General features: G+C 47.8%; 2 protein-coding genes across 2 annotated transcripts; one reads left to right on the top strand and one right to left on the bottom strand.

Annotated features, from left to right (window-relative positions):
- The first annotated feature begins 10,458 nt into the window (after positions 1-10,458).
- PRCC (proline rich mitotic checkpoint control factor) lies at positions 10,459-34,291 on the top strand. The gene is made up of 7 exons (XM_065901800.1): positions 10,459-11,187; positions 23,187-23,234; positions 25,403-25,969; positions 28,201-28,296; positions 29,930-30,073; positions 32,080-32,145; positions 33,849-34,291. The coding sequence occupies exons 1-7, from the start codon at positions 10,717-10,719 to the stop codon at positions 33,933-33,935; spliced, it is 1,479 nt and encodes a 492-aa protein (XP_065757872.1). The 5' UTR covers positions 10,459-10,716; the 3' UTR covers positions 33,936-34,291.
- A 4,843-nt stretch (positions 34,292-39,134) lies between these two features.
- Positions 39,135-48,958, bottom strand: SH2D2A (SH2 domain containing 2A). Its single transcript, XM_065926079.1, has 8 exons — positions 48,878-48,958; positions 48,073-48,227; positions 47,165-47,346; positions 46,350-46,439; positions 45,913-46,081; positions 42,500-42,649; positions 41,836-42,144; positions 39,135-40,158 (listed from the first exon to the last, which is right to left on the bottom strand). Exons 1-8 carry the CDS (start codon positions 48,909-48,911, stop codon positions 39,991-39,993), a joined length of 1,257 nt encoding a protein of 418 aa, XP_065782151.1. The 5' UTR covers positions 48,912-48,958; the 3' UTR covers positions 39,135-39,990.
- Between the last annotated feature and the right edge of the window lie 1,785 nt (positions 48,959-50,743).

Genomic DNA, 50,743 nt, shown 5'->3' with positions numbered 1-50,743 from the left:
CCCTCCCCCGGGCCCACGGGGCGCTCCCAACCGCGGCTTCAGCGCAGCCAAGTGTCGAAGTTTAGGCGTCGTGCCTCTTTGCCCTCGGCTCCATCCCTGTCGGTGACTGTTAGTTAGCTCCGTACCCGCTGCGTGGCTGCGTGCTGGGCGCTGGGGCGAGGGCTAGGTACGGCGCCACTGAGCTCAGAGAAGTTCGGCCTGGGCCTCGACGGGCTTACAGTCAGCGGGGTGTCCCCTGAAATGTCGGGCATTGCGCCCTACCACGGCCTTTGTGGAATTTGTTAGCAAGGGGATTTCGGAGCGCTTGTGGCGCAAAGTGGCCACGTTCCGTGTGCGTTAGATAGAACTCTGTTCTTTATGTACTTTCTGGCAAAAGAGATCTGGGCTTCACTACCAGCTGAACCTGCAAAGATGAGCTCCGTTCTAGTGGGAATAGACAGTAGAATGCCAATAAATCCCAATCCCACTTCGATGAAGCGTGAAGGTGAGAGTCTGGGAGAATCTGTGAAGGTTTTACAAAGGTGTTGACTTTGAGTTGAACCTTAAAGGACAAGAGTGATTTTGCTGGATTCCAGAGACTACATTTCAGCTTAAGTTATATATTAAGAAATGATAGAGCCAAAACTTGGATTCGGGTTTTATCATTAAGCCAAACAAAATTTTGCCATAATTACATCTTTATTTTGCTGTCACTGTATTGATCTTGGATTTGCCGAAATCCCAGACACCTGTGGTAACTTAGAAATAAGATATTTGGATCTTATAGTATTGTCTAGATTCTTAAAATTTTGCAACAAAATATTCTAGGTTTGAAGAGAGAAAATATGTGAGTTTTTCTTCCCACAATTTCCTGATCCTACTTCAAAGCATATGCAGAATCTCCCTGATAAAGAACTGCAAGATGAAGCCAAAAGGCCCAGGTCCAGGGCCACATCCTATCATGCTGTTGACTAGCAGTGAGAATTGTGCTACCCACTGAACATCTCCCTGAGCCTCAGTTTCCTCAACTTGAGATGGGATCACATTACTTTCCTGCCAACTCACTGACATGGGATGGCTGCTTATCGTTAGCCAAGGCCTGACCTTGTTCCCTGTGGTCCTTCATATCAGTTGGTTGTCCTTATGTACATGGCAATGCATTTCACAAGTTTTGCCTTTATAAAGTATGGCCTCTCAGCATAATCCACCCTTATGATAGGAGTCCCTCCGGCCCTGTCCACAGGCATTCCAGGGCTTGAGCTGCTGGCACAGCAGGACACTCTGTAAGGTCCTCATGCATGCCCTCAGCCACAGACTTGTCGATTTGTTTCAATAGCAAATCCAAACTTGTTGCAACAGAGCAGCTAGGTCCCAGTTAGTGTTTACTCTACCATGCATTCCAGTTTGAAATGCAGTCAGTGTGATAGGCCAGATTCTGTCAGTCTAATACCTTTCTTTGTTGTTCTTATTGTTATTAGAAGAGAATCTTGTCACAAGTTCTTAGAGATATTTCAGTAAATCCAGTGTCACAGTTGGTTTCCTTTTAGTGTCCAGGCCAGTATTATAAATATGCTGTTTCAGTGCAACCAATGCATTTTTAAACTATTTTCCAATTTAGCTCACCCCAGTTTAGTTCAAGCCAGACTCCTATCCATTTCTCCACTTTGTTGTGTGGAGATAGTAATAAGGCTTCTTAAATTCTTATTTTGCAGCAAATCTCTTGGGCCTGTTATTCAGCCCACCATGCAGATGCTGGTTGAAATAAAACAACCAGAGTTCCCTTTGTTGCAATAATCTCCCAGGCCTTGGTTGCAATTTAATATCCAAGTTCTCCTTACAATAACATCATCAACCAATTCACAGCTGCCTCTAACAACCAAGCCAAGAGCTGAAGAGGGTCAGTTACAGGGGCGGGTGTAAGCCTGCATCCCCTGGGATTCAGGTCTAACTTAGTGCTTTGCAGAATTCAACCTGCAAATGAATCACCTGGGGAGCCTCTTAAAAAGCAGATTCTAACTCAGTAGGTTTGGGGTTGCCTGCATTTTTCATCACCCCAGGAGCTGCTGCTGGTTTAAACCTCTGTTTGATTAGTGAGGTCCAAAACACAGGGTCACGGTCCCCAGATGACTAGTTCAGTTCGGAGCCAGTTCACAGATGTCTCTGTGAAATGGTTCTTTTGACGCTGGTGCTTGGTTCTACATTTGTATGGGAGGAAGGTCAAGAAAGAAGTCAGTGGACTTGGGGCCCTAGGGCAGAGAAGACTTGTGGGTGCTGATCTGGCTCTAGAGTTCTGAAATGAATCGAGGAGCAAAGTCAGGGAGATGGTGGGGGACTTATTTTTGACCTTGTCAGACAGAAGGAGGAACTGCACAACAGTAGGGTTGTGAAGCTTAGAATACTAGAGGAAGGTAATGTGGTCTAGGGGAAATTGTTTTTGCATGTGAAGGGACCTGGGTTTGAGACTTGCTTTTAACAAATGACTTAACTAGAATTTCTAAACAAAATGTTCTACTGCAAAAATACTAATACAAATAGCTACCCTTATGGGGTGGTTGTGAAAAGAAACGGAGGAGATCATCTGAGTGAAAACCTTACCTGCTCATTAGGTTCAAAGGAAATGTCAGTTTCCTTCCCTTTAACTCCTAAAAGAGAGTCTGAGGGGTTTGGCTTCTGTCCCAGTCCTCAACACCGTGTGACCTGCTCCCATTACCTCTTCTTGGCCCTGGTTACCCCTTCTGGAAAATGGAGGAGAGGAGGATGAATAGTTCAGCCCAGTGGTTTTCAAAACTGCCTCCGTTGCCCCTTCTCACTGGTGCCACCCAAAGTAAAAAAAAAAAAAATCCATGCTTTTATGCATTTTACAATGAGTCAGAGTGGTTAAGAGTCTTGAGATTTAAAAAAAAAAAAAAAAAAGCCTGAGATAACAAAGTCTAAGTAGCTGTTTCATACGCCATTGTGACATACGATGTCTTAGGAAAACTACTTGACTGCCCCCAGTCTCATTTTGCATCTCTGTAAAATGGTCTGTAAAAAGGAGTTGTGGTGAAGAGTGAATGAATTTAATGTATTTTAAAGTGCTTTGAATAGAGACCAGGAACATGGTAAGTGCTTGATAAAATCACCTGCCACTGTATTTCTATTAGATTTTGAATAATATTTAGTTCAAGAAAATGGGTCCCTTTGTAGTGAGCTTCTAGGTACCAGCCTTATGCACTGGTGAAACTGGCACTGCTCCAATAGGTGTGGGTGTTCACATGGGCCTGGAAACCCGTCTACCTGGATTTGAGTCCCACTCCACCATTCACTTACCGCGTGACCTGCCACAAGTGACTCAGCCCTTCTGGCCTCGGTTTTCACATCTGTAAAGGGGGATGTTGATAAATCAATTAATACGTTGATATTCGTAAATGCTTAGGACAGGCCTGTGGGATCTTAGCTCCGCGGCCAGGGATTGAAGCCCTGCCCTCCACCGTGGCCGTGCAGAGCCCTAGCCACCAGGGACCTCCCAGGTATTCAGTTCAGTCGCTCAGTCCTGCCCAGCTCTTTGCAGCCCCATGAACCGCAGCACGCCAGGCCTCCCTGTCCATCACCAACTCCCGGAGTTTACTCAAACTCATGTCCATTGAGTCAGTGATGCCATCCAACCATCTCATCCTCTGTCGTCCCCTTCTCCTCCCGCCTTCAATCTTTCCCAGTGTCAAGGTCTTTTCCAGTGAGTCAGTTCTTCCCATCAGGTGGCCAAAGTATTGGAGTTTCAGCTTCAGCATCAGTCTTTCCAATGAATATTCAGGTATCCCAGATACTAGCTGTTAATATATTATATTTATATTATTATTAATTATATTAGCTATTTTCTTAAAAATGCTTATGTTGTATAACTCTTCTGTACATATATCTCGAATAATAAAAATATTTTTAAAAAAGGATTCTGTTTTTTGTTGTTGTTTATTTATTTTTTGTGACCATCATGGAGTTTGCAGCATCTCAGTGCCCCAACCAGGGACTGAATCTGGGCCATGGCAGTGAAAGCCCAGATCCTAACCATTAGACTACCAGGGAACTCCTAGATTCTGTTTTTTAAAAGTGAAAATCATTGGATTCATTCTCTAAAGCTATTCTTTTCACATATCCATTTAAACTTCAGTTGATTAAAATTAAATGTTCCCTTCCTAAGTCATATGAGGCACTCTTTAAGTGTTCAGTGGCCTCATATGGTTATTGCCGGCTGTACTGGACAACACAAATATAGAACATTTTCATTATTACAGCAGTCCAAGGACAGCACTGTTCCAAGGCCATGGCTTCCCACTTGAGCTGTACATTAGCGTCACTTCAAGAATTAAAAAATACTAATCCCTGGGCCCAACTCCTCAGAGTTTAATTGGTTAACAGTGGGAGCTATTAAAAGGGTTTAGGTAGGAGAGACGCATGAGCAGAGGTGAACTTCCAGAAGCTTCATCTGAAGGCAGCATGGATGTGGAGGGGCTTAGACTTGCCAGGTCACAGGAAGGTACTGCAGTGGTCTCTGCTGAGGGACGTATGACCCCACACGTGGAAGGGGCTCGGGAGCTGCATTCCTGGGTTCTTTTCTCTGCTCTCCCAAAAATTATGGTGGCAATAACTCATTAGCCCTCAGGGGAGAGAACTTCAGCCTTCATAGAACAAGAAGGAGGGACTTTATGGCAATCCACTGGTTAAAACTCTACGCTTCCACTGCAGGGAAGCAATCCCTGGTTGGGGAACTAAGATTCTGCATTCCAAGAGGCATGGGTCAAACAAACAAATAACCTAGGAGGGAGTTGGAACACCTCAAGATCCCCATGAGTTGTAGATGCCATTTAAAAAATTCAGCTTAATTAAAAAAAAAAAAAAAAGGTGGATGAAGCCAAAAAATAAGATAAAAATTTAAAATTCAGCTTATTTTTGTATATGGAATTAATATGTGCATATGATACAAAATTTAGAAAGTCAAGATAATTTAGTGGAAAGTCATCTCATGCTACCCCTCCCCATCCCTTGCCACCCCAGTTTTCTTCTTAGAGGCAAAAAATTACCAGTTTCATACATCTTCTAGTAATATCCTCTCTATATAATTTTCAAGCAAGTATAGAGCTGTTTACTTTAATCAAATTGTAGCATCCCATATAAATTGTTCCACACTTTACTACCTTTTACTTAACATATATCTTCACTCCTTCCATTTCAGTTCACAAAGATTTGCCAATTCACATTCATTTTTATGACTGCATAATAGTTCATGACATTTCTGTGTCAGAAATGATGTATTTAGCCCCTGTTGATGGGCACTTTGGTTTTTTCCTTTCTTTTGATAATACCAACAGTACTGTAGTGAATAATACTGTACCATTTCATCTCTTTCAGCAGTGAGGATCATCACCATTTCCCTCTCCAATTTGCAAGATGAAAAAGGTCATTTGATGGTCGCGCTAGTGGTAAAGAACCCACCTGCCAATGTAGAAGATCTAAGAGAAACCAGTTTGATCCCTGGGTCGGGAAGATCCCCTGAAGGAGGGCATGGCAACCCACTCCAGTATTCTTGGCTGGAGAATCCCATGGACAAAGGAGCCTGGTGGGCTACAGTCCATGGGGTCTCGTGGAATCAGACACGACTGAAGCGACTTAGCACACACACACAAAGGTCTTTCAGTGACATTATTTGCAGGAGTTTGGTGACAAATAGTGCTGGAAGTAACCTTGCTACTTGCAGAGGCATCTAAAGTTGAATGAGGAGCCCGCACTGTGTATCGCCACAGCCCCCAGGTCTGTCTGCTTTTCCCTTGGTCCCTGGGACAAAGGGAACCAGAGTCAGGCTGACAGAGTAACTGGCTCTGATCACATCTGACTGCTCTCTTCAGCCCCTTCCCATCAAGGGCATTGCGCTGAGACAGTAGGAAGGCCCAGGGAGGAGAAGCGCCTAGGAAGTGCATGGGTGAGGGAGGGCCAAGGCCCCTTTCTGGAATAAAAAGGTTGAGCCCCAGGGGGTTCTCTGCCCCGCCCCCTTGGGGGAGAGAGAGTAGCAGTTTTGGCCCTGCTGGAGGAGGCTGATTGGCCCTGCTGGAGATGGCAATGGAAGTAGTGAAAGGCCTTTTCTGCCACCACATTGCCATGGGCCTGAAGCCTCTTTCATTCATTCCCACATATACCCCTAAGGCACTGGCAGGTGCTGTGCTGGGCCCTGGGGAAGTTCTGGGGGAAAGGGGTACGTCTGAAGATGAACAGGTGGCTGGGAGTGAGCAGTCTGGTCTCTACTTTCCTCCTGGAATCTCCCTTTTCGAGCATCCTGGGGAGTCTCTTCGCCCCTCTCCTGTATTTTCTAAACCCTAGAAAACCCTTTCATGGTTAACCACTATCACCACCAGCTCCCCACCCCCCCGCCCTTTTTTTTTTTTTTTTTTGATGGAGCACATCCTCTGGTAGCTTCCTGAATAAAGATACTTAGAATGGAAAATTTGGAGAACTTACATGTCTGAATATGTCTTTATTCTACCCTCCCACTTGATTGGTAGTTTGGCTTGGTGTTGAATTCTAGATTGGAATCTTTACTTCAGATTTTTTTTTAACTTTTTTTCTTAAAAAAATTTTTTTTTTGGCTGTGCTGGGTCTTTGGTGCAAAGTGTGGGCTTTCTCTAGTTGCAGTTGAGCGGCATGTGGGATCTTAGTTCCCCAACCAGGGCTCAAACCCTCATCCCCTGAATTGGAAGATGGATTCTTACCCACTGGACCACCAAAGAAATCCCTCTTTGGGATTTCTGAAGCACTTGTTCCATTTTCATCTATGTTACATTCTGTCCTGATCCATTTTAAGAGATCTGTTTCTTTTCTTTGGGAACTTTCAAGATCATCTCTTTGTCTTCAGTGTCCTGAAATTTCATTCTGGTGTGGATCCATTTTTAACCACTATGCTGAGCAGTGGGTGGGCCCCTCCAATCAGAAAAAAAAAAACAAAAACAAAAAAACAAAAAACCTTGTCCCTCAGTTCTGGGAGGTTTTTCGTAATTATTCCTTTGATATTTCCTTCCCTCTTTTTTTTGAGGTGGGGGAACTCTTATTGTTCAGATATTACACCTTCCGGGTGGTTCTCTGGTTTTCTGAACTTTTCCAGCTCTTCTAGTGAGAATTTTATCTGTGCTCTTGTATTTTTATTTCTCAAGAGTTCTATTGTATTTTCTGCTTGTCACTTTTTTATGGCATCCTGTTCTTGTTTCATGTATACAATATTTTATCTGAGAAAGAGGATAGATTTTGGAAGTTTTCTTCTCCCTGCAGTTTCTCTATTTTTACTTGTTTGTTTTGTCTCTATCATTCATGTTAGAGTGCCTGCTCATGTTTAAGAGTGAGGGACTTAAAAAATAGTGAGAGACTAAAAAGGCATCTTGGACCTATGGGCATGTGGTTGGAGCTTCTCATTTGAGAACTTGGTGTGGGGGTTTTCTGGATGGGAAATTTGTAGGGGGAATCTCTGATATGGGATTCCATAGATCTTTCCTCTTGGGCTGAACACATTTCCAGTGGAGATTTTCCCCAGTATCTAGCCTTTAAGGTAAAGGCTGCTGGCCAACCTTCTGGGAAAAACAGATCTGGGGTCTCAGTATTCTATGTGCGAGTTGCTTTAATTCCTTTGATGTCTATAAAATACCCAAGCCCTTGACTGTGCTTGGTTTTCTTCATAGCAGAAACCCTCTCTGTTTTATTCCTCTGGGAAACAAACAAATAAAACCAAACCCCCAAACCTTCCTTTATTTTGTCTGGGTTTGGGGAGAGGCAGTCTTCCATGAGTGTGAGGCGGGAGAGGGGACTCAGGGATCTAATATTTGCTAACCAGCTCTCACTTTTCCCCTTCCCTTCTGGGGGTACTTGATGCCATACTCCTGAACCTTCTGAGGTTTCCACAGATAGTTCAGACTGAGTCTCACTGTTCCCCACAGCCAGTTTGCTTCCCAGCTCTCTTGAATGTGTCAAGTCAGTACCATTGATGCTTTCCACCTTCCAAAATGTCACTGTGCTCTCCTCTTCTCACGTCCCCATCTTTGTGGGTTCAAATCTTTTCAAAATGATCTTTCAGTTCAGGTCAGTTCAGTTGCTCAGTCGTGTCCCACTCTGCGACCCCATGGACTACAGCATGCCAGGCTTCCCTGTCTATCACCAACTCCCAGAGCTTGCTCAAACTCATGCCCATTGAGTGGATGATGCTTTAGAAAAATTCCTTTAATTGAAGTTTTAGTAGAATTTCAGGAGGGAACCAAATTAGGTATGTCTATTCAATTTACTATCTTTAATGGAAGACTTTATTAATGTTATTACTACTTTTGAATAGGTAATACATGCACAAGTTACAGATTTCAAAAGGTATAAAGGAGTAAGCAGTGAGAAATAAATCTCCTTCCCATCCTCATCCTCAAATTTCTTTAATCAATTTCTTGCATGAAAACAACCTTTTGAGAGCAGGGTATCTACCTATTAAGGGAAATCATTAATGTTTACAGTAAGAGGACCCTGCTTAGAAAATATTTGTTAAAAAAAAAAAAAAGATCTCTGCCCTTTTGGGGTTTCTCTTCACTGCGAGGCAGCAAGATGTGTTGACCAGGAATAAGGATAATCATTTCCCTTTGAAATGATTTCCCTCTTTCCTGTCATACAAAGGAGGAAAAAGAAACTCAGAGAAGAGAAGTGACTGTCCAAATTTACCAGAAAGTAGGTTGGGGAGCCTAGATTGGAAAAGCTGGTATTAGAAGGCAGCAGTGTGCAAAGCATGCCAGGTGCAAGGTAACACTGGGGAGTCTAGTTTCTCAGTTGTGATCCTTAGTGCACCTGCTTTGCAATCAACAGAGGAGTTGCTTAAAAATCCAGACTTCTGGGTCCCACCTCTGGGCCCCACCCACTTAAGAAGAATCTCTTAGGCTGGAATTCAGAAATTAGCATTTTAAAAAAGTTTTTCAGTGATCTTAGGCACATTAAAGTTTAAGAATTGGTGGGCAGAAAAATGCTCTGGGTATCCAGAGCAGGGAGCAGACAGATTTAAGCAGACAGATGGAGAAAGCAGCATATGAGTTTGTTGGTGAAGGCAGAGTGAGATTTAGACAAATGGAGAAGGTGGGGAGGAGGGGACTATAGCAGGCTTGTCTAATGCAGAAGTCATGCTTAGGCTTTCACTGTCCCTCATTGTTGTTGCCATCATCATCACCCACCTTGGTCATCCTTTCCATCTTCCTCTTTAGCCTCCTCCCTAAATCTTAGCAGTCTCTCAGGGCTGAGCTCAGTAGAGCCTTCCGCTCTGGGAATAGGGAGATGGAGCCCACACAGAGGTGGTTTAGAATATAAAGGACACACACATACTTGACAAACAGAGGGCACCCAGTCACAGTCAGCGGGAAGGGGCAAAGATGACTATATAAGAAAAGGACACGAAATTACAGTGGACAGAGGACAGCTGCAGAACCACGAGCAGACACATGTAAGGTGGAAAAGGATAAACATGGGTGGATATAAAAGGCACTCATAGAGACCAATGAACAAGTCACACATAAAGGCAGAAGGAACACCAAGCACAGAGACAGATACAAAGGACATATGCAGATAGACAGCTGGGGGGACAGGCAGATAGGGATGAACTTGAGGGATGCCTCAAATCCGTGAAGATGGCTCCCACCCCACTAGGCTGAGTTGAACGGATTAACCTGAAGTACCAGGCTCTGCCTTCCAGAGCCCTTGCCCATCCTTCTGTCTCACCGCCGAGTGAGATCAGGACCCCGGCTGGAAGGGCGAGGTGTGCTCCTGGATGTGTACCTTGGTCAAGGCGAGATCACTTACACCCTCCTATGTTACATTTATTTCAGCTCTCAGATGTTTTTAATTAGGCCTTTAGTTTTGAATCTTTCTGGCTCGCAGCCCAATTTCGTACAGGTCTCTCGAGCCCTGTTTGTTCTTGGGGTGTTTTATTCTAACTTGGGGTTTCAGTGGACTCGGAGGCTTCATCAGCCTCACTTACAGATTACTTACTTTCTCTTTAAGCTACCCCCCCGCCCGCCACCAACCCGCCACATTCCCAGACGCCCTTTCATTCCCGACATCACTTGCAGTTTCTAGGAACACTACGTTTCCCATAAATCTTAGCGCCCAAGCAGCTGCCCTAGAGAACTTCAAGTACCGAAATGCTCTCCTATCCGTCTCCGTGACCACCGCGGTGACCGATGGGGCTTGTAGTTATCTAGGAATTGTCAGGGGACGAAAAAAAAACAAAGACAAAAAAACCCCAAAACTACTCATCCCAGGAGTCCTAGTATCAGAGGCGGATTTAGCGCTTGTCTTTCTGCGGACACCTCAATCCTTCCTCTGAACCGTTCAATCCTCCCTCTGACTCCAACTCCCGCCGTGCCTTGCGCCGCTCTCCCTGCGGCGGAGAATGGTGCCGTTTCCAAAGTGTTCTCTGGGAGTTGTAGTTCTTGTATTGGTGCGGCGAGGAGGAGGCGGAGTGACTCGGCGGCCATTAGCTGTGTGTAGTTGCCCGGGACTAGGAGCTTAAGTGAAGAGGGAAGCCTTATTCGGTGGAAATCAACTATGGGCATGGGCTTCTGCCGGGGCTAGCCCTAGAGTACGGAGAAGGCGGCCTTTTTGGTTCCCCTCCCCGCCGAGTGGGGGGGGCACACTAGGCCTCCGGACATCCCCGGTCTCAAGTAGGCCTCGTCTGCCGGCAAGGGCGCCCCAAAGGCGGGCGGCGCCATGTCGCTGGTTGCTTACGCCAGCAGCGAAGAAAGTGAGCCGGATGAGGCTGAGCCGGAGCCGGAGGAGGAGGAGGAGGCGGCGGCCCCTACACCTGGGCCCACTTTAGGGGGCTTGTTCGCTTCTCTTCCCGCACCCAAGGGTCCGGCCTTGCTGCCTCCGCCCCCCCAGATGCTGGCCCCAGCCTTTCCCCCGCCGCTGTTGCTGCCCCCACCCACCGGCGACCCCCGGCTCCAGCCTCCTCCCCCCTTGCCCTTCGGCCTGGGAGGCTTCCCCCCACCTCCAGGCGTGAGCCCGGCTGAAGCGGCGGGAGTTGGGGAGGGGCTCGGATTGGGGCTGCCCTCGCCCCGAGGCCCTGGCCTCAGTCTGCCCCCCCCTATCGGCGGTGCCGGGCCCCCCCTGGGGCTTCCGAAGCCAAAGAAGAGGACGGAGCCGGTGAAGATTGCGGCGCCAGAGTTGCATAAAGGGGATGTGAGTATGCGGGGAGGGCACCCCCACTGTCCATTGGGTTTGGGCATGGGCTCAGCTGTGGGAGGGACTTGTGGAGGCTCGGAGACTCTCTCCTGTAAATGCATCCGTTGATTCCGGACCAGTGGATTCCTGGTATTGTGCGATTAGTCGAGCTGAAGTTTGTCGGCTTTGGGGAGTTAAGAGTATTTGTCCTTGCGTGTTTCTCCAAACTGTACCCGCCCGCGGAAAGGCCTTATACCATCACCTGACACTGACAGGGCCAGGCCTAGGGACACTTGATTGCATTCCCTCTGTTGCATCTTCACCGCAAGTTCCTCCCCCCCTACCCCGCCCCAAACCCCCCAAGTACTCAGAAGAGCATAAAATGTGGCACTTGAGGTAACAGGAGACAATTTCTGAGCCCTTTGCCAACATTCAGAACTAACCTTTTGCTTTGCCTCTGAACTTAAAAGCATCAGGGTCTGAGCGGGAAGGATAGGAATCCTAGATTCTATTTATCAGACAAGTTAGGGAAGAAATTCAGTATTTGTTGAGTACAGATCGTTTGCCAGGCATTGACCCTTTCCTTGAATTACCGCGGAACTGTGAGAGATAACAATTCTAATTTTTACAGATGAGAAACAGATGTCCAGCGTGTAAGATCTTACCTGGTGAAGGACAGAGTGAAGATTCAGAATTTAGCTGAACTTCAGGCCTATGCTTCAGTTTCACCATTTACATTCAGAAGAGGCAACCAAGCTTGTGTCGTTTTCTGAATGTTGGATCAGTAAAATTGAAGGCCTTTTTTGGAGTGAACACTTGGGAGATAGAAGAGACAGCCTAGGGGCAGGTAATACTTTAGAATTATCTGGAGTTCTTCCCATTGTTTCTCTTCTAAAAATTCAGTTGGTCCATGCCTCGCTCACCTCTGGTAACCCTCAGAGGGAAGCCTATTTTCGCCCTTGCTTTTCTTCAGACTTCCAATTCGGCCTGGAGGCTATTTCTGTTCTCTTCCCCCCAGATGTCTGAATGTTCTCTCCCTCACCTCTTTCAAATCTGGGTTTAAAAGACAAGTTCCCAATGAGGACTTGCTAGCCGACCTACTTCAGTTTTAACTTCCTGTCACCCACTCCGCCCCACCCCACTTTTATTTTTCATAGCACCACCATCTAAGATACTTTATCACCGTCTAGTTCAGTTCAACTGCTCAGTCATGTCCAACTCTTTGCAACCCTGTGGTCTGCAGCACGCCGGGCTTCCCTGTCCATCACCAACTCCCAGAGCTTACTCAAACTCATGTCCATAGAGTTGATGATGCCATCCAACCATCTCATCTTCTGTCATCCCCTTCTCCCACCTTCGATCTTTCCCAGCATCAGAGTCTTTTCAGATGAGTCAGTTCTTCGCATCAGGTGGCCAAAGTATTGGAGTTTCAGCTTCTGCATCAGTCCTTCCAATGAATATTCAGGACCTTTGGGATTGACTGGTTGGATCCTCCTTGCAGTCCACGGGACTGTCAAGAGTCTTCTTCAATGCCACAGTTCAAAAGCATCAATTCTTCGGCACTCAGCTTTCTTTATAGTCCAACTCTTAGATCCATACATGAGTACTGGAAAAACCATAGCTTTGACTAAACAAACCTTTGTTGGCAAAGTAATGCGTCTGCTTTTTATTTTTTTTTTGCCTCTGCTTTTTAATATGCTGTCTGGGTTGGTCATAACTTTTCTTCCAAGGAGCAAGCGTCTTTTAATTTCATGGCTGCAGTTACCATCTGCAGGGATTTTGGAGCCCAAGAAATACTGTTTTCATTGTTTCCCCATCTGTTTGCCATGAAGTGATGGGCCTGGATGCCATGATCTTAGTTTTCTAAATGTTGAGTTTTAAGCCAACTTTTTCACTCATCTCTTTCACTTTCATCAAGAGGCTCTTTAGTTCTTCGCTTTCTGCCTTGAGGATGGTGTCATCTGCATATCTAAGGTTATTGATATTTCTCCTGGCAATCTTGATTCCAGCTTGTGTTTCATCCAGCCCAGTGTTTCTCATGATGTACTCTGCATAGAAGTTAAATGAGCAGGGCGACAGTATACAGCCTTGATGTACTCCTTTCCTGATTTGGAACCAGTCTGTTGTTCCATGTCCAGTTCTAACTGTTGCTTCCTGACCTGCATACAGATTTCTCAAGAGGCAGGTCAGATGGTCTGGTATTCCCATCTCTTGAAGAAGTTTCCACAGTTTGTTGTGATCCACACAGTCAGAGGCTTTGGTGTAGTCCATAAAGCAGAAGTAGATGTTCTTCTGGAACTCTCTTGCTTATTCGATGATCCAGGGGATGTTGTAATTTGATCTCTAGTTCCTCTGCCTTTTCTAAATCCAGCTTGAATGTCTGGAAGTTCATGGTTCACATACTGTTGAAGCCTGGCTTGGAGAATTGAGAGCATTACTTTGCTAGTGTATGAGATGACATACTAACCATCTCACATACTATTTATTTTATTTGCCTCTCTTCTTTTGCTAGTGTACAAGCTCCATGAAGACAGGGCTTATTGTTTATTTTTTTCACTGCTGAATTCATAGTGGTTAAAGCAATGCCCGGCACATAGTGAGTACTGTCTCAATATTTTGAGTGAATGAATTCAAATGAATATGGATTCTTTATGGAAGGTATTTCCAGAATCTCCCTTACTACCTTGTTCCAAACTTTTTCCAAATCATTTCCCCCTTCTTTTTTACCCAAGTCTGTTATTTCTAAGTCTAGGGTCCCAAAAAACCCTTTGTTGCTCTAGTGGAACTTAAGTTTGCTCTTAATTTAACCTGGAACAAAGGAAAGTTCCTAAGACAGAGGAAAATAGGTTCATTTTGGGGGGCATTCTGTTTTCACAGTTTTCTTCCCAAATTTCCTTTCAGCCTAATTGCGACATATGGGGGAAGATGGCACTTTGAGCCAGCTTGTTTCCCTCCACAGTGACAGTGGAAAGACTCATTTTTAGGTCCTCAGAGGTGTAGCATCAAGAAGAGTTGCTGGTAGAGGCTGTAGAATCTTCCATTTAGGCTGGTGGAAGTGGCAGAAAATTCTGAGGACTTTTAACCCTCTCTCCTTTGTAAGTATAATCTGCTAAATTCCTGAGATAAATTGTGAGGTGGATAATTAGAATAAAACCAAATCCTAGTCCTTAGCTGGTTCAGTTTCCCATTTTTGTTCTGTGCAGGTTAGTGTTTTGTTTTCTGAACATGTAATTCCTGGGAAAGGTAGCCTAAGAGAGTTCTAAGGTGACTAGGTCAGGGTGACCCTCACCTTTGAAATATTTGTGGGTGCTAAGCTCTGTGTCTTGTGCTTGTTGGGCTTTCAGTAAACATCTGAGTGAATGAATTAGGTTTCCTTAAATAATTTTCCTTTAGAATTTGGTGCTGAAGTAGGATTAATTAACTCAACTCTCGTTCATTCCTTCATTCACTATTGAGCTGATTCTCTGTGCCAGGAGCTGAGTAGTTAGTGAACATGATAGACCTTATTATAAAAGGAGCTGATGGTCTATGTGGGGGTAGACAGGCACGGTCAAGTCAGGAGGACCGTGGCAGAGCTGTTGCCATGGGCGCTCTCCTTTGGGGCACTAATCAACTTTAGAAGTTGGGGAGGCTTTCAGGAGGAGATGATGTCTACATTTTGGAGATAAGACAAGTGAGCAGAAGGTAGCCAGAGAAAGGGGCGATGAAGAGGAGGACGTCAGGCAGAAGGGACGGAATGTACACAAGCCCGGAGGTGAGAGAATGCAAACGCTTTGTGGGAAGCTTTAGTAAGGCTCCATGGCTGCAGCGCACGGTGGGCAGGGGCAGTGATGAGAGATGAGGCTAGAGAGAAAGAGATTGAGGCCAGATGATAGTGGGCCTTGGGTATGATGCCAGGGCCTTTGTATGTAATTCTAGGGTAATGAAAAGTGCTTAAGTCTGAGCAAGAATCCTCTGATCACAGGGTGCCAAAAGATCTGGAGGGAGCAAGACTGGTAGATGCAGTGTGAGAGATGATGGTGCCTGGACAAGGGAGTGGTGGGGATGGAGAGAACTGGAGGTTCCAGGTCTTTTTTGGAGGGAGAAGTGGTAAGACCAGGGAATTGATTGGATGTCGTGGGTGAAGGAGAGGGGTCAAGGCTGACCTTTTGGCTCAGGCACCTGGGAGGGTAGTGGTGCTCTTTATTTGGGGAATACAAAGGCAGAGCAGGTTGGGGATTAGTTAGATTTAATTGGTTACAAGTATCAGAAACTGCTCCAAGCTAGCATAAGTGGAAATGCATCATAAATATACTGAGGTACCCTAGAAAGGGCCTGGAATCCGGAGTTGGAGATCTGTCAAGGATCCACACAGCTTCTCTTTGCACCTTTAATTCATTCTTCGTCTGCAGACCAGTTTCCTGCACTTCTTACCTTTTGTTGCAGAGAAAGATAGCCACCTGCACCTCCTTGGTTTTTCATTCCTTCTTTTTAGTGATTGACCCAGATTGAACTATAGTTTTAGTCCCGGTCTGGTTTTCTGGGAGAGAGACTATGATTGCTTTGATTTGAGTCAGCTCATCGATCAGCCACAGTCAGGGAACAGGAGATATTCTCTCTCCAGGTATGTTTCAATATCAAATTCAGTCAGCTTTTGACTTATGTGAGTCAAAAATTAGGAATGATCCATAAAATGGGGAATCATCATTCCTTTTCCCTTCTTACTGTTCTCTTTCTGAACAGTGGTTAATTGCTGATTTTGTGGGCTTAGGAGATAAAGACTTCTAAAATTAGGATACTGAAAAAGCAAAATTAGAGGAATAAGTTTGCTGTAAGGGTTTTTTGTCATGTAATGTGCGTTCGAACACAAATAGCAATTTCAGAGTTACTTGGATTAGTGTTACACGTCCTTTCAAATTGCTTACCCAGGTAGTGAAAGATTTGAAGCTGTGAAATTGAAATTTCCCCAATTTTGGTCACTTCTGTTAAGCAAGTAGTTAAGAGTTGACTGCGGTGAATTTAGCTAGGATTTAGCCCTAGGTAGAAAGGGGAGGAAAAATGCTCCAACATTTGGGGGTCACCTGTGGAGTGTCTGACACTGCTGGGCACATCGGCGACTCTGTAAGTTAAGCCTTACCCCTAGCTTACAGGTGAGGACATAGGAATTTAGAGAATAGAGCTAAAGTCACATAGTTTGAGAGCAGCAGAAGTCATGTTTGCTCCCAGGTGTGTTGTGTTCTTTCTATCATCCTGCTGCTAAGTCGCTTCAGTCGTGTCCGACTCTGTGCGACCCCGTAGACGGCAGCCCACCAGGCTCCCCGTCCCTGGGATCCTCCAGGCAAGAACACTGGAGTGGGTTTCCTTTCTATCATAGTTCCTACCAAAAAGATAGTAGAGTCTTGAGCAACCAGAACTAGGAAAGTGATACTATGAGGAGTGCAAAAGTGGGAGAGAAAATGATGTCTTAACTGAACGGGCAAATGTAAGAACATATTTGAGACCAAAGGGGAAAACAGTTGATGAATCTAGCTAATTGGGATAATAGGAGTGTGTAAGTGATTCGAGTTTGGAGCCTGGGGGTTGGGGGGGGGCGGGGGGTCTGTGCTTGGGCTCTGATTTCCTTCTTGGCTTCTGGCCCTGGCAACTAGTGATTGCTTTTTGGAAAGGGAGTCTGTCAGAACCAGAGCCTGGGAAGATAAGAGGGAGGCTGCCATGGGGAATGAGGCTCTCATAGATTAGTAGATCCCACTGGGCCTGGCTTAATGGAAAATGTCTGTTTCCGTTCTTGCTCAGCAGTCTCGGGGTGTGTGTGTCTTGTCACTCTTGGCAGCTGGAACAGAGAGGACAGTGGTGGCCACTGAGGCGCAGGCTCTTAGGAGGCCAAAAAGAAATACAGCACTTCCTTCTTAAGAGACAGTCAGTTTGTGTCTCGAAAATCTGGGAATGCCTTTTCTGGCCCAGCCTTCTTCCAGCCCTGGGTGCTCCGGTATCTCCAGCATCATCATCTGCTCTGGGTCAGATGACACAGACCCACTTAGACCGCCTTTCGCTGGTCTTTAGCACTCTAGGAGTGGACTCAACAGCCTCCTTTTAATATGCTCCTGTGGAGGACAGTTTGGCGAGTTCTCAAGAAGTTAATTAGAATGATCCAGCAGTTTCAGTCCTAGGTAAAAATATTTGAAAATAGGGACTCAGACAGATACTTGTATGCTAGTGTTCATAGCAGCACTGTTCACAGTAGCCAAAAGGCAATAACCCACATTTTCAGCAACAGGTGAGTGGATACACAAAGAGTGGTATATACATACAATGGAATATTACTCAACCTTAAAAAGGAATGCAGTTCTGATACATGTTACAGTATGGATGGACTTTGCAGACAGACATGCTCAGTAAAATAAGCTCCACACAAAAGGACACATATTATATGATTCCATTTGTAGGAGGTACCTAGGGTAGGCAAATGAAGAGACTGAAAGTAGTATAGAGGTTACTGGGGAATGGGAATTATTAATAATAGGTATAGAGTCACTGGGATGATAAGTTCTGGAGATAGATAGTGGTGATGGTTATACAATATTATGAATGTACTTAATGCTACTGAGTTGTATGCTTATAAATGGTTAAAATGATACATTTTATGTTATATATGCTTTACCATGATAAAGGGGAAAAAAACCCCAGTATGCTCATGTACTTTTCACCATCAGGGAAGTTCTCGTTGTGTCTAAATTAAGTACTGTGCTTAGGCTGATTGTGTTGCCTCTAATTGGTTCCTGATAGAAGCTGAATTAATTTTCCTTTTAAATGCTCTAAGACAGCCCCTGACCCCATGACTGGTAGATACATGGCACATCTTTTAGATTTTGGATTACTCATCTCCTCCTTTTTGGTACTCTGAACTGAAATTTATTTTTTGTGTGAGGTATTTGGATAATTCCTTGCTGAGCTTTCTTTGTTTTCCTGCTTTCATCCAAGCCCACACATGCCTGTAAATCCTTTGAGTGGCCTCTCAGCCTCTTTTCCATAGTGAACCCGTGAGTCCCATGTTCCCAGCCTCTGTAGTTGGCTAAAGTTGACTCCGGGGGCGAGAAGGGGTTCTCATTCTGTTTCCCTGCCCGCTAAGGGCCCTGCACTTCCCCTGTGGCCCAGCTAGGTTCCTGAATGTCTCGGAGCCCTGTTTCTCAGCTTCAGGGGGTGAAGATTTATTTCTGCCCCCTCTCAAAGATGAAGTCTTAAGAAGGGCTTAGGGGTTCAGCACGTTTTTTGAGGGTCTTAGTGTTCTCTTTTGGGGAGTCATATTTGTGCCCTTCATGAGATGATTGATAGTGGGCCTCAGTAGATTAGTACAAGGTGTTCAAAGAGAGAAGGATGATTGTGAGTAGCTGTAGCAGTCCTCTAAATCCGGAATTAATAAGGTGTTCCTAAAATCTTTGTACAGTTTTTTGTGTGTGTGCTTTTAAGCTTTAAACTGAGGTTGACAGTATAATGGAAACCGTCTGTGACACTTAAGGAAAAATTGAATTTTCTTCCCCCAGCTGATCTGGCCTTCAATTCTATTAGCCATAGGACAGTTTGCCTACAATTTCAGAGTAGCCACTTTTTGTTTGTCACAGATCTGAAAAATAAAAATATGCTTGTACAGCTTTATGAATGTAATCGTCTTAAACTTGATAACATTTTCTTTTCAGATTGTTTCCATTGGACATATTACCTAAGATGTTAAAGTTTAAACATGCCTGGGGACTTCATGACCACCTTGTATACCCCATGGTGAGGTGGTTCTGTGTGGTCTGCTGGACAGGAGAAAGTCTTCATAGTCAAGAAACAAGGGAGGAGGAGTGAGGGGGGAAAAAAAGGGAAGCGGTCAGTGAATCCTGAGGCAGTGGAGTTTGGAACAGAGAGAACAGGTAAAAAATGCTTGGGTGTTTGGGGCTTAAAGCTTTTCTTTCATGTGTTTGACCTCTTGGCAGACCAGAGGGAATAATAATTCTTGAATTCTGTTAAAAATTTTAGTTGGTATACATTTTTTGCATTTTCACGAATCAGTTCAGTTCAGTCACTTAGTCGTGTCCGACTCTTTGCAACCCCATGGACTGCGGCATGCCAGGTTTCCCTGTCCATCACCAACTCTTGGAGCTTGCTCAAACTCACGTCCATCGAGTCAATGATGCCATCCAACAATCTCATCCTCTGTCGTCCCCTTCGCCTGCCTTCATTCTTTCCCAGCATTAGGGTCTTTTCTAAGGAGTCATTTCTTTGCATCAAGTGGCCAAAGTATTAGAGCTTCATCTTCAGCATCAGTTCTTCCAATGAATATTCTGGACTGATTTCCTTTAGAATGAACTGGTTGGATCTCCTTGCAGTCTAAGGAACTCTCTCAAGAATCTTCTCCAACACCAAAGTTCAAAAGTATCAATTCTTTGGCGCTCAGCTTTCTTTATGGTCCAGCTCTCACATCCATACATGACTACTGGAAAAACCATAGCTTTGACTAGATGGACCTTTGTCAGCAAAGTAATGTCTCTGCTTTCTAAAATGCTGTCTAGGTTGGTCACAACTTTTCTTCCAAGGAGCAAGCGTTTTTTAAATTTCATGATTGCAGTCACCATCTGCAGGGATTTTGGAGCCCAAGAAAATAAAGTCTCTCACTGTTTCCATTGTTTCCCCATTTATTTGCCATGAAGTGATGGGACTGGATGTCACGATCTTATTAGGTTTTTGAATGTTGAGTTTTAAGCCAACTTTTTCACTTTCCTCTTTAGTTCCTCTTCACTTTCTGCCGTAAGGGTGGTGTCATCTGCATATCTGAAGTTATTGGTATTTCTTCCTGCAGTCTTGATTCTCGCTTGTGCTTCATCCAGCTCAGCATTTTGCATGATGTACTCTGCATATAAGTTAAACAAGCAGGGTGACAATATACAACCTTGTTGTACTCCTTTTCCAACCTGTCCGTTGTTCCATGTCCGGTTCTAACTTGCTTCTTGACCTGCATACAGATTTCTCAGAAGGCAGGTAAGGTGGTCTGGTATTCCCATCTCTTTCAGAAGTTTCCACAGTTCATTGTGATCCACACAGTCAAAGGCTTTGGTGTAGTCAGTAAAGCAGAAGTAGTTGTTTTTCTGGAACTCTCTTGCTTTTTTGATGATCCAGCGGATGTTGGCAGTATGATCTTTGGTTCCTCTGCCTTTTCTAAATCTAGCTTGAACATCTGGACGTTCTCGATTCACGTACTGTTGAAGCCTCACTTGGTTTGAGTGTTACTTTGCTAGTGTATGAAATGAGTGCAATTGTGCAATAGTTTGAACATTCTTTGGCATTGCCTTTCTTTGAGGTTGGAATGAAAACTGACCTTTTCCAGTCCTGTGGCCACTGCTGAGTTATCCAAATTTGCTAGCATATTGAGTGCAACACTTAAACAGCATCATCTTTTAGGATTTGAAATAGTTCAACTGGAATTCCATCACCTCCACTAGCTTTGTTCATAGTGATCCTTCCTAAGGCTCACTTGACTTCGCATTCCAGGATGTCTGGCTCTAGGTGAGTGATCATACCATCATAGTTATCTGAGTCATGAAGGTCTTTTTTGTACAGTTCTTCTGTGTTTTCTTGCCACCTCTTCTTAATATCTTCTGCTTCTGTTAGGTCCATACCATTTCTGTCCTTTATTATGCCCATCTTTCCATGAAATCTTCCCTTGGTGTCTCTAATTTTCTTGAAGAGATCTCTAGTCATTCCTATTCTATTGCTTTCCTCTATTTCTTTGCATTGATCACCGAGAAGGCTTTCTTCTCTCTCCTTGCTATTCTTTGGAACTCTTCATTCAAATGTCTATATCTTTCCTTTTCTCCTTTGCCTTTCGCTTCTCTTCTTTTCCCAACTATTTCTAAAGCCTCCTCAGACAACCATTTTGCCTTTCTTTTTCTTGGGAATGGTCTTGATCACTGCCTCTTGTACAATGTCACGAACCTCCATCCATAGTTCTTCCGGCACTCTGTCTATTAGATCTAATAACTTGAGTCTATTTGTCACTTCCTCTGTATAATCATAAGGGATTTGATTTAGGTCATACCTGAATGGTCCAGTGGTTTTCCTTACTTTCTTTAATTTAAGGAAGGAGTTCATAATCTGAGCCACAGTTAGCTCCCAGTCTTGTTTTTGCTGTTTGTATAGAGCTTCTCCATCTTTGTCTGCAAAGAATATAATCAATCTGATTTCAGTGTTGACCATCTGGTGACGTCCCTGTGTAGAGTCTTCTCTTGTGTTGTTGAAAGAGGGTGTTTGCTGTGACCAGTGCGTTCTCTTGGCAAAACTTTGTTAGCCTTTGGCCTGCTTTTGTACTCCAGGGTCAAATTTGCCTGTTACTCCAGGTATCTGTTGACTACTACTTTTGCATTCCAGTCCCCTATAATGAAAAGGCCTTCTTTTTTGGTTGTTAATTCTAGTAAGGCAACTATGTGCACATGAAAAATGCAACATTTACAAAGCAAGCCTGATGCCACCCCAGACAAATAAATAACATGGGGCACAGTGAGAAAGAGCGAGGTGAGCTTCTTTAGGGAGACTTCAGAGTTTCAGGTCAGGAGGTGCAGAGTGCAGACTGACAGGAGAGTGAGAGGTGGCAGTCATCCAGGAACCTGAAGGAGCAGTGATATTGTGGGGAGCTTACGTGAAAGAAGTACAAATGGAGGCTCGGCCAGCTCTTTGAGGAGATTTTGGAGTCACAGTTGATGCCCTTATTCTTAACTGCTTTTATTACAATTATTTGGGTACTTGTCTGTCTTCTTACTGGACTCAAGTTTCTTGAGGGCTGGGACTTTTTCCATGTCTTGCATACAAGAAAATCTTTGAAGCACAGTGGAGGAAGTAGTCTAGGTTGTGCTTCTGGCAATCAGTGGGCCAGGACTCTGCCTGCTCCGAGTCCTGTCCTGTTGCCTGAGTGGATGAATGTCATCGCAGTACCTGTAGCCCAGCCGTAGGACACCAGTTGGAGCTGTGTCGATAGCGCCTGGCACAGTGTCTTGCATACAGTAGGTTCTGAGTAATGATGATCAAGAGGTCCTTGTAACAGATGAATCCAATGGGGAACCTGTGACGTATGAGGTTCAGTTGAGAAAAATAGGCAGAGAATTTGAGTTGTTTAAAATCTTGGGGATGGAAAAAATCTTAGATTCCTGCCTAATCACCTTTATTTACAGGGGCCCCAAACCAGGGTCTTAACAACAAATGGAAAACTTTTAAGGTTCTCAGTTTGGATATTAATTTTTTAAAATAAAATGTTAAAGCTTACTTTAACACTTACTTGCATCTTTCTGATAGTTGAAGATGGCTGAGGAGCTGATGTTCAACTAAAAGTTGGGCCATTTTTCAGTGTGAGAGCTTATTTTAGAAACAATCCTGAAGAATCAGGGATAACACAGAGGACCTCCCTTCTTGCCCCAAATTCTCACAGTCATCATTTGCTTGCCTTCTTCCTGGACGTGAACGACTCTGTCTGGCATACTTATACAATAGATCATACTTGGGGAGGAATGGATTTCTCCAATGGCTTTGACCTTTAATGTCTCATAGAAGAGTAGTTAACACACCACTTAATCCCATAGGAGTTCCCCAGCCCTGTGGTTATGTAGTCTGCATAAGTGGTTTTAGAAGTGAAGCTGAGATTGGGTGAGATTGTGGGCCAAATCCCATTCATCTTCTAGTGGACAGATTTATAGGAAGAAGAATGGGTATAGTTTTTTCTTTCCACCAAGGACTGAATGAGAGGAAGTAGTCTTAATTTAAAGGACAAAATTGATGCAAAAGGCTCTGGAACAGGTCTGGGGGTTTGAGAATGAGTGACCAGGGGAGGTTAATGCCTACCTCATTCTCTGAAGCTCTTTGGCTGGTCCTGGGAGACACATACCTCATACAGGGGAATGGCCCAGACAAGATGATAGCCACTGTTGTCCAGGCCTTTATTTCTGCTTCATTTAAGGTGAGTGCTTTCCCTATTGTCCTTAAACAGCAAGACCTTATTTTATTTCTTTTTCTCTTAGTCAGATTCTGAGGAAGATGAACCCACAAAGAAGAAAACTGTCCTTCAGGTAAGCTTTGTGACAGAAGCCATTTCTTCCCTATATTGCTTCCTGGGAGATAGGAAATTTCCAAATCAAGCTTAAGCAAATGCAAATATTGATATTGAGGACTGCCTCTTTGAGTGTAGTTTTGTTTTCCAGGTAACGTCAGACCTTGTGCTTTTCTACCCTCCCCTCACTGTTCACTGACTTTAGTGTGCGGGCGTTGCCTCTCCTAGAGGATAAGCATGGTAGGGAGATGAACTGGAACTCAATTTGATTTATTACATTTCAGGTAAAAGGATTATTTAGGAACAGTAGAATAAATGGATTGGTCAAAATGATGTTATGGGACATCTGAATTTTAAAATTATCCATCTTCCCCCAGTCTCATTTTTAACCTGGAAAAGAAACTTAAATAGTACTAAGTGCTATACCAGTGTTTAACTGATTTTATCCTCTTAACAGTACCTAAATCAGAGTGCTACTATCATTCCTGTATTGTGTATGAGGAGAATGAGACCTTAAGGAACCTGCCCAGGGTCAGACAACTAGTGGGGACAGAGCTGAGATTGGACTGAGGCAGTCTGACTGTAGAGTCCATGCTCTTACCTGCAGCGTTTGGCCACTGCTTTGTCATAAAGACCAGAAGTCCTTAACCAGACAGTGCTGGGAGATGCTCTCGCTGCTGCTTCCTGATTCCCCTTGTCCCAGTGCCTTTATTCTGGCTCCCAGGAGTTTCTTCCTGTTGAGCTTCACACTCAGTGAGTCCTCTGACCTCATGTTAATTATAAGTCTCAGGAAGAGCAAAAGTGGTTCTTCCTTTATAAGGCTGTTGTCTCCTGATCCAGGTATATGATCCTGAGGTTGCCCCTTCCCTGAGTCTGTTAAGGTGTCACATCCCATATTGAGAGGTCTTAGAAGGACACAATCACATGGAAGTTAGATAAATGATGAGAGTGATGCTGTGTCCATGTCTGTAGTGGTTTATGGAGGAAGAATCGTGAAAGATACTCACTTGCTGAGACTGAATGAAGCCAGTTGTTGCCTGTTGTCAGAATGGCTTCCTGGAGGAAGTGAACTGGCAACTAAAGAGATGGGAGGACACTGACTCAGAATGCACTCCAGGAGCAAGAAGCAGTCTTGCAGGTGGTAGGAAGAGATGAGTGCATGGAGAACCTCTGAGCTGATAAGGCAGCGTGGACCAAGCACTGCAGAGGGATTTAGCCATGATCCCAGATGTAGCTGAGAAGTCAGACGCTTCGAAGGTAGCCTGAAGGATGTATGTTCTCCATCTTCCATCTCAGTCTGGTTTTTATGAGCCTTAGCCTTTGGCATCTGCCACAATGGAATGACCCAAGTCTGTGAACATAGACAGCAGGGAGAAGAGCCCATTTTCTGGGTGAACAGTTCTGCCTGGACTGCTTGATTCAGAAGCCTTAGTTTACTCATTCTGGGCATTTCTTGACTGAGAGTGCTGAAGTACATGGTTACTCTAGGACAGTGACACAGTGTCCAATAAGTGACACTAACTCCGTTCTCCTTTTTCAAACCAATACCTCCCTCAGCCCTACAGTTAGGCCAGCTGGCCTTGTTATACAGAAAGCAGAATCCAAAAGATTTTTATGAGTAACAAGAACTCTGGATGGACTGAGCCAGTTAGCTTACAAGTTGATAAGTTACATGCTTGACTCTGGCATAAACAAGTTGGATATACCACATCTCTAGGGCTTTCCTTGGGCGGGGAGGGAAATTTGGGCAGGATGTATGAATGTCTTTTTAGGACAGAGACTTGCTTTTGACTTTGAGTGGCAATCCAAAGGAAACAGGGAGTTGCTATGCTTAAGAGGAACCTTCAAGATATTGAGAGATTGATCAGCTGGAGAGAGCCCTGGGCTTTTTGAGAAGAAAGATGATGTATTTACTAAGTGTATCATATTAGCAAAAAAAAAAAAAAAAATCAGGAAAGGTTTTGTGGTAGAGGAACCGGGAGAAATGGACAGCAGAAGGGCCTGAGGTAGGAGCAGTCAAGTCCAGTGTGGATGACCTTAGTGGGCAAAGGTCAGACAGAAACAGGGCTGGTAAGATTTTAGGCTGGAGGATGTAACTGTAATGCTTGTTCTTAATGTCAGTAGTATGTATCATAACATCTCGCTTGTCACCTTTCTTCCCTTCTTACCCACACTTGGGCTCACCAGGGATCCAGTGAGGGGACTGGTTTGTCCGCCTTGCTTCCCCAGCCTAAAAACCTGACTGTGAAAGAGACTAACAGGTTGCTCCTGCCCCACGCCTTCTCCCGGAAACCCTCGGATGGCTCCTCTGACACTAAGCCCTCCAGGCAAGCTTCTAAGACCAAGTCCTCTTCTCTTGGCCCTGTTGTGGGCACCACAACCACCACTCCGTCGCCCTCAGCTATCAAGGCTGCCGCCAAGAGTGCTGCCCTGCAGGTGACGAAGCAGATCACGCAGGAGGAGGACGACAGCGATGAGGAAGTAGCCCCTGAGAACTTTTTCTCCCTCCCTGAGAAGGCCGAGCCGCCTGGAGTTGAGCCATACCCTTACCCTGTTCCCACTGTCCCAGAAGAGCTGCCTCCAGGCACAGAACCAGAGCCGGCCTTCCAGGACGATGCAGCCAATGCCCCCTTGGAATTCAAGATGGCAGCAGGCTCAAGTGGGGCCCCTTGGATGCCTAAGCCTGGGGAGGACTACGGCTACAATCAGTTTTCCACATATGGCGACGCGAATGCCGCTGGTGCTTACTATCAGGTGCGTGGGTGGCATGGAGGGCAGGCTGGGAGTGCTGGAGTCTGACAGTCAGGGAGAGCTCTGAGCCTGTGATATGGCCTCTCTGGCATCACTTTGGCTGAATTAATGAGTCTTCTGGTGTCTTGGTTTTCCTTACCTATCGGGTCTCAAAACATTATGACTTTTTGCTGAACCACATTGATCTAAAATTGCCTAAGTCTCGAAGCCTGACAGGTTGAACCACATAATTGACCCCTTTATTCTGAACACAAAAGGTCATTGTAGGAGCTGATGAGAGGGATAGGGAGAAAGTGGAAGAAGAGCAGTCTCTAATCTTAGAGATCCCAGGTAGCTTCTGCATGTGTGGGTGAGGAGGATGCAAGAGCTTTGGCACAGACACTAGATAGCAGTGAGTCCAAGGAGAGTTCTGGAGGTGGGGAGGGAGAGGAGGGAGTCTGGAGAGTTGAATGCAAAGGGAGTAGGAGAATGGCAAGAGGCCTTGACTGAGACATGAGGAGTCAAAGGCCTAAAGTAAGTCTCTACAGAGAAGACACTGGGGGACCATAGTTTGGGCAGAGACAGGAAGTGGGGTTTAGATTTCGAATCTCAAACTATGTGAGTCCGGGCAAATTACTTATCTGCCCCTCTGAATCTCAGATTTCTCAACTCTAAAGATGAAGAATGATAGAACTTCAGGGTTGCTACAAGAGTTATATTGGTAACATAGGAAATGCTCAGTAAATGGTTATGAGAATTTTTATTCAAATATTATGTGGAAGAGCTGTTTAAATTGTTCTCCAGGGCTTCAGAGGGTGAGAATATATGAGGCCAGGTTGTGAGTAGTTTAAGACAGACTTCCAGTGGTCAGGACTTTGTTCGATGGAGAGGGCTCGCAGGAGTCTGGGGACTCACAGCCGCGGTGGTGGTTGATCAGAGGCAGCTGGCTTGTGCTGTGGCCGGGCAGCTGTAGGAAGTTTTCCTGCCAGCGTGTGATGGTTGCAAGACTTAAGTCTCCTTCAACCACTGTGATTCTCTGAGTGGTCGGTGTTACTCTTACCTACAATCTAGGCCTGCATAGGAACCCATGGTAGGTGGGCTTTGAGGGCACTCTCTTCTGATCAAAGACTTTGAAACCTGTCTGCCATTAAGCCTTGCTGTGTCCTATAGACTGACCAGGGACAGTGTATCTCCCCTCAGTTTTGTTGGAAGGAGGAAGATGAGTGTTTTGACCTCTTTAGCAAAGAAAGAGAAAAATGTAACAAACCACTAGTTTATATCCAGCCAATGAATAACAGTTGAAAATTTGTATGCAGTTACAGATACCATGAAGGCAGTCAGTGCAAATTAAAGCACTGTAATTACTCTAGGGGGCCCTTCAGTTTAAATGTATGTTTTTTATTAATACTTTTAATGAAAATTAATGCTTTAATTATTCTGGTTTTTTATGTATTATTTTTATTTAATATTAAACCTTATTTTTCATATATAAAATGAATGTTCTTGGAGGAGCATTTTTTGGAGTTTTGGGCAAAGGTGGAAGAATTAGGAAAATGTGTAGGCAGAGAGGAAATAATTTCTCAGCCCTGCAGCTGCCTGAGTTGGCCACAGTAGGGGCCTTGCCCTTGCCTTCACCCCTCTTCCTCTAGGGTCCACAGCAACATCTGGCCAGCTTACCTCTAAAGGGGCATCATCAATTCTGAGCTGAAAATCTGGTAATGCAAACCTGGTTTGTTCCCAGCTTTGTAAATTCCATACCACCCTTATGGTGGTTTATTTTTATCAGAAATCTGCAATCTTCCTGCCTGCTCAGGGAGGGAATCCCCTGTGCTCAGGGCTGCTAGATTGGACAAGGAGCAGGAGTAACATGCCTCACACCTCCTCATCTCTGCTCACACTGGAGCGTACACTGGGGTCTTCTGAGCAGGAGGAGCCCTGCTGAGGCACGGTAGAGGTCTGCAGTAGGAGTCATGCTGGGGAAGCCGCCAAGGGAGCAGGCTGTGAATTGAAGCAGGAGAGAATGTCTTTATTTCTTGTATCTCTTCCCTTAAAAAAATATCTATCTGTCTGGATGGTGTAGATTAGAAAACACTCTGGTTCTTGAGTTGTAGGGTAGGTCCTTGGGATCTGTGCTTTTGCTGGCCCACTTGAGGGGTCTGTAGTGTGGGTGTCACCACTGCCTCTTGGATGAGGGTTTTCTCTCTTCTTTCCACTCTGCCCTCAGCTGGTATGTTTTCTCCCCTCCTTGACTACAGGATTATTACAGTGGTGGCTACTATCCCGCACAGGATCCGGCTCTGGTCCCCCCCCAGGAAATTGCCCCAGATGCGTCCTTCATTGATGACGAAGCAGTAAGTTCATAAAGCCCAAGTGACCATCTTTGACCTCTAGACTCCAAGTTTCAAGTCTGAAGCTAAAGGAAATTCTTTTTTTAAAAACAAAAAGCTGTATTCATTTGGGATTCGGTTTGACAACATATAATTGAGAAACTTCAAGTAGTAATGGCATATGTAAGGGAAGTTAACTTTTTTCTTTATAAAAGGCGGCTAGAGGTAGGCAGGCCAAGGCTGGTATGGCAGCTTCATAAAGTTGTCGAGATCCAGCCCCCTTCGATAAGAATAAGAATGTAGCTAAGGCCACTGTTATCATTGTTGCACACCAGGCAGCAGACTGGAAAAAGAAAGTCACCTCCCCCTTCAGGAGACTTCCTGAAAGTTCCTAAGAATACTTTTCCTTCTGTCTTACAGACTAGAACCTGTCATACGGCTGTATTTAGCTGCAAGGGAACACAGTGGTCTTTTCATTGGGTGGTACTGTGCCTAGCCAAAATGTTGGGTTCATTCATGCTCACAGAGATGGGGAGGGAACAGCAGCCACAGTAAATAACCTTGTGTTTCACATCGCTGTATTATTCTCTGCTGCTGAGCCTGTCCCCAACTCGGCGCAAGGGAAGATGAAAACCTCATGTTTTGCGACCGTCCAGTCATGTTCAGGAGATAAAGTATTCGATCTGTAGGGAGGCCACAGCCTACCAGGAGTGGGTTGGAGAAACAGGGGATGCAAATTCTTATAAAAATAACTTTCTCCTCACCTTCTCACAGAAAGGTGTCTATCCCTTTGCAAACTTCTGCCTGTAGTTAATCCTGTGTTCGTCCACTTTCCTGTGTCTCCTGCTTGACAAGTTCAGTAGTTAGGCCCTTTTTGTTCTAAGCCTCGGAGGCAGCAGGGAGCTTATCCAGTGGCAAAAGTCAACTCCTTATGGGTAGAGAGAGGCCTTGCTGATGCTCAGACCACAACCTGGGTTTCACTGCAGATTTCCAAGTGTTCTTGAATTTAATTCCTCTTCACCTGCACTCCTCGGCACATCTTCTGATGACTTAACAGTGTGATAATTTTTCTTTCTTTCTTTCGGAGGAAGAGGAAAGAGAAGCAGTCTCCTGGAAATTTTGCCAGGCTCTTTTTTGAGGCTTCCTCTCTCTCCATCTCGAATTATATTCTCCTCTGATGTCTAATCTGGTGTGTGGTCTGCTGATTTGGTGATACTGAACCAATGAGAAAGAACAGACATGTTAAAAGAACTAATTTTTAGAAGAAATCCTAGAATTGTTTTTGAAAAAAAAAAAAAGAATTGTTTTTGTACCTTTAATTCTTAATTTGAAAATAGTGTGCAGTTCTTTTAGGCATATGCAATTTATACATAATTTGAGTAAAATTCATACCAGTGAATCTCTGCACTCATGTTTGGGAATACATTTTGGCCTTCTTTTCCCTGAGGCCAGGAGAACTTCTGAGAAGTAGCCTTTCACCTGGCATCAATGCAACTTGGTAGGTGGCATGGTGAAAGGACGTACTACACAGAGAGAATTAAGGGTGCAGTGGAATTGGGGAGCCCTAAAGTCATTCCATAAACTCTGGATCCTTGGTGACATCTCCTAATCCCCTACCCAGACCCCCGGCTCCTGAAATTTTTCCCCCCTTTTCCAGTTTAAGCGGCTGCAGGGCAAAAGGAACCGAGGGAGGGAGGAGATCAACTTTGTGGAGATCAAAGGTGACGACCAGCTCAGCGGGGCCCAGCAGTGGATGACCAAGTCACTGACAGAAGAGAAAACCGTGAAGTCATTCAGCAAAGTAAGTGGGAAAGGAAGTCTGCTGGGCGGCCACCTTGGGAGTCCCCAGAGCAAAATCTGACCCCTCACCTCATTGTTACTGTCCCTACACCTTTAGCAAACATGTTCCCCTTGGTACTGGAGTGTACACCAAGCCTCCCAGGTACAGCTCCTACTTTCCAGAATTTTGCAGCACTTCACTCTATCTAGATGGTAGTCTGGTTACTGAGATTGGATGGCTGAAACAGTTTCGTATCCTGCAGTTGAGAAGATCTCAACATGTGTGGCTTCTTCCTGGCTGGACAGAATCCGTAGCTGCTCTCGACCCTTTTCCTACTGTCCTACCCCTCTCTCTATCCCGTTAAGTTGGGACCTGGTGCAGCACATCGTTGAGGTGCGGGCACAGCAGAGCCTCCGAAGTCCTGGGGTCCTCGGTTCTGAGTGTGCATCCCCTCCTCTCACCTTTCTCTCCATCATTTGTTGTACTCAGCTGTGGCCTTTTCAGACGCTTTATCCCTCACATTTCCCACACCACACTCCTGCCTTCCCTGTGCTAGTTTTCTTCCGTCAGTATGATGAACATCTCTTCACATAGTAGCTGAGTACGGCAAATGTGGACATTTATGAGCCTGCCACAGGGGGGAAGATGTGGGGAAGCCTGGATTCTAGCCCAGCACCAGCACGGCCAAGGTCGGGCATTTTATTCCCTTCTCCCCCCGTTTGCTTTGCTTTGTTCTATGGCCACAGATGGCCATCTGAGCCCCAGTCGTTTGTTTTAACTGAACGCTGGCAGTTGTACGGGACAGAGCAAAGGATTGTGGTTAGATCAGCGTAGATCCATCACTGTTTACTGGAAAAGCCACTTAGGAGAGCATGCTCTACTAACTGGGTGGAGAGGCATCATCACGTAGTAATAGCTGCTGCTGTTAGTGCTCACGCAGACAGGAATGGAGCTGGGTGTTTCACGTTTGTCATCTTCAACTGTCATGTTAGCTGACATTAAATAGCATCAAGGAATTGGAGTGTCCTGTTTTCCCAGGTTTAAGTTTTTTGTTTTTTTCCCCACCATCTCATTGTATTGAGCTAGATTTTTTAAAAAAGAAGAAAAGGATACAGTTCCTGTCCTTGACAGGTTTAGAGTGTAGTTGAGAAAAAGAGTTTTAAGGACACTTGAGTATAAATGATTATGGTGCAAATTGATTACATAAGTGCTGAGGAGACTCCAGAGAGGAGTTTTGGGAGTTGGGTGGGGCTGATGAGGAAGCTTCTAGTCTGAGACGAACACTGGCAGAGGATAGGAAAACCACAGAATGAAAGCCCGACCAATATAGACTTTGACAGTAAATCATTTGCATCAAAGTTTGGGTAGGGGTTCAATGCAGTTACGGGTGAAGGCTGGAAAATTGGAGAGAGGCGTGGTGATTGTGAAAATCTAATTCCAGGGAAGCTGCTTGTTGATACTTACTAGAATGAGGGAGTAGGGTTTCAGCCGAAGGTGATTGATGGGAGAGAGCTTGGTAAGCAGTAGGCAGGAGATAGGGTAGACATCTGGCCTGACTGGGGAGAAGTGGACAGAGATGAAGAGGTCCTTAAGGGCAGAGGAGGTGGCGGGAGGTAAGAAGGGAGGGAGGTCTCCTGGACTCTGGCCTTTAAACTGTTTTAGACTGACTGCAAGCAGTAAAGCTGGTGCCAAGTGTCCACTGTGGGCAGAGCCCCAGGCTTGGTGCTGAGGTGGTGGGTTACCAGAGATACAGAAGACAGCCCTGACCTCAAAGTATTTCCAGTCTAATGAGGATATTGGCTGACTCTTTTAGGCAAGTATTCTGAGCTTGAGATTTTTGCATAGTAACTTTAATAAAAATAACTATCTTGTAAGTAAATAGACTTAAGAACTGCTCCAAGCTGACTTCTTCCCCCTAGGATTTGGGCTGTGTAGTTGTTTTCTTAATACCATCCTGTCCCATTGGGGCATGTGAGAAGCTTCCACTTTTCTTTCAATGTGTTAATGGTGGTTTTCTTCCCTTACAGAAGAAAGGTGAGCAGCCAACAGGCCAGCAGCGGCGGAAACACCAGATTACGTACCTGATTCATCAGGTGAGAGGCCTGAGGGCCCTGGCCTGCTAGGCAGGATCCCTTTAAACCTGGGGATTTGAAGGCTGAGGTCTTGGCTAGAAGCCTCTGTCAGCCCCCTGCTTCCGGCAGGCACCCTCCCCAGTTCTCCATATGGCCACTAGGTGGGGATGTGTCCTTCAGAATTATCCTACTCTGCCTCAGGCTCACTTCATGTAAAACTCCAGTACAGGTGCTTGGAATAAACTGTAAATGAAGATTCAGATATTTAAAACATAGAGGTAAGAGTGGGGTGAAATGGTTTCTCATAAGGTTCTTTTAAATATCAAGTTCATCTGATAATTTAAAAAAACTAAAGAAAAATTGGTTCAGCAACTTTTAGCAAAACATATACCTCATGAGGAGGTGAGGTTGGTTTTGTGTTCTTCATTTCTGTGGCAGGAAACATCAATGCAAGTAATTCAGATTTACAGATAATCTAAAAATATCTTTTGTAATTGGAATATTTCTTGGTATTTATTTGATAGGACCTGACAGCTTTCAAATATTTATTGTGTCATTAAATATCTTTTTGAGATCTAGTGTACTAAATGCTGTCAAGAGTACAGAAGGAATAAGACTCTTTCCTGGCCATTTCCGGAGAGTATATATGCTGGTTTGTGATTTCAGTGCCAAAATTTGTATTCATTGTTCTTACCATATTTTCGTCTTCTTGTTCATGGACTCCTTTGTACCCTTACCCTATCTTGTTATTTGTAGGGAAAGAATTTAAGGGTAGTGTCTTTAAAATTTTTTTATTTTTATTTTTAAATTATTTTTTACTTGCTGTTCCCCAGTAGGGTCTTTTTTAAAATCCAAACTCCTAGCACCCTTCTCCACCCCAGGGGAAACGAGCAGGTGGAGGTGGGTTTGAGGAGTCCCTTTTCTAGGGTGGCATTTGTACATTCCCAGAATGCTGTCTAGAGCTAGGAGTTGGCACAGTCAGGAGGGGAAGCATTAATTCTTGTACCTTCCAGTCAGTTTTTCACAGCTTCAATTTGTGCTCTAAAGTGGTGTGAATTTCTAGGGTACCATATATACTACATTCAACACAACAGCGAAACAGTGGCTCCAGGCTAAATTATTGTTGGTAGGTGTCCTATTTTGACCTGTCTAGGTCTTCAATGCTGTCTTCTCTCACATGGCTTGTTAGGTATCCAAGGCAGCTGATTGTTTTCCTTTCAGATGCCAAATTCAAGTTCTCATTTGTCCATTTCCCAGTTTTAAATCTAGCTGATGAAGAACCAGCATTCTTTTTTTTTTTTTTTAATTATTTATTTATTTGACTACAACAGGTCTTGATTGTGCATGCAGGTTTTTTAGTTGTGGCATGCAACTTCTTGGTTGCAGCATGTGGTATCTAGTTCCCTGACCAGGGATCGAACTCTGGCCTCCTGCATTGAGAACATGGAGTCTTAGCCACTGGAGCACCAGAGAAGTCCCAGGACCAGCATTCTTGAAATTCTGCTTGAACCCTATTAACTCTCCAAAGAGTTGGTTTCCTTTGCTTTCTGAGGGTCCTCCCCTTCTGCTTGAATAAGAAAATTAAATCCTTCAAGGGGTTTACTTTTTCTTCATAATTGTTTTGATGGCAGAAAGACTTTAAAGTGGGAAGCACACAGAGGCAAGAGAAGCTTGTTTCTTAGAGCCTTGGTGTGACTCTCCCCTGCCCCCTCTTCCTTGCACAGGCTAAGGAGCGGGAGCTGGAACTGAAGAACACCTGGTCGGAGAACAAGCTCAGCCGCCGACAGACCCAAGCCAAATACGGATTCTAGGGCTCTGGACTTGACTGCCTCTGGATCTCCTGCAGCCCAGCTGGCTCGGCCCCCAGCTTCATCTCTGGGACCCCAGCTGATCCAAGCCCAGGATCTCTTTCCCTGAGGACCCAGCCCTCGCCTCTGCGAGAATGAACATATTTGATAGATTTTTCTTAACAAAAGTTAGAAAATTCAGCTCCTTTCTGTCTTGGAGCTAGCAAAGACTCAAGTGATGCCTCAGAAGGGGCTCTGAGTTCTTGGATGGGAGTTTGGCTCCCTGTTGGGTGTGATGATATGTTGAACCCCTCCCTCCATCTTTTTTTTTTTTTTAAAACCAGGGATGTCTGTTGAAATAAAATATTCAGTCCAACAGACATTGCGTGCCCCGAACCTTTTCCTACTTTTAAGTGAGGTCTCTCTCTCTCTCTCTCTTTTTTTTTTTTTCGTTTGGATGCTTCTCTTTTGTTGTTCTGTCCTTAGATCTTAGTTTTTACCTTGGGTAAAGCAGCCTCCAAACTGTTGTGAGCTATCTTGTGATTACTTTGTATTTTTTCTGGGTGCTGACCATCTTAACTGGGGTCATGGCCACTGAAGACTCTAGGAAGTGTATGTACAGTTTTGTTTGGGACAGAGGCCTGTGACTCCAAATATGGAAAGTATTGCTGATCTCAGTTATCTTGAAGTCAAGGAGATTGTTTCTGGGATGTGAAAGAGTTGTTGGACATGAAAAAGTAGTGAAATGCCTGTCCCCAAAGATGACTAAAATTTTTACTGGTTGTCATTGGCCTGGACTGGTTTGGAAGCTTTGCATGGAGATTGGGGGCTAGACAGGTATCCTTGGAGCCTCCATCTAACTCCGAGCTTTTTGCTTGAGAGGATGGGGTAGGTTGGGGGAGGGTGGTGGATGAGGAGGGAGGTGGAGGGTCTGTGGACTTGAGTTGGCTGCAGGGCACCAAGGTGCCCAGGAGCCACAAGATAGTGGCATGATTCCTCCTCCTCAGACATGGTTCAGATAGAGATGGAAGATACTGAATGTTGGTCACAAAGCAGCAAGCACATCCTGCTGTAGACACTGAGGGGACTTGGAACTCCAGTAGGGCTTAATCGCAGTGACTTCATGCAGGAAGGGAGTGTTAAACTCCTGTGAAAAGAAAGGCCTTGGATGCCAGGCAAGGGAATGCTGACTGAACGAAGATGCAGGTTCTGAATAGGAAAAACACTGGGAGGAATTGGTGTTTGACAGTCCTGGTGACAGAGAGGAAGGCTGAGACCCGAGGGGCAGTTTTGAAGAAGTGTGTGATGGGGACTTGGGGATGAGAAGGAAGTGAGGAATCTCACCATGCTTCTGGTCTTGTGAGCTGGGGTAAGTTGAGGAGTCTGTTTCTCATTAAGTACAGAGGAGGGTTTCATTGCTTACAGGAAAACCACCCGCTTATCTGAAATCTGACCTACTTCGGGTTGGAGCCAGACAGGGCTCCTGCATCCCACAGGGACACGCAGGCTGTAGTTGTCCAAGTCAGTGCATCCAGCCAGCCTTCAGCAAGGAGCCTTCAGCCTGTACCACCGCTCCCACCATCCACAGAGGCACTGAGGACTAAGGTCGCCCCTCGGGAGTCACAGTGAAGTGAGGTGGTGAGGTAGGCTCAGTAGGGCCCCAAAGTCTGAGGTCCCAAGGAGTCAGCTGCTCTTTCTGTATCCAGGGCTCTGTAGATGGGGTTGCCACACTCCTTCCCGAGTTGCCGTACTCCTGGGATTCAGCTGTTCAACTTTGTCATTTTAGGGGCTGCGTCATGACGGACCTGGTGGTGCTCTGGGTTGGGAGGCGAGGCATATGGGTAGGGAGAGTCCTGGTGTCTTCTGTGAATGGACAGATTTAAGCCAGACATCTTTCAGTGTCTTCTTGTGTCCCATCTCCTTTGGTTCTCCGCAAGTAGTAAACTTTTTTTTTTTAAAACTGCAGAGCAGCATGGGGGATCCTAGTTCCCCGACCAGGGATCGAACCCATGCCCCCTGCAGTGGAAGCACAGAATACCTACCACTGTACCACCAGGGAAGTTCCAAGCCACTTTTTATTCCTACTATAAGATGACATTTTACTTGGTTGGAATTTCCTGGTCACCAAGAGAAATAAAAGTTAGAAAATGAACAGACTCTATTTGGGAGGGCTTCCTGAGGTAATAACCTCAAGTTATCATAAACAGGAAAGAGAAGACAGGGATGAGGGAGATGAAAGGAGGAAAGAGGGATAACTTGGCTAAAACTGGCATGGCAGCAACAGCTAAGGGACTGGGGCGGGGGGAGGGTGGTGGAGGTGTTGGTCAGAAATGGATTCAAACGGCCCTGTAAGGTATTGGAGGGGCCCGGGCCAAAGCCCACGTTGACCAAGACAACAGAGCTGAGGAAGGTGGGATCCACAAGGAGCAGACTTAGGAACTACACGGAGATGGCACAGCTGTCACAGAAGAGGGCATTTCGGCTCCTACCCCAAAGCTCTGACGCCTGGGCAGGACCCCAGCCACGTCTTTGTTCCAGCTGGGTGCTGAGCTTACTGACCAGGAAGCCGCAGTCATTTGAAGGGCTGGCTGAAGTTCTGAGGGGTGGCAGGGTGGCGGAACGCTCTGCTGCCTGCTCCGAACCTTTTTTGTACCCCCTCCCTCTGCTCAGCTTCATTTCTGGTGAGGACAGATGTTCTGAGGCCAGTAAGGGTAGCTGAGGGTGCAGCCTAAGTGGTGACTGCCCCCAGCCCTCCTCCAGTGGGTTCATGCTGTGGAATTAGGATAGCTAAGGTTGGGGGTTAGCATCTCGCAGCCCCCTGCCCCTGCCCTGGTCCCCTGAGCCAGTTACAGGGCACCATACTGAGACTGTAATGCATTAGCTGAGGGAGCTGACCTGATAAAGGGGACAGCTTAAGGGAGACAGGGGCAGGGAAAAAAAGGCATCTGCACAGGCCATGGTGCTCAAGGGACTGGAACCAGAGGACAGCTGGAAACTTGCGGCAGGGCCTTCTGCGGGCTCTGGAGGGGATCTGGGGCTCAGGGTAGGTAGGAGACTCCTCTCTGATGCAAGAGGGTTTTGAGCCTGAGAGCCCTGCCTAGAGGAGGCTGGCAGGATGGAATAACCATGGGGAGACTGAGTCAGCTGGGAAATGCCCTTCCCCTCCTGGCCCGAGTGGTCCCTACTGGGGCAGAGTAACCTGTCCAGGACAGTCTCGAGGCTCCCTTTCCTGTATGTTACTCACTCGGCTTCTCCATCTGAGGTCTCACTGTAGCCCTGGGCCTCCGAGGGGGTGAAATCAGCAGGATGGTGTGGGGTGCCCATGGCTGTGGGAAGGGGGGAGAAGGACGCTCCACTGCCTGGGTCATCAGGGCTGGGCCTGCAGCTGGAGCCTGGGGGAGGACCCGGGCCTTATCCTAGGGCCTGGGAGGGGCCCTACGGTGTAAGGGGAAGCAAGTGCTTGGGATGACAAGATCTGCCCTGACTACCTCCAGTTCCCTGTCGTTTCCCCTCTCTAGAACTCATTTTCTGATTGGGTTGAACCAAAAAGTCCATCACAAAGGGTTCGAAGTCCCTTCTAGCCTCACAGTCCTGCTCTGCAAAGCACCTTGCTTGCCTGGTCTCATCTGATCAGTACAGCAGCCCCACAGGCAAATAAGGCATCCGCTCCATTTCAAAGGAATGTAGGGAACGGCGCAGAAAAAAGCTTCCCTGTTAAAGGTTGGGCAGTGTGTTAGCAAAGAAGCGCAGCAGAAAGCTGACAATGCTGGTTGTCAGGATCTTCCCACCCACTCTGCTGAGCCTACTTCTAGCAGTGAGGAGCACTCACCCCTCTCTAGCAGGCTTTGCTCCTTCAGAGACACGGAGTGGGTCACTAGGCATTCCTGGCCCCTTCCCAAACCTGCCCACCCTGTTCTGTCATGAAGTCTAAGGAAATCTCACCTGCTGACTTTGATTTCCAGCTCCTGCTATACAGCCAGCCTCTCCTTTTTCTACCTCCTCCGCTGCCACAGGAATCAGCCACCAGGTGACTCCCTGAGTCTAATCTCAGACCTTTCTTGCACTTTCAGCCTCTCCTCCCCAAAGCCATCTGCTCCCCTCCCCTCCCCTCCACACCCCCCACCCGCCCCCGTTTGCCCTCCCACCTCTTCTCTTGCTTAGGAGGGAGTTTAGACCTGTAGACAGAAGGAAGTGGAACCCCACTCTGTTGACTCAGCAACTGTATTTCTCCTGGAGCTGATGAGCACTGAGTGGAAAGAAGGGGAATTGACTAGTCACTGGGGCTGGCCCGGTGGTGGCAGCGCCTAGACCCAGGGACTATGTCTGCAGGGAGGGATCTGGGGGACTTCTGTGATTCTGGCAAGTACACAGGGGCCCTTGGGAGGGAGAGAGACCCTGATGGACACTGATTGTCTTGACTGAACTCTCCTAGAAATGAGAGTAAGAACAGGCTGGGACCACAGGAGTACCAGAAGCCTTGTGAGTGGTTCCCAGGGTGGGGGTGGGGAGCAGTCTCTGCTCTGAGCCCTCAGGGTGATCCAGGGGCAGACACAGCCCTGCCTCAGAGAGACCCCGTCTGAGACAAAAACACAACCCGAGGCCAATTCTTCTAGGTGGTTGAAACTTAGTGTATGGAGCTTGGCCACAGGGGCAAGAGGCCCTGAAGTGGGTCTGGGAGAGAAGAGGAAACATGGTAAGAGGAACAGGGGAGGCCTAAGCCCAAGATGGGGGAGCCGCTGCAAGGGGGTCCCCTATCCTAAGGGGCTCACACACAAAGGTTAAGAATGCCCCCTCTCCCTTCCAGTCCTGTGCTTGGCAGGGGGGTTGAGGAAGGAGGTGCTGGGGCTACCTTTCAACCACTCCTCTCCCTGCCCCTCTTTCTTCCCTGGCAGCCCCCAGGCGATGTAGTCACCCCTCTGCCCCCGGCTAGCTGCCGAGCACACCCCAGTTAGGGAAGGAATACTTTTCAGAGAGCGGTCTGTATTCCTCACCTTGGTGTCTCCCCACCCCCAGGCCATAGATCTGTGACCCTTGCCCAGGTATCTTTCGACCACCGACCGTTCTCCCCGAATGCGATGGTCGTTTGACGACCTGCCTTCTGCAATATAAGCGTCAGAGACAGAAGGAGCCTGGAGTACTTGAATCCCTGTTGGGGGAGGTGGTTGGTAATGATTTATTAGCCAGACAAGAATCAACAAACAAGTTCTAACATCTGTTCTCGCCAAACCATTCCTCAGACAACAGCAGCATTGGACCAGGGCCCAGACTCCAAGGCTCGAGGGCCAAGGAAATCAGACTCCAGGAGGGGAAACCAGGGCAGTAGTGGGATGCAGCAGGGCTCTCCTAGCCCTCTTCCTTAGAGGCAAGCACTGAGCCACTGGATTCTTGGAGATTCTTGGGAGGGAACCAGAGGGTGTGTCCCTAAAAGGAAGCAGACCCCACATTTGCTCCTCTGGCCTCCAGGTTTCTTTGTGTGGGCCCAGACCAGTTAGGGGAACAGGGCTAAGCTGGGATCTGGAGGAAGGGAACCAGCACCCAGGCCCCCATGCAGGAGAACTCTGGAAAGCAGCCAGATTTCTTATCTGAGGAAATCTCAAACATTTCCCATGGAGAAGAGTTAGTAGAGTAGGGTACAGAACAGAGTACTAAACAGAAGAATCAGGAAGCCTGGGTTCTAGTCCTTGACCTTGACTAAGCCACCATCCCTCTCTGGTTTTGTTTCCAAAAACAAAGCTGGAGTTGGACTTGATCAGTAAGGGCAAAGGAGATGCTGCTCCTCTTCTCTCACCCATGGCAGACATCACTAATCAATCACGGTGTTCTTTTCTGCTGAGTTCAGATATGACCTTAACATCCTTTCCAAAGCAGTGCTCCAGGCAGCCACAGTCAATGGATTGGAGTTGGCATCCAAGGTGACACTTTTTTGCCATCTTTGCAATAGATGATGGCTGAGGTCCTTTCCAGCGCTGATCACCTACAGTTTGTTCCATCCACATTTCCTGAGAAGGATGGCTGGGTGTGTGTGAAGGTCTCTGGACCCGCTGTTCCAAGTTATCCTTCCCCAGCTCAGACTCACCAGCTACTGAGGAGGCCCCAGGGGGAGCCACGCCTGTCCTCTGTCCTGAAGCACTTGTCTAGAAAGATTGTGGGGGAGAGTGTGCCCCCAGCGGGGTAGGGGCTGGTGCGGCACAGTAGGGCCTTGTTCAGCCAAGGAGTTCTCAGAATGCAGTTGTTGGCCACCTGGATTCTGTAGAGAGAAGGATGGTCCCAGGTCATACCCTCTACCTTCTGCCTCCTAGACTTACCTGCAGCCTCTGATCTTAACAGAAATTGGCCGGCAAAGAGGAGATCTAAACCTCTCTCATTCATTCAACAAACATTTCCTGAGCACCTGCTCTTTGCCAGGCACTGTGCCTGGTGCTCTGGAAACAAGAGATGAACAAGTTCCATCCCTGCTGGGGGAGGTGGGTATCGGTATCAACGATCAGTGACATGACAGGTGTGCAGAAAGCTTCTGTGGTGAGGTCAGGGAAGTCTTTGCAGAAGCGGGGAAGGGTGGGCAAGCTGGAGGATGATTAGAAGGTTGCTGGGCAGTAGGAAGGTACATTTGTAGGAAGTAGCTATAGGGAGAGGGAATGGCGTGTGTAAAACCCTGGAGGGTTTCAAACCACTTGGTGTATTTGGAGAAATGTGACCAGTTCAGGGTGGATGGGTGCAGCTGGTGATAAGACTGAGGGGGTAGCTCCCCACCCCACCTGATTATAGAGAGCTTCATGGGCCTGGTAGCTGTTTTAGAAAGACCATTCTGACTTTCCTGGGGCAGTGGATCAGAAGTGGCAAGATTGTTGGCCAGGAGATCACTTAAGAAGCTCTTGGAAAGTCCTGATGAGAGAGGATGGGAGCTAAAACTGACAAAAGGAAAAATATATTTAGGAAAAGACCCAGCAGGAATCAGTACTTATAGGGGAGTGAGGGTGAAAAGTGGGGAGATGTCAAGGAAGTCCTGCAAACCTGGCTTGAATAGTTGGATGAGATACCAAATGGGAGAGGGAACACAGGAGAGAACAATCAGGGGAGTAGGGTGAGGACACTTGGCTGTGCTGAGTCCGGAAGGCTGTGGGATGTTGGGGAGCTGAGCAGAAGCCTGGAGAGAAATTCACATAGAGACGTGGACTGCTGACATCAGCTCTAGAATGGCAGTCAGGGGTGTGTATAAAGTGTGATCAGGCACAAGGGCTGAGGGGGAGCCTGAGATGCCAGCGTTGGGGCGGGGAATGGAAGAGGGGGGCAGAGGCAGAGGGATTGGGTGGGAGCTGCAGTCTAAAGAAACAAGATACTGACTTGACCTGATCAGTGAGAAGTCTGGGCAGGTGTGAGGATTGCAGGAGAGGGGGCATGTGCAGAAGGAGGGGACAGGCAAGCACCCCCTCCCCTGAGCTCATCTGAGGTGCCATGAAGGGCTCCAGATGCTCTTCTTCAGAAAGGCACGGCCCTGAAGGCTGAGGGGAGGACCAGCTGGGCCATAATGAGAAAGGCCCAAGTTCAGACTGGGGAGGAGAGGTGAAGTGAAGGTCAAGACTCCTGCCATAGGGTGGGGTCTATCTCAGGGGTTTCTGAAGAGGGCCAGCCAGATGGGAGGGACACAGGTGCAGGTGGGCGAAGGCTGAGGGGACCTGCAGGGCCCTCTGCTTTCTCTGAGAAGTGGAGAGGGCGAGGACTTGACAAAGGAGAGGCAGGTCCCAGTAACTCCAAACAGAGGGGCCTGGAAGAGGGTTGTTGGCAGTCTCAACCCTCTGTTCTTCCCATCTCTGACCTTCATTCACCCTGACCCCGACATCCAGTCTGAACACCTTCTCCACCCTTTCAATCTAGCTTTCAGGAAGTCTTCCTTAGGGGTCTCACTTTTCCCTGCACCCCCATTTACCTGGCTGCCTAGGACAGGCCTGGACTGGCATTTCCGTAGGACTTCATGCCTGAGGATGCAGTGCGGGTTCTGACTCCTTGAATCAGGCTCCCTTACCTCCACCTCGGCATATATGTTGCTGGGGGCTTCCCCAGGGCTGCCCCGGCCCATGGCGTAGAAGTCGATGGGTTCATCAGGTTCGTTGTAGATGGGGTTGGAGGGCTTGGGGGGCAGGGTTGGGCGGGGTCTCGGAGCGGAACTTGTGTAGACTTCCGGCTGCAGCTGAGGTTTGGCGGGGATGGGCGGCTTGGGCCTGGGCGGCTGGGAGGGCTAGGACAGAAGGCGAGCAGGGAGGAGAATTGTCGTTATTGTTCAGTCGCTCAGTGGCGACCGACTCTTTGCAACCCTGTGGACTGCAGCACGCCAGGCTTTTCTGTCCTTCACTATCTCCCAGAGTTTGATCAAACTCATGTCCAATGAGTCAGTGTTGCCAAGGCGGAGAGTGGGTCTCAACCTAACCCAGGCGGGGCCAGAGCTGGAACCCAGTCTGAGCCTCCGCCCCCTGCAGGCTGTCTTCCTACCCACTGGCCCCGCCCCCTCACACAGGCCGCGCCCTCCTTTTCGTCCCCAGGCTCCGCCCCTCTCTCAGGCCCCGCCTTCTCTCCCGTCGCTTGGGGTCACATACCTGCTTTGGCTCCCCAGCTCCATCTTTCTGCGTCGGGGCTGTACTTCGCTCGTTTTTGAGAATCGGGCTATACTGAAACTGTGAGTCCTGGCTTTTGCTTCCAAAGTCTGATTCTTCAGTCCTTAGGGACAGCCCTGCGGGCTCAGGAGTCTGCGGGGGTCGGGGCGGGGGAGGGGTGGTGGTGGGGGGCGGGGGGGGGTGGGGGTGTGGGGGAAGGAGGGGGAGAACAGGGTGGGGGCGGGTGAAGAGAAGAAAGAGGCCGTGGGGATGTGATGCCGGAGGGGTGGCTGGTGGGAGTGGGCAGGTGATCCACGGAGGGCAAAATAACCTGGTTCATGTGGAGAATGTCGGGGTGGGGGTGCAGCAGGGAAATTTGGGTGGCGCTGGATTTCTGGGTGAGGCAGAGGGCATGGAGATGGCAAGGAGACTGGGAAGTGGGACAATTGCTCTGGTCACAGGCGATATTTAGCATTTAAGTTAATTTCATCTGGAACACAGGCCCAGACCAGTCACAATTTGTGCCTGTGGTTGTAAAACTGCAACCAGGCTTCACAAGTCTTTAGCCTAAAATTTTTTCAGCTTGGGGATAGATCTCCAAGACTTCTGTGCCCATGTTTACTTCTGCAACTGCAAGAGGAGTACATTATACAGCTAACAGCTAGATATTTTAGGGACAGAGACACTGCCTCAGGGGAGATGAGCCTTATAGGGTTCCTTCCCATGTTAGGTGTGCTTTTAGCTCAGCATTTATCACTGGGTTCACAAATGTTCTCCACATGCATGACAATTTTTGGAGGCTCAGCCCATAGGGCTTTTCTCATTTTTCTGCAATCTGCCAAGTGCGTGTCTCCATCTGACAGTGTTTGGTCACTTACTGCATGGATTCAAATCAGAATTCTTTTTCCCTGCCCTAACCCCCTAAGAGGTCTTAGCATTCCCTTTATGAATATAAAGTAGCACCTCTGGGACTTCCGTGGTGGTCCGGTGGCTAAGACTCTGCGCTCCCAATGCAGGGGACCTGGGTTTAATTCCTGGATCGGGGAACTGGATCTGACATGTTGCAACTAAGACCTGGCACAGCCAAAAAAAAAAAGCCCCTCTACCCTGTTGCTGAAACAGCAGCACCTTAGGAGTCAATCCGGACACCTCCCTCCCTTCCTCCCCACGTCTTATGGAGCACAAGCCATGCTCCTTCCACTGCCTAAATATCTTCACATCTGCCCACGTTCTCCCTGCCCACAGTTGCTGATCCTGTTCAGGCCTCCTAAATCCATCACCTCCTCCTGCATCATCTTGCCTTGCCAACCCATTCTCCACTCTGTGAGCAGAATGAACCTGCAGAAGTTCCTCTAGCAATCCTTCCATGGCTGCCTGTTGCTCCAAGAAAAAGCCCAAACTCCAGAGAATGTGAGTGACAAGACCCTCTGAGGGCTGGTCATAGAGCTTGGTCTCTGACAGCTGTGCCCTCGGCTCTCACAACTCCAGCTGGCTCCCCTGTCCACTAGACTTCCCTACATCCTATTCTCACTGCTTAGGAATCTTCAGGTCTCTGCTTATTCCTCACGAAATTTCACACAATAGTCACCCCTAGGCACAGTCCCTTACCAAATTCTTTGAATGGACTCCAATCAAGCTCCAAGCGGCTATTCTTGCCCAGGTCATCAGTGACCTTCTGTTGGCCAAATCCAATGGTTAATTCTAGACCCTCTGGCATCTGCTCTTCCCTGATGGATTTTCTTTGCTTGGCGTCTAGAGCATCACATTCCTAGTTCTTCTCCTCTCTCTCTGGCTGCTCTTTATCAATTTTCTTTGTAGGTTCCCCCTCATTTCTGCAAACTCTCAATGCTGGAGACTTGGTATTCTTTTCTTTTCCATCTATGCTCATTCCTGAGATTTCATCCCTCCTGAAGGCTTTAGAATTAATCCGTCTACATACTGATGGCTCCCAAATGTTGATCTCCAAACTAGACTTCCATCCTCAAATCCCAGTCCATATATTGCAACTGCCTAACTGGCATCTCCATTTGGATACTGAATGGATGTCTCCAACCATGAATGTCAAAACTGAACTAACTCATGATCTCCTGTCTGTCCCAGACTTGGTCTTCTCGTAGCCTTCCTCATCTCAGTCAATACAACTCCATCTTTTAACGTTCCTCACTCAAACCTGCAAAAACCCTCTTAGCTCCACCTTCCAAACTGACCCAGTATTCCACCTCCCCGCCCCTTCACCTCTACCAACACGGTCCACACTGCCGTCTTCTCTCCTGGAGTATTGTAGTGGCCTCCATCTGATCACCTATGCCCCTCCCAAACTTTCCAGATCATGTCACTCTTTAACTGCTCAGTGCATTTCATGTAGAATAAAATCCCAAATACAAGAGTCCACCGGGCAGTCCTTCACCCCTGTGATTTCATTTGTTACCTCTCTTCTCATGCTAGCTTCCTCAGTGCTCTTACTCTTATTCACACACATCAAGGATCCTTCTACCGTAGGGCCTTTGCACCTGCTGTGCCATCTACCTAGAATGTTTTTCCTCTAGTTATCTGCATGACTTTCCCCCTTCCTTTATTCAGACCTCTGTTCAAATGTCCCCTTACCAGAGTAGCCTTCGCTAAGGTCCCTGTGTAAAATAACCCCAACTCCGTCACTCCTTGTTTCTGTATTCTGTTTATCTGTATTACGCATTCATTGTCTGTCTCCTGTCACTAGAATGAAAGCTCCATGAAGGTAGGGACATTTGGGTCAATTTTGTTTGGTGCTATTTCCTACTGGCCAGACCAATGCCTGGCACAGAGTGGTCCCTCCAAACCGCCTGAAGGATCTGGGGGAGGCCCTCTCTGACATGGCTCCCCACCATGTGAGCTAAATGGCACCCCACTCTGCATTTCCTCTCTCATCACACTCTCACACTTGATTCCTATTATTTGTCTTTGCCGCTGGTAAGTGAGCTTTGTGGGTTTGACACCCGTCTGTCTTGTCTCGGTAAATATCTCTTAATTTAAAAAACAAATGGCCCTGGGAATTCCCTGGTGGTCCAATGGTTAGGACTTGGCGCTTTCACTTCAGACTTCAATCCCGGGTCTGGGAACCAAGATCCCTCAAGCCCAGCAGCAAGGCCAAAATAAAGCCACAAAGACAAATGACTCCTGGGCCTAGCTGACCACTCCCAGCTCCTCCAGTCTTTGTGTGACCGAGCTGGTTTCTCAAGGACCCCTCCACCAGCACGCATCTTTCTGGAAGGGCAACCAGCGGAGATGTGTGGAAAAGGGATGTCTGCGTCCTCCGTGGAAGTGGGAAAGTGCCTGGCGAGGTCCTGCGGCCTGAGTTCTGCGTGCGGTGGGGGCGGGGGCGCCCTGGCCTGGGTCCCCGGGGTCAGGGTCAGTGTCAGGGCCGGGGTGGGGATGGGTACCTGGCGGGCGAGGGGTTCCGTGAGCGTCTCCCCGTACGGGCTGAGCGGGCAGGCCGTGTAGTGCAGCAGTAGGTCCTGCAGCCGCGCGTGGGCGCTGTCTTCGCCCAGCACCACGTGGCGCCCGTCCCCCAGCTGGGCCAGCAGGAAGTGGCGGCAGCAAGTCCGGCTCCTGGAGGCACCAATCAGGATCAGATCTGCTCCCTCTTTCTGGCCAGGACACCAGCACCAGGCGTGATCTCTATCCGCCCCAGCGCCCGGGTCTCCCATCCTTAGTAGCCTGGGGGCTGGGCTTAGACCCCTCCGCCCCTGCTGGGGGTCATCATGAAGTTCTGCCCCTCACACGTTCTTCAGCACCAAGTCCCGCCCCCTGATTAGCCCAAAGTCCCGCCCCCTTGTTGCCCCCCCCCCCGCCCCCACGCGCAGTGCTGGCCCCTCACCTGTAAGTCAGCACGAAGGTCACGGCGCTCTCGCTGAAACGCACCAAGTAGCATCCCTGAGGCTTAGTATCCAGCAGCCTCTCGGCCTCTCTGAGGATGATGGAGAAGACACGAAGGGCTGCTCAGACTTTTCCAGCCTCACCTCCTGTCTCCCCGGCTCTCATGGGGGACCCCTCCGCCCACCCAAGCCTGCTTAAGTGGACAGAGAAGGGCGGAGGTGGGGGAGAGAGAGGATGTGGTCACCGTACTCCCGCTGCAGGGACTGGGCGTGGACACGGACCAGGGGTTTCACTCAGGAGACCTCCCGGCCCTGCATCCTCCTCTTGGCCCCATCCTGGAGGGGCAGCCTGGAGTAGGGGGTTGAGGGGGTCAGCGCTGTGGCGGCAGCAACGGGGATGGTATTAGACTTCTAGACTTCAGAAGTTGCACGGAGGAGGTAAGCATAGAGATAGATACAGGAGAAGTGAAGCCGAGAAGTGGAGGAGAAGGGAGGAACTGCAAGGGAGGGAAGACAGAGGAGAGGGCTGGAGAAAGCCCGAGGTAAAGATGGAGGGAGATATGGAGGGAAAGAGATGGAGGCCGAGGTGGAGAATGAGCACTAGAAGCCTTAGAGACAGGAGGAAAGTGGAGGCACGGGGTAGGGGGTTTGGGCTTGTGCCTCTTCGGTGATCTCCCCCAGGAGAGCTGCCTTAGCGAGTAGCCTCAGAACCTGCAGGAGTCATAGCCTGGCTTGTAGCCTCAATCTACTGATTGATGGCAGGACCCAGGACTGGCCCCTGCCCTGCTCTGAGCCTGTTTCTTCCTCTGTGACTCACCTCCGGGTGATGAAACCGTGGAACCAGATGGGGGCCGCCCCGTGCTGTAGGAGCTCATGGGCCTGGGTCTTCTGGAACCAAGCCCGAGTCTCGGCCTGTAGGATCAGAGCTTCTTCCCTCGGCACCTCCTCCTTCCCAGCATCCTTTGGATTGCAGGCAGCTCCTGGGGCCTGGAGAGGTGCCTGCATAAGAGAAGGGTTCAAGGAGGGGAGAGGTAGCCATGCTTCTAAGTCAGCGGCCGCCTCCTTATCCTTACACCTACTCGCTCTTTGGCTTGTGGAGAAAGCTCCCTGTCCCTGTTCCAGTTGCCTAATTTAGGGTATCGTTTCCCAGAAAGTCCTTCCCAAAGTCTGACTTGTTTAGCTCAAGCTGTTTTTGTTTCCAGGGGAATTTCCTTCCACTCCCCTCTGGGTCCTGTGGGCCTTTATTCCAGTAGCAGTGAGCTGTTAAACTGTGCTTAAATGGAAGTGAGGCCTTCCAGATGGACAGCAAAGCTTTCCCTGGCCTGAGGGATGAAGGGAACTCTAGAGGCCAGAACGAGGGAGGGCTCACCCTACAGTAGGAGGGACCGAGCTAGTTCGTAGGGAGGGTTTCCTACTGACCGGATGGGTGAGGAGGACTGACATGAGGGTGGTCAAATGAAGGCCACGGACAGAGATGTTGATGCCTCCTTCTGGAACTTCAATCACTGTACCCATCACTTGTGGACTCGCTTCCCAGGGACAGAGGAGTAGCGAGTGGGCCATTCAGCCACTGAAGGAGGTGCTCCTCATCTCCTTTCCCTTCCTCTGGGCCCCCGGCCATGTCGGCAGCCCCTGCTCATTCCTGCTTTGGCCTTTGTCCACCTGCAGGCCCACCCCTGTGGGAGGTGGGAGTAGAAGAGGAGCGTCCCCCAGGTTTCCACTCACCACAGCCTGGACAGCTGGGCCCCGGGGGCTGGGCCAGGCTCCCTCGGGGGCCTGGAGTCGTGGTCCCAGAAGCAAGCCCGGGCCCTGGCAGCTCCTGCGGTTCAAGTCCAGGGGCTGGAAGGTGCTGAAGGTTATGGCGGGGGCGTCCCGACTCCCTGTTAGCACAGAGAGGTTTCTCAGTCAGGGCCTGCGTCTCTCTCTGCCGCCCACCATTCCCCGAGGCTCAGGCTCAGGCCCTCCACTTCCCCCGCTACCCCAGCAGTCCACTAATCGGGGACCTGAAGGACAGGCACAGTCATGACAGCAGGAGAAATGCAGGAGGGATGCAGAGATTATTTCTCAGGGAGGAGGCATAAGGAGCCCAGGAGGCATAGAAAGCTGAGGGGACAGAGGGGCTTGTCAGGGAAATTGGGCCCAGGGAGGAGTGCAGGAAGCCAGCTGGCCCAGAAGTTCCGGAATCCGGGAATGGAGGCAGATCTCCTCAGTGCAGGTCCCGCTTCTGGCCCAGGCTCCTCTGCCTCCCACCCCACTTCATTCTCCTGCTTCCTCCTCTCTCCTGTCGAAGAAGCTCTCCGCAGACCCTGTCCCCTTTATCCTCAGGGCTGCATGGAAGTGGAGCCGCCCGAGGAGGAGGACCAGGGGCTGTGGGTCTCCTGCCAGTCAGCCTTGCTGGAGTGGCAAGGCGTGTGGCCAGGGTGTGGCCCCTCACCCTCGAAGTGGGAGCCGAGGCCCAGAGAGGAGGAGGGCAGGGGTCGTGGGGGTCTTGAGGTTCCCTCCCACCCACATTCTCCAACTTCACACTTACCTTGGGGGCATATCTGGGCCAGGGGGAACTCCATGGGGGCAGCCTGAGAAAGGAGCCCCTGGCGCAGGGTGTGTGTGTATGGGCTCTCAAAAGGTGTGCATACTCAGCAACTCATCTCTCCTCTCACCCCAGCCCCCTGGGGCAGGAAATGTCGCCTCACCCACAGCCCTAGCCTTCGCGGAGGACTCACGTCATGGAAAGCCGTAAGACAATTGTCCCTCCCCCGGAAGCCAGGCGCTGGAGGTGGTGGTGGTGTGGTATTTGTGTCATTGTGTGTCTGGGTGTGCTGCTGTCTTATCTTCATCCCTCCTGATTCTTTCTACACGCCCTCGCTCCAGACTGGCGCTTCCCTTCCTCACCCTCTCTCTGGTCTCTCTCTCTATTAGCAGTGGCAGTGGGAACTTCAATTTCAGAAGAATAAACCTTATAATGTGAAGGGGTTTCAGGTTCGTCGAAGATTCATACGCAGGACTTTGCTCTTAGGACACACGAGGAGGGGAGGGGGCAGAGCTGCAACAGGAAGAATGCAGGTCAGACTTTTGAAGGACCTTCTGAGGTCTTATGAAACCTGTGAGACAAGGGGGTATGGAGGAGGAAGCCTGGCTTCATCTTCAAGCAGGTAATGGAACTGGGTTAGGACAAAACCAGCCATCCTAGAGAAAGGGATAGGGAGTTTCCTTCAATTAAGCAGGTCATTATTAGCAGCAAAACTATCAGCAGTTGTTATTAATGACTTCCAGGCTGATGTCTTAAATCTGCAGTGGACTTGCATCTCCTGCCACCCTAGAGGGCCAATCCCATTTCTGTCTTGTGATCCTCACTAATGAAGAGGAGATAGAGGAACATTTTTCCCATTTTCCAGATGGGTAAACTGAAGCTCAGAGAAGTTAAGTGCCTTGGCTTGGGTCTTTCAGTGTCTCAGGTGTTCATGGCAGAACTGAGACTAAAAACTAGATCTTCTTTGATTAACTTCACCGTGATTTAGACCAACAGTCCGTGACTATGTGCCAGGCACTGTTCTTGGTGCTAAGAGTCCAGAGAGAAAAAGGATGGATCAAGGTTAAGGCAACAGTTTTTTTTGTTTTGTTCTGTTTTAATATTTATTTATTTGGCTGTACCAGCTCTCAGCTGTAGCATGTGGGATCGTCTATCTTTGTTGTGGCATGTGGATCTTTAGTTGGGGCATTGCAAACTCTTGGTAGCGGCATGTGGGATCTAGTTCACTGACCAGGATGGAACCAGGGCCTCCGGCATGGGAAGCGCAGAGTCTCAGCCACTGGGCCACCAGGAACAACAGTTTTAAAGGAAGGGAGGAGGGATCAGGCAGCTCAGGAGGAGGCGAGGCCTTGGAGTGTGGGTGTGACTGGGCCAGCAGTGATGCTGGGGGTCGTGTTTACTTCTCAGAGGTGTTAGGAAGTAGCTCTGCAGGCTAAATCAAGACTCCAGAGCCCTTCTCTGGTGCAAGGCAGCATGCACTCTGGCTCTGGCACCCTCCAACTAGGTAAACCACTGCTGGCAGCCCCTGAGCCAGCTTCCGCTCCAACCATACAGCCCCTGCTCCACCCCATTTCCTTCTTCCATGAAGTTGAGCATGCTCGTCCTTCTTCTAGAAATACCTTTCCTCAACTTCTTAAACCCTGCTCATCTTCCACAGCTCAGCTCAGTCCCCTCTTCTGATGTCCCAACCCTATACACACACACATGCACACACATGGCTAGATTAGGAGCCTCTGAGGTGGGCTCTCGTGTGCCAGCCCATAACACTAAGCCACCACAATCTCCCTTAGGTACCTGTTGGCAAGTCATTTCCCTCCTCTTGACCTCTTGGGATAAGATCCTCAAAATGAGCTGAAAAGAGAAACATCC

Source organism: Muntiacus reevesi, chromosome 1 (genome assembly GCF_963930625.1).
Source record: "Muntiacus reevesi chromosome 1, mMunRee1.1, whole genome shotgun sequence".
Classification (NCBI taxonomy): Eukaryota; Metazoa; Chordata; class Mammalia; order Artiodactyla; family Cervidae; genus Muntiacus; species Muntiacus reevesi.
Note: the sequence above shows the minus strand (reverse complement) of the source record. Positions and strands in the feature narration are given on the sequence as shown.

Bases quoted from the DNA above. Each gene is read 5' to 3' on its own strand.
- PRCC (XM_065901800.1), top strand. From the start codon at position 10,717: ATGTCGCTGGTTGCTTACGCCAGCAGCGAAGAAAGTGAGCCGGATGAG. The intron at 23,235-25,402 runs GTAAGCTTTGTG...TGGGCTCACCAG, and splicing joins AGAAGAAAACTGTCCTTCAG to GGATCCAGTGAGGGGACTGG. The intron at 32,146-33,848 runs GTGAGAGGCCTG...TTCCTTGCACAG, and splicing joins TTACGTACCTGATTCATCAG to GCTAAGGAGCGGGAGCTGGA.
- SH2D2A (XM_065926079.1), bottom strand. From the start codon at position 48,911: ATGGAGTTCCCCCTGGCCCAGATATGCCCCCAAG. The intron at 48,228-48,877 runs GTAAGTGTGAAG...CTGTGCTAACAG, and splicing joins GGCCCAGATATGCCCCCAAG to GGAGTCGGGACGCCCCCGCC. The intron at 42,650-45,912 runs GTACCCATCCCC...CGACCCCCGCAG, and splicing joins CGGAACCCCTCGCCCGCCAG to ACTCCTGAGCCCGCAGGGCT.